The 57,786-nt window shown below is 47.5% G+C and overlaps 1 protein-coding gene across 1 annotated transcript; it reads left to right on the forward strand.

Moving 5' to 3' along the window:
- Positions 1–21,754: 21,754 nt before the first annotated feature.
- Positions 21,755–52,652, forward strand: Ca6 (carbonic anhydrase 6). The gene is made up of 9 exons (XM_057784132.1): positions 21,755–21,827; positions 26,081–26,260; positions 29,376–29,524; positions 30,936–31,028; positions 32,826–32,895; positions 33,977–34,134; positions 36,654–36,771; positions 43,648–43,674; positions 52,489–52,652. Exons 1-9 carry the CDS (start codon positions 21,755–21,757, stop codon positions 52,650–52,652), a joined length of 1,032 nt encoding a protein of 343 aa, XP_057640115.1.
- Positions 52,653–57,786: the final 5,134 nt, after the last annotated feature.

Genomic DNA, 57,786 nt, shown 5'->3' on the forward strand with positions numbered 1-57,786 from the left:
GACCCATGTTTGGTGGCTCACAACCACCTGTGATTCCAGCTCTTAGAGATCCAATACCATCTTTGGTCCTCTGAGGGAACCTATGCACATGTGCGTACACTTACACACAGACACATACGTACACCTATACAGACACATGCATACAGACACATACATCTACACACAGACACATACATACACACAGACACAAACATACATACACACAGACACATACGTACACCTATACAGACACATGCATACAGACACATACATCTACACACAGACACATACATACACACAGACACATACATACACCTATACAGACACATACATACAGACACATACATACAGACACATACGTCTACACACAGACACCTACATACAGACATATACATCTATACACAAACACATATATACACCTATACAGACACATACATACACACAGACACATACATACACCTATACAGACACATACATACAGACACATACATCTACACACAGACACATACGTCTACATACAGATACATACACACACATTATTAAAAATAAAACAAATCTTGTTGGATGTGATCATGCACGTCTTTAATCCTTGCGTTTGGGGGAAGCAGAGGCAGGTGGATCTCAATGAGTAGGAGGCCATTCTGGTCTACACACTGAGTTCTAGACCAGCCAAGGCTACATAGTGAGATTCTAAAACAAACTTATTTTTTATTTTATTTTGTGTGTATGGCCATTTTGCTTGCATCTACAAGTGTCACTTGCATGCTTGGTGCCTGTACAGGCCAGAAGAGGGCATCAGACCTCTGGAAATGGAGTTAGAGATGGTTGTGAGTCACCATATAGTTGCTAGGAATTGAACCCAGATTTTCTGGAAGAACAGCCAAGTGCTCTTAACGGCTGAGCCATCTCTCTAACCCCCTCAATATTAGTTTTTTTCTCCACAGCTATACATTGAGCTCAAGGCCTTCTCATACACTCTGGACAAGTGCTCTGCCAATGAGCAGCATCTCTGGCCCTCTCAGTAACATTTTTTTTTTGGTTTTTCGAGACAGAGTTTCTCTGTAGCTTTGGTGCCTGTCCTGAAACTAGCTCTTGTAGACCAGGCTGGCCTCAAACTCACAGAGATCCGCCTGCCTCTGCCTCCCGAGTGCTGGGATTAAAGGAAAAATTTATGATTTTAAGGCAAAACTTAGTCAGGCTTGGTGGTACATGCCTTAAGTCCTAGCACTCAGGAGATTTCTTGTGAGTTTGAGGCCAGCTTGGTCTACAAAGTGATTTTCAGGACAGTCAGGGTGGTTACACAGAGAAGTCCTGTCTTGAAAAATCAAAACCAAACCAAACAAACAAACAAAAAAAAAGTAAACAAAGCAACAAAAAACACCGTGCAAAACCAACAATAGAACCCTTCCCCCAGCAAAAGCCAACCAACCAACCCAAAGCCCTGTAGTACAAACTGAGCTGGCTCTGAGCTCAAGGTCCTCGGGCCTCGGCCTCAGGAGTGCACCATCTTGTCTGGCTTGCTTTTCATTTGAGAGGAGAATTTCCCTGCATTACCCACGCTGGTCTTGAACTCCTGGGCTCCATTGCTCCTCTGTCATTAGTCTCCTGAGTAGCTGGCACTCTAGGGGTGCACCACCACACTTAGCTCCCTTGCACAGACATGCATGCAGGAAAAACACCAATGCACATAAAAATAAATCAATCTTTAAAAATAAATTAATTGTACTGGGACTCCCTGGGTTCTTCCTCTTGTTCATACAGAGCAGGCGTGCCTTAGCCTGTTCTGTGCTGGTCCGTTGGTCTTGAACGCCTCTCATCTCATCATTGGCAAACTATTCCCAGTGCTCACGGCGCTAATTAAAAAGCCACCTGCTATTGGCAGGCGCTAAGAGTGAGCAGTTTCATCCAGTCTTTCAAAGATGGGCTGCAATCACCCCAGGGTTCTGCACTCCCAATGGGGGGCAGCTGATGGCCTCTGGGAAGTAGTCCGAATGGAAGCTACACTGGCAGTTTTGGGAGGCACTGCAGGCAGGGGTTCCCCTCCTCATGCTCTCAGTACCACAGTGGGTCTCAGGCAGTGTCCAGCAGGCGGCCTTCCTCCTCACTCTTCTTGTTTAGAAGGCTGGACGACCGGGGATGACCCGTCAGTAAAGGGTTACCATGCAAACTTGAGAACCTGAGACCAGAACCCAACACCCATGTGAAAAGTTGGGTGTGATCGTGCACCTTAACCCTAGGGCTGAGGGTGCAGAGACAGGAAAACACCTGTGTCGTCTGGCCAGCCTGTCTAGTCAAATCAGCCAGCTCTAGGTTCAGCAAGAAACGCTGTTCAAAAAGTAAGGAGGAGAGGAATGGAGGAGGACCCCCAACCTTGACCTCTGGCCACAGTTGTGGGTGTGTGAGAGTATTCATGAAGACACACAAACACACAACACACACACATGACAGAGAGAGAGAGACGACAGACAGACAGACAGAACACAGTTTTAGAAAACTGTTCCTGAAATCAGGCATGATGGTTTCACTACTTAGCACTCCCAGCAAAGGCAGGGGGATCTCTGTGAGTTCAAGGCTAGCCTGGTCTACAGAGTGAGTTCCAGGACAGCCAGAGTTACATAATGAGACCCTGTCTTGGGTAGGTGAAAACTTTGTCTGAAACTTTTAATATATTTATAATGGGAGCTTCTGGGAGTCGGTTCAAGTTTTCTCAAACATTCATGTATGCCAAGTGGCCCCTTCTCTGTGGATGTTGGTTCGGGGATATTTGCTGTACACTGCACCCAATATTTCCCCTCATTACCTTCCCTTTTAAAGGAAACATGACCAGTTAGTGACCTGGAAGGTTTGACTAGAGACGCCTTAGAGAAATGCCTGTCTGGATGGCTCTCTTCAGCTTAGTTAACTCATGTTTGCCATCCAGTTTCATCTCAGGCTAGAGGCGATTTCAAAGCATAATGTTATGACAGAGGTCATTCCAAAGATTTGGGACAAGCTGTTCTGTTTGCCGAGCCGTCACTCAGGCTAAGCAAATGTCAATGGGAATCTTCAGGCAAATTAACTTCCTCTCAATGGGTCTTTTATCTCCTCTGTCTTCACATCCATTTACATAACTGACCAGTCAAACACACACGCATGAAAGGAATTGCTCAAATAAGAAAAACAGAGAGATTGAGGTCATAGTGAGATTTGGTATCAAAAAGCAAAAATAAACCAGGTTGTAGTTTGGTTGCCTGCTGCTCAATGAGGCCCTGCATTTGGTCCCCACCACGGCATAGATCAGGTATTTTTGGCCTATATCCTGTAATTCCGGCACTCAGAAAATAGAGGCAGAAAAATGTGAATTTCAAGGTTATCCTTACATAACATGAGTGTGGGTGACCCACCAAACAGCCACATCACTGTAGAGTCTCACTTCAGCATGGATGAAAATGTCCTCAGAGCTTCAGCTACCCTTCCATCGCCTCCTGAGATCACGAGACCACGTGCAAGTGGACAGAATTACACACAGCTGTGGGGCGTGTGGAAGAGGAGGGATAGGTTAGAATGGCTGGACTCTCAGGTGAGAGGCTTTGAGATCTCCACCTCTCCTCTGACGGAACGTCAACAAGCCCAATTGTATTTTGTTTTTGTTTGTTTTGTTTTAGATTTACTTATGTGGGGAGCTGGAGAGATGGCTCAGAGGTTAAGGACGCTGACTGTTCTTATAGAGGTCCTGAGTTCAATTCCCAGCAACCACATGGTGGCTCACAACCATCTAAAATGAGATCTGGTACCCTCTTCTGGCATGCAGTCATACATGGAGGCAGCACACTGTACTGTATACATAATAAATAAAATCTTTAAAAAAAAAAAGATTTACTTATGTGTATGAGCATTTTGCCCGTATGTATGTGCACCATGTGTGTCTAATGTGTGTGGAGGTTAGAAGGGGGTGTTGGATCCCCAGGAACTGGAGTTACAGGTGGTTATAAGCCACCATGTGGGGGCTGGGAACTCTCTGCAAGACCAGCAAGCGCCGTTAAGCACTGAGCCATCTCTCTTTGCCCAACAAGCCCTGTCTTGACTGTCGTACATCTTGAAGCCACAGAAGATGGCAATGCCTATTATTTTTGGTTGGTCAGCATTCTGTGACAGTGAGTTTGAAGCCAGCCTGGGTATATTAGATCCCGTCTTTAAAAAACATAAAAGATGTTGGGAGGTGGTGGTGCACACCTTTAACCCAAGCACTCAGGAGGCAGAGTTAGAGGTCAGCCCGGTCTACAAAGTGAGTTCTAGGACAGTCAGAGCTACACAAACCTGTTGTGGAGTATTACTTTAGCTGTGTAAAGGTGTGTTACATTTGTTTACGCTACATTTGTTTAATTGTGTAGAGATGTGTTGCTGTTTCACCTTGCTTGCCTGAGGTACCTGAATTGTCTAATAAAAAGATGAATGGCCAATAGCTGGGCAGTAGAGGGATAGGCAGATCTGGCCGGCCGAGAGATTAAGTAGGAGGAATCTAAACTCAGAAGAAAAGAAAGAGGAGAGCCAAAGGGGAGGACCGTAGGACTCAGCCAGCCATGATAAGCTTAATAGGAGCAGACCACCCAGAGGAAGTTCTTTACTACCAACCATTATCACCTGTCAGTGTTGGACCCAGCCATGATAAGCTTAATGGAGGCCTGATTCTCAGGAGTTTACCCTGCAGCAATACCTGGTTGCAGGAAGGACCACAAACTGAGATTACCGAAGCACCACCCAAGAACAGACCATCCAAATAAATGCCTAACATTCCAACTGCTGTAGATAGGATCACCTTCCAGCACACACTCACTAGAACACCCCTAGACAAATGTCAGCTAATCAGGGGTCCTGAACCTTAGAAATCCCTCACCCCCACCTTTACTACTAAAAAAACCCAATTCTCACTGAGCTCAGGGCTCTCCGTGTATTCCAATACATTGGACACACGGAGAGACCAGGTTTGCAAACTTTTTTTATTTTTTTATTTTTTTTTATTTTCGAGACAGGGTTTCTCTGTAGTTTTTTGGTTCCTGTCCTGGAACTAGCTCTTCTAGACCAGGCTGGCCTCGAACTCATAGAGATTCGCCTGCCTCTGCCTCCTGAGTGCTGGGATTAAAGGCGTGCGCCTCTACCGCCCGGCTTAGGTTTACAAACTTGTATAAAATAAAGGCTCTTTGCTTTTACATACGGAAATCGGTCTCCTTGTTGTTTTTTGGGGAGCCTTTGCAGATCAGGGCATAACAAACAAGGGAGAAAGAAAGAGAGAGATGCCCAGGGACAGCCAGCAAGGCAGATGCCAGCCAGCAAGACACTGAATAGGACATATGGAGTGAAAGAAAGGTGAAAAGTCCTGAGGTAAAAGATAGATGAAGAGGGCTGGAGAGATGGCTGAGGTTAAGAGCACTGCCTGCTCTTCCAGAGGTCCTGAGTTCAATTCCCAGCAACCACATGGTGGCTCACAACCATCTGTAATGAGATCTGGTGTCCTCTTCTGGCCTGCAGACAGAATACCAAGAATACTGTATACATAATAAATAAATCTTTAAAAAAAAATAGATGAAGAGAAACCGATTAAATTAAGTTATGAGAGCTGGTGGGACAAGCATAAGCTAAGATTGAGCATTCATAACTAATAATAAGTCTGTGTCATGATTTGAGAGCTTGTTGGTGGCCCACAGAAAGCCTGCTACAAAACCTGCCTCAAAAAGTAACAAAATAGGGCTGGAGAGATGGTCCTGAGTTCAATTCCCAGCAACCACATGGTGGCTCACAACCATCTATAATGAGGTCAGGTGCCCTCTTCTGGCCTGAAGGCATATATTGTATACTAAATAAATAAATAAATATTAAAAAAAAGCAATAAAACAGCCGGGCGGTGGTGGCACACGCCTTTAATCCCAGCACTCGGGAGGCAGAGGCAGGCAGATCTCTGTGAGTTTGAGGCCAGCCTGGTCTACAAGAGCTAGTTCCAGGACAGGCTCCAAAGCTGTTTTGAAAAACCAAAACCAAAACAAACAAACAAAAAAAGCAACAAAACAAAATATGACAAAATCTATCAATGTAATATTAGCACACCTTTGGTTCCTGCAGAGGAGGCAGAGGCAGGAGGATTTCTGTGAGTTGAGACCAGCCTAATCTACATAGTAAGGCCCCCTAAAAAAGAAAATCTATCAACAGTTGGTGGAGAAAATTAAACACAGAATTATTACCCAGTGATTCCATTTGTAGGTATGTAACCAAAGGAAGAGGAAATGGCCATCAAAACTGCTACAAACAGGCTGGCAGGATGGCTGCCATGGGTAGGTAATGGCACCTGCTGTCAAACCTGAGGACCAGGCTTTGGTCCCGGTATTGACATCGTGGAAGGAGAGAACCAACTCCCTCAGTGTCTTCTGACCTCCACATGTGTGCATACATGTGGCACACACACACATAAAATGTAATAGAAAAAAGTTTCTCTGTAGCTTTGGTGCCTGTCCTGGAACTAGCTCTTGTAGACCAGGCTGGCCTCGAACTTACAGAGATCCAACTGCCGCTGCCTCCCGAGTGCTGGGATTAAAGGCGGGCACCACCACCACCCGACTAGAAAAAAGTTTTAAAGCTATAAATAATTACACAAAGTTTCATAAGAGCTTGTTGTTAATAACAAAAGATGGAAATTGCAGTTGAACAAGGCTAAGCAAAAACATGCTATATACTGTTCCTCCCTCCAACGTACAGATGGAGTCCTGTGTTGCTCAGGCTAGCCTCCAGCTCCTGGGTCAGGTGGCTCTCCGTGGCTGTCCCTGAACCCAGGGCTACTGGTGCACACCTCTGTGCCTGGCTCATGATGTTAGTTAAAGCTGAAGATACCATTGCTTTGCACTAAACTTTTCCAGTAGCCCCAACAGACCAGGCTAAAATTCAATGTGGAGTCACGCTCCAGTGCCACCTCCACCACGTAAAATGAACTCTTTGTCTTAGCAAAGAAATCAAGATGAAAGAGAGGTCACAGTCCAGTTTCCCAAACTTGACAGCTTCAATTGGGCAGAATTCCTTCTGCCTTAATCTTTTCAAAAAAATGACCTAAGCAACCAACCTGCTGTTAATCCTTCCACTGTGGTTCTCCCCATGTCTCCCTGACCCTGTTTAACAAGGGAAGCGTTTCGGAGCCGTCAATCCACCTTCTGTGCTTTGTTATTTTATTTATTTTGTGCATCTGTGTGTGTTGTATGCAGTCACATGTGCTTTGGGTCAGAGGACAACTTTAGGGAGTCGTTTCTTCCCTAGCACGGCATGGGCCATGGGATTGAACTAAGGTCATTTGGCTTGGCAGCAGGTACCCACTAAGCATCTCTCTGGCCCCTGTTCTGTTTTCTTCAGCCTTTAACCTGTCTCTGAAGACAGCCCTCTCTCAGATCACTTGATCCTATAGTATGGAATAAAAGCTATAATTTACTTCTGGAAATGACAATAAAGCCAATTATGGTCTTTCACCTAAATTGTAATTTTTTTTTAAATGGGTTTTGGATTTTTTTTTTATTTATTATGTGTACAGTATTCTCAGTATTCTATCTGCATGTATGCCTGCAGGCCAGAAGAGGGCACCAGATCTCATTACAGGATGGTTGTAAACCACCATGTGGTTGCCGGGAATTGAACTCAGGACCTTTGGAAGATCAGGCAGTGCTCTTAACCGCTGAACCATCTCTCCAGCCCCCTAAATTGTAATTTTACATATGGGTAATATGTGTCACAGCACATTACCTTGTCATCAGACACTGAAGTACGGACACATGATAGAGTGTGAATGAGCTTCCAAACAAGCCGAGTGAAAGACACCCTACGTAAAGGCTGCTGGTGTATGGTTTCATGCATAGAAAACATGCAGGGCAAGTAACCCTGGATGCCAGGCTGTGCCCTGCTCCAGGTTGAGGGGGTCCCTGCAGGTGTCATACTGACAGGGAAGCGAATCCTATGAAAAGCTAAGGATGAAAACCCGGTGTAGACTGATTTGTCAACCTGGGTCAGAGCATGGAAAGTCTAATGCTAGGCCGTTTATTCCCAGGGTAGTTAAACACTTCCTGTTGCCTGCAAGATGTAGCACTCTTGGCTCCAGTGCCATCTCTGCCTGCATGGCGCCAAGTTCCCCACCATGACAATAATTGAACCTCTGAAACTGTAAGTGAGCCCCCACAATTAAATGTTTTCTTTATAAGAGTTGCTGTGGTCATGGTATTTCTTCATAGCAATAGTAAACCCTAAATAAGACACACGATAGAGTTTGGAGAAAGTTTCCTGGTGGAAACTGTGCAATCCCTAGTGCACAAGCAAGCGTGATTAGATTGACACTCATCTCAGGGTAATGCCATTCCCTCCAATCAGTTGGGGTGTAGAGATAAGCTACCCGTACTAGTTTACCGGCCAAAGGCCTGGTCTCTGTCATAGAGATAGCACAGAGGTCATTTGGACAGTTAGCCACATCTGGTCCTGGTTGTGGAAGTGTGGGGGAGCCTCTGGCTATCAGGGCCATTTAGATTACCAGCCGCCTCCAGTCCTGGTTGTAGGAGCTTATAGGGCCTGTCCCAACAGTTGACACAGATCACCAGGCTGTTAATCTCTTCCCAGCTCTCTGGATGGAAAAACAGGTTTTTCATCTTTCCCACTGGAAAGACAACCCTGTGTGCTTAACATTCCTGGTTTCTCTGGAGATCTGCAGGTGCGAGGAGCTTCCGTGCTGTGCTCCCAACACCAGGTCACACTGCATGTCTTAAAACAGTTGCAGCTTCTTCTTTTTCCTCCTCCTACAAGACAGGTCTCATTATGTTGCCTTGACTAGCCTGGAACTCCCAGAGGTCCCCTGTGTCTGCTGAGTACTGGGGTTAAAGCTGTGTACCAGTATGTCCAGCCAATGACGTGGTTATATATATCCATTTTTATTTTATGTCTCTGTTGAGTGTCTGCATCTATGTATGTGCACTATTAGTAGTCAATGCTCATGGAAGTCAAAAGAGCGCATCTGGTCCCTGGATCTGGAGTATTTTTGGTTGTGAGCCACCACGTGGGTGCTGGGAACCAAACCTGCCTGGGTCCTCTGCAAGAACTGCCAGGGACCGTAAACTCAGCCATCTCTCCAGCATCCAATGTTATTTTCTTAATTTTGTTCCCCAAAGCAGAGTGGACACCAAGACTTGAGTGACTTCTAAAACAAGTGGCAAGGTAGAGGATAAGCCAGGGAGGAAGGAAACCTGAGGTAGGAGCAGGAGGCCCCTTGTCTGCAGCCTAGGGGAAATGTTTAGGTCACCTACAATCCCCTCTGAGCTCTATTCTTTGTTTATTTAAGACAAGCTCACTCGTAGTCCGCCTGGCCCCAAACTTGGCCTGTTTCCGAGGGTGACTAGATGACTCTGAACTTCTGATCCTCTTGCCTTCACCTCCTTGATGCTGGAATTACAAGCAAGCACCACCACACACTGTTTCCACAGGGCCAAGAATCTGATCCAAGGTTCTTACATGCCAGGCAAGAGCTCTACCAACTGATGTATACCCTCGGCCTCTGAGGGCGCCAGATCTCATTACAGACCGTTGTGAGCCACCATGTGGTTGCCGGGAATTAAACTCAGGACCTCTGGAAGAGCCTCTGAGCCATCTTTGCAACCCCTGAACTGTACTCTTTAAGAAGGTTAATGCCAGCCTAGTGTGGTGTCATGTGTCCTGATCTCAGTTCTCTGGAACCTGAGGCAGGAGGATTATGGGTTTGTGATACATAGTGAGTTCAAAGCCGGTCTGGGTTATATTGCAAGATGCTGTCTCAAAAACAAACAGGAGGCCTTGTCAGGTGAAGATACTAGCACATAAGCCTGACAACCCGAGTTCTACCCTCTGGAACTCACAGAAAGATGGAAGGAGAGACCTAACTCCACAAACTTGTCCTCTGACCTTCACACAGACACCATGGCAGGGGCAGAATCTCCACCCCCATAGCTGTCTCCAGTACCATCAAAACAACAACAACAAAAGGTTACTGTTACATTGCACAGTGCTAATTTCACTTCAATAAAACAGAGGCAGGTGCTAGATGCACAGAGTCCAGGGTCTCTGTTATGCTAAGCACATGATCTACCACGGAACCCCGCCCCCAACTCCAATTTTTTTTTATTGCTTTCTCTATAAACAGGTATCTAGAAAAGTTTTTACATTTCCAAACATCCTTTTCTAGACATCTTCCCGCTCATCAGCTAGCCAGCCTGAGGTCACCTTGGGACTAGAGAGCCACCAAGGTCAGGCCTCTCTTCTTGTGGTACCCTCATTGGTCCTTCAGACCACTAGAGACCAGCTGTCAGTAGTCACGTCCTGGGTCTTTCATGAAAACATAACCACAAACCATTTCTGCATGTGTGCTCGCTGGCCACTGGATGTCACGAGTGTACAATCTATACTTGGGACAGAGCCATCGCCTTAAGGGAAGTGGCTTCATGCCATCTGGCGGTGGCTCTCCTTGTCCCTGCAGAGGGCACTGAGGAGTGATGGGCCCATCAGACGCTCTTTTCTTTTTGGAAGTGTGATGTTGTGCTTTCTTGAATAGTTCAGGGGAGCGGTAATGATGTGAGAAAAACAAAAATCTAAGACAAAGTGTTCTTCAGATACTTCACAATGGTTTGACCAAGAGAGGGAAATGGTCTAGGACCCTTTGGTCTCAGACAGCTCACACCTTCCGGCACCTGGAGAATGAAAAAGATGCTCAGCAGGGTGCTTACCAACATTAGTGAATCCCTCCAGCACCACACAGACCAGGTATGGTGAGGCATGCCCAGAATCCCAGCACTTAGAGGCCAGTAAATCAGGAGTTCAAGGCTAGGCTGGGCTACGTGTAACCTTGTCTCAAAAATAACTAATTAAACACTCATTATCATTATCCTATTCCCCAACATCTAGTCCTCAGTTTGACAAGGGAGGAATGTCCATGTTATCATCCTGACTACGGTCTAACGGTCCATCCTGCTTTAGATTTGTGTGATGGCAGGATTCAGGGCCACAGATGGATTTGGCAGGATTTCCTCACTGATAAAAGCATTCCTGGCTCCATCTTTTTGAGGGCAGGTCAGGGAGGGCTGACTGCAAGCTTGGACTTGTGTGACAACGACACCTTAGCATTTATTGTTCTTCAAGCTGGTAGCAAACACCTGGACTCTTGCCTCTGCTCTCCAGTAGCTGGAAGGGCGGTCCTGGGTGCCACCATTGTCATCTAGCTTAAGCTAACTTTATAAGATTTATTTTCTTGGGGCTAGAAAGATGGCTTAGTGGGTTAAAGTGATTGCTCCTCTTTCAAAGGACCTGAGTTCGGTTCTCTGCAACCACGTCAGGTAGCTCACAACTGCCTGGAGCTCTGGCTCTCTTCTGGGCTCCACATACATACCCTACACCTACCATGGCATGCATCCACACAGACACATAAAAAATAAAATAAATCTCTAACTTATGCATATGTCTGTCTGTGTGGTAGATATGCAGGTATACCAATGGAACTGAAAGTGTGTACCACCACACCAAGCCCTACTGGGTTTTGCTTTATTTTTGAGATTGATATAATTATATTTCCCCCTTCTCTTTCCAACCTTCAAACCCTCCCATATGCCTCTCTCTGCTCTCAAATTCACAACCTCTTTGTTCATTGATTGTAATTGCACATATTATATATCTGTATGTATATAGATATACATTCCTGAATATAACCTGTTCGGTCTATGTATGCGTGTTTTCGGGATGCCTTCTGGCTGCTGTGCTCTTCTCTAAGGGAGACCACCTCTCCCGCTCCCAGCTCGCCTCAGTCACCTGTAGTCCTTTGTGCAGGATTGAAGCTGACTTTTTAAAGCACAATCATACTCAGGAAATGGAGGGCTGGAATCTGAGCATAGGGAGATGTTGTATGGTGAGGGCCCGCTTGTTCTTCCCAGCTGCCCAGCTACCTTAGCCCCAGAATAACCACACAAAAATTGTATTAATCAAACCACTGCTTGGCCCATTCGCTCTAGCCTCTTATTGGCTAACTCTCACATTCTATTAATCTGTATATCACCACGTGGCAGTGGCTTACAGGGAAAGATTCTAACCAGCGTCCATCTCAGGTGGAGGATCATGGCGTCTCTCTGACTCTGCTTTCTTCCTCCCAGAATTTGGTTCTGTCTTTTCCACCTACCTTAGTTCTGCCCTATCAGCTAGGCCAAGGCAGTTTCTTTATTTATTAATCAATGAAAACAACATATAGACAGAAGAACCTCCTATACCAGGGAGATGGGAAACAGGAGGTTGAGAAAAGAATGTCCTCGCCTTTGGGTAAGACCTTTCTTTGACTTTCACTTTAAAGAGTTTATGTGTATGTATTTGCATGCATATATGTGCACCACATGCATACAGGTTTGCCTGCGTGTATGTACACCACATGCATACAGGTTTGCCTGCATGTGTATATGTGCACCACATGCATACAGTGCCTGTGGGGTCAGAAGAGGGTGCTGGATCCCCTGGAACCTGAGTTGCAGATGCTTGTGAGTCACCATGTGTGCTACACACCAAGCTCAGGTCCTCCGCAGGAGCAGAGAGCGCTCTTAACTGATGAGGTCCAGCTCCAGGCCCAAGACTTTGCTTCTTCTAAGTCAGGGTCTCACTATGTAACCATGGGCAGCCTGGAACTTACTAAGTAGACCAGGCTAGCCTTGAACTCACATTGATCCACTTGCCTCTGCTTCCTAAGTGCTGGGAGTAAAGGTGTGCCCCAACACATCTGGCTCCCAAGACTTTTTAAACAATTGCCCTAGGCCAGGTCTGGGGACACAGAGCTGCAGGTCTAGCACTTGAGAGACTGAGGTAGAAGGGCCTCAAAATCAAGGCCAGTCTGGGCTACATAGCAAAACCTGCTCTCATTTTTTTAAAGACAGGATCTCATTATGTAGCCCCCCACCCAGCTTGAAACTCACAGAGGGTTGCTTGCCTGTGCGTTCTGAGTGCTGGGATTAAAGATGTGTGCGATCACACCAGAGCCTGGCCTCAAATCTTATATTATTATTACCGAGAGAAGGGTTTACCACCATTCTCCAGGCTGGCACTGACCTTGAATTCACTATGTAGTGGAGGATGACCTTGAACTTCTGAACCTCCCACGTGCTGTGAGGACAGGCATTACATCACCATGCTTGGTGCCGGGCTTATCAGTGCCAGGGATTGAAACCTGTGACAACACACACACTAGGCAACCACTCTGCCAACTGAACCACATCCCCAGCTCCGACTACTTCTGTTTTTTTTTTTTTTTTTTTTTTTTTTTTTTTTTGGTTTTTCGAGACAGGGTTTCTCTGTGGTTTTGGAGCCTGTCCTGGAACTAGCTCTTGTAGACCAGGCTGGTCTCGAAGTCACAGAGATCCGCCTGCCTCTGCCTCCTGAGTGCTGGGATTAAAGGTGTGCGCCACCACCGCCCGGCCCTACTTCTGTTTTTATCAGAATGCAAAACTAGGGGCTAGGAGTGTAGCAGCAGAGGCAGGAGGATCTCCGTGAGTTCAAGGCCAGTCTGTTTTACACAGCAAGTTTGAGGCCAGGCAGCTGGGGGTAAGCTGGGGAGATGGCTCAGTGGTTAAGAACACTGACTGCTCTTCCATTGGACTGGACCCTACAGGGGTGTTCACAACTGTTACTCTAGTCCTAAGGGGATTGCATGCAAGCATTGTGTGGATAAACATGCAAACAAAACTCTGATATGATCATGATGATGATGATGATAATAAAAATAAAGCAAAGCACCCAGAAGTCTCTCAAGCAGATTTCCACGAGTCTGGTTGGCTGAAAATGAGGCTAAGGCTGACGTCAGACGGGAAAGGCGCCAGGAGGGGACCGGGAAGTCAGGCAGCTCCAGCAGTTGTGACCCCTGTTGCGTCTGAGTAAATGAATCTGAAGAGACTGAGCAGCAAAAACATTACATTTATATAAAAGGACCAAAAATTCCTAACAAGCAACCAGGTTAGAGCTAGGAGTACTGGTCTCTCATTCACTGGTTCCTGGCTTGTTTTGAATTCTTATCTAAGCTCTCTTCTAAAGGACTTTTGTCCTTTGTTAGATTTAGACATCAAAAATACACTGGTTTCATCAAACAGGATGGCAAACCTCTCTAGACAAGGCCATGTTGGTAAACATGTGGGCTTCCAGGCTGCCTCTCAGCTGTGACTGCACAGAGGCAGTGCTGCAGAGGAGAGCAGCCACAGACAGTACGTAAAGGACAGACAGGCTGCCCAAGTGTGGCTCCCATGCTGCGGTTTACCCAACCCTGTCTAGCCTATGGTTTTTTTGTCTTTTTTTTTTTTTTAATCTTTGGGAAAACTTGACTCCAGTACATCCTGGGTTTGCCTTCCATTCATGAGAATATTTCTGTTTTGATCTAATTTTTTAATATTAAAAATGTTAGTCTTGTGTGTGTGTGTGTGTGTGTGAGAGAGAGAAAGAGAGAGAGAGAGAGAGAGAGAGAGACAGAGAGAGAGAGAGAGAGAGAGTGAACATATGTCACGGAGCACGTGGAGAGATCAGAGGGCAACATGTGAGAGTTGGTTCTTTTCCTGTTCCGTTTGGGTTCTGGGGATTAAACTCATGGCAAGTGTCTTTACTCACTGATCCATCTTGCCTAAAAAAGCAAGCCAGTAAGCCCTCTTCTTCTGCTGAGTTCTGCCTCCAGCTTGCTTCTGGGAGTTCCAACCTGGCTTTCCTTCAGAATGGACTGGGAGCTGGAAGCTAAATTAACCCTTTCTTCTCCAAGTTGCTTTTGGTCCTGTTGTCTATTCCAGCAGTAGAGTGGGCCAGACAAGTGCTGGGAGAAAGACCTGTTGGGCCCTGGAGCCCCCTGCTTGGTGCCTCCTCCATCTCCCAGGCCTCCCAGGCTGTTCTAGTCCACTCAGCTGGCTAGCCTAGAGGTCATGGACAGCTCAGGAAAGTCCCAGCGATTGTGCACTCGGCGTCTCATTCCTTATTGTGCTGTCTGTGGTTCATTCTGCCCCTCCATGGTCCCTCCGTGCCTGTGTGCCTCAAGACAAGGCAATCTGAAGTTTGAATCCCATTTCCAGAAAACCCTTCTTTTATGTGTGTGTGCGTGTGTATACGTGTATATTCATGTATGTAGGTAGGTACACGTGGAGGCTAGAGGTCAGTCTTGGGTGTCATTTCTCAAGAGCTGTCCATCTTTGGTTTTGTGTGTGTGTGTGTATTTTGGTTTTTCCAGACAGGGCTTCTTTGTGTAGCTCTGACTGTTCTGTAGACCAGGCTATCCTGGAGCTCACAGAGATCCATCTGCTTCTGCCTCCCAAGTGCTGGGATTAAAGGTGGGCACCACTAATGCCCAGCTGCCCGTCTTGGTGTTTGAGACAAAGTCTCTCATGTCACCTGAGTTTTGCCAAGTAGGCTAGGCTGGTTGTTCAGGGAGCCTCGGATCTGCCTGCCTCTGCCCTATGTGGAGATTACAGGCCCAGAGCACAAATTCCCAGCTTTTTACGTGGGTTCTGGCAATCCAGCTCAGGTCCTTGTGCTTGCACAGCAAGCCCTGCACAAATGAGCTACCCCTCACTCCCCACCCACCACCTTGTAACTTAATTGGACGGTGGTTCCTTCCATCATTGTGGCCGGCTAAGGACTTGTCTGATTGCCCTGGGAACTGTGGTCACTTTCTGCTGTTGCGTTAACTTTCCCCAGGGAGCTTTTTAAAGAAACCTCTGTTCACCCAGACGGGCAACAGCGACAGACCAAAGTGCAATTTCACCTAAGTTCTATCAGGTGAAACCAGTGGGTTTATTATGTTTACTTACAGGAACATGGGTGACCCCAAAATAGCTACATCATTGCGAAGTCCCACTCCATGGTGGAAGCCGCACCACGGAATTATCTATTCAGTTAAACTTCCCCTTTCTATACTGTCTAGCCTCTCCCAATATCACTTTGTTGGGAGTGGGGTTCAGGGAGTAAGAGCAAGAACTGAAACCCCAGGTTAGGGTCTTTCGACCCTCTCCTCCTACTTCTAATTGTGTCAGTGACTCCATCATCATTACCATAAACCTAGGTATGTTTTTTTTCCCTGTTCTAGTTGCCATGGCTACCAGGTCACAGCATCTTCTATTCCAAGATGGCATCAGGTTAAAGCCAGAGGGAAAACCACTACATAGCATCTTCTAAGACAAGACTTGAAAATATGAGTGAGTTGGGATTATTGGGGTTATCAGGAAGGTGAGGATTGTAACCCTTAGCAACCGTTATCAGATGGAGGCAGGGGATTAAGGGGAGGACCAAGAGTAGGGGTGACAGAGGCCAGAGATCTGAGTGACCTAAGGCTGAGAGCACAAACCCGCCAGAGGCTAAAGAGGGTATTTTCTACTTGACGCCTCTAAGAAGTCCAGCTAACACCGAGATTTGACTTCCTGGTCTGTTAGAGAATGCGTCTGTGTTCCTATTTCTCTTGTGGAGTACACATATGTATGCTCATGTGGTTCCAAGAAGCCAACAGAAGCGAGGTATGAGAGAAAGGTTAGTGGTTGTCGTAGACTTGAAATGGATCGTTTGATCAGCAAAGGGTAGGCCAGAGAGACACAAACTTATCCTGCAGAGCTAAACTGAGGGAGAGATCCACTAAATGAATCCAGCAGGACCCAGGCTTCATGGCAAGCAACTGCTCCAACTAGCGGGAGGCCAGGGAGCAGCCAGCGCAGTGGCTGGGACTGTGCTAGGTTTGTACCCATAAGGGTGTGGGTCGGGCAAAGCTCCTCATATTTGGGTCCTGTGTTACATATGCCTAAGTTAATAGTAGAGAAGACCTTTTGGGATGGGAGATCTTTTGGATGTGTGTTCCCGATACCCACAGGGAAGGATTGTGGACTAATGTGCGTGTACGTGGGTGTGGGTATGTTGTGTGTGTATGTGTGTCTGTGGTCTAGACTTACACACACATTTGGAAGCCAGAGGAGAGTGTCAGGCATCCAGCTCTCTCAGTCTTGCCTTATCCCCTTGAGACAGGGACCTTCACTGAACTTGGAGCTGAGCTGGCAGTCAGTAAACCCCAGTGAGCCCCTGTGTCTGCCTCTTGTTCTGGGGGTACGTATGACCCTGCACAGCTGTTTATAAAATGGGCACTGGGGATTCACACTCATGTTTCCATATTTGTTCAGTAGGTGCTCTGATCCCGAAGCCTCCTCCACAGCCCTCTTCTTTGTTTGGTTTTCTTGAGACAGGGTTCCACTGTTGTAGCCCAGACTGGCCTTGAACTCACTACAGTGACCAGGCTGGCCTCGAACTTGCAAATATCCTCCTACCTGACTCTTAAGTGCTAGGATTAAAGGCGTGTGCCACCATGCCTGGCTCTGTTTTGTTTATAAGGAGAGTCCCTTGTCTTCCAGCCTGGCCTCTAAATCACTATATAGCGAGGATGACCTTAAACTCTTGGTTCCCCTGCCCCCATCTCCTGATTGCTGGATTCCAGATGCGTGCCACCATGCTCAGGAAGAACTGATCAGATGGAGGCTATGCCTGCTTATAGAAACCCTATGACAAGCTGGGCAGTGGTGGCGCACGCCTTTAATCTCAGCACTAGGGAAGCAGAGGCAGGCAGATCTTTGTGAGTTCGAGGCCAGCCTGGTCTACAAGAGCTAAGAGCTAGTTCCAGGACAGGCTCCAAAAAAAAAAAAAAAGAAAAGAAAGAAAGAAACCCTATGACAGGTGCTGAGTTCTAGAACACATGAGACCAGTGGTCTCTGAAACTGAGCAAGTTCATCAGCACAGGTGGATCTCTGAGTTCAAGGCCAGCCTGGTCTACAGACCAGTTCAAGGACACAGACAGAGATACACGGTGTGACCCTGCTTCCAAACAAATGGAAGGGTGGAAGGTAGGAAAGTATGCCAGGCCTGGGGATGTAGCTCAGTTGGTAGAGTTCTTACCCAGCATGCCTTAGGTTTGATCCCCCGCACTCCATAAATTATCATGGAGGCACAGACACGCTTAGAATTAGCACTTGGGAATAGAGAGAAGAAGATCAGAAGTTCAAGCTTATCCTTGGCTACACAGTGAGTTTAAGGCCAGTCTTGGGTGCATGAAGCCCTACCTTAAACAGAAGAAAGTTACTCGTTTTTCCCCTAGGTATCCAGCTAGAACCTTGTGCCCTAGGTAAGTTCCCTGCTGAACCTCCAGCTCAGTAAAGCTTAGAGATGTTCTCAAAGAGGGTTAAGAAAGCAGGCTTCACCAGGCGTGGTAGCCTGCACCTTTAATTCCAGCGCTCAGGAGGCAGAGGTGGGTGGACTTCTGAGTTCGTGGCCAACCTGGTCTACTATAGCAAGTTTGAGGACAGCTCAGGCTACATCGTGAGTTCCAGAAGAGCCAGATGCAGGTAAAGACTCTGTCTCGGATGAAAACAGCAAAGCAAGCAAGAGGCTTCAGTAGGGAGAGAGCAAACATCTTGCTCTGGGACCAAATGACGCAGAGAACCTAAAAGCTGTGCAGAAGGGCTCAGCCTTTAGGATCCCTGAGTGCTCACAGTCCTGTATGAACCTGTGTGTTGGCTCCTGGGCTCTCTTCCAGCTCACCTGTGCTCACCTCCCTGATGCATGTGTGGACAGATGTGGGTTGAGCACGTGGCCCTTCCGCCTGTTTACCTGGGCTGCTGTCACTTCCGCATCACCTGGGGTGACTATGCCTCCCTCTCTTCTCCTTCTTCCCCTCTTGGGGCCTTTCCATGGAACAGATAGTCATAAATGCAGAAAACACAAAGACTCCTTTCTCACTCTTAACTTTCCATTGTGATGAAAATGATCCCCCTGTCATCTCATCTCAAACTGTCAATCAAACGATGAGCTGTGGAAAACAAGAATTCAGAATACAAATAAGCTTCAGCGAGCTGGGGGTATGGTGGTATGAGGATAGAAGGAATTTATATTCACACACACACACACTCACCCGTTCACACACACACATACACACACACATGTATGTACGTCCCACAAACACAAGATATTTCCTGTTCAAAGTCGATGGATGGAAAATTTTAGGATCAAAGAAGACAGTGAGTAATAAATTAGGCAACAAAATTGACATTTTCTTATTCTGTGCTAAGTAATGGGGAGTAATGACACCCGAAAGAGGGAGGGGACCCCATCTCTAGTGATGTGCCCTTGTTAGCAGGTGGCTCCTGGATTTCAGGAGCTGGTCAGTTCTACTCCCTTTATTAATTTAATTGCTATCTTTAACACAGGCCAGCATCGAGCAGCTGTGCATGGGAGTGGGCACAGAAGCACAAAGGCTGTCTGTCCCAAAATGCTAATCTCAGGGTTGCCAAACCTTAGGCGAGATGAGGTGAGGCTGGGAGCTACTGGGAGTGGTGAACACGATCTGTTTTGCCACTTCCTGGAGTCCTCCTGCCTCAGAAACATTCTGGTCTCTCCTCCACCTCTTTCCCTCCCTGGGCACTCTTGCCCTTCCAAGGCCCAGCCTGCTGATTTCCCTCCACTCCAGCATCTCCCCAGATCCACTGCCCCCGACCCTCAGCTACACACTGCTTTCCCATGCAAATTTTCAAGGCAAATTCGCACGCCTTTAATCCCAGCACTCTGCAGTCAGAGGCAGGTGGGTCTGAGTTCAGGGCCAGCCTGAGATGAGTAAGACCCTGGCTGGGTTTTGTGTTTTCCAGTCTGGAGTTGGTGAGAATCTGCATTCCCCCCTCCTTTTTTTAGAAACAGTGTCTCATGTCGTTCAGGTTGACCTCAAACTCAGTACACACAGGATGGTTTGAACTTATGAATATAGTCGTATGATACTACACCAGGGTTATGCGATGGTGAGGACTGAACCAGGAACTTGTGCATGCCGGGGAAGAACTACCAACTGAGCTGTATTCCCAGGTTTCGATAGCATGCTCATCTCTTTTTCTTCTGGTTTCTATTTATTTATTTATGTGTGTGTGTGCATGTGCCAGTGCCAAGGCCCACAGAGGCTGGAAGAGTAGCAGATCCCCTGGATCTGGAGTTACAAGTGGTTGTGAGCTGCCTGATGTGGCTATTGGGAACTGAACTTGGGTCCTCTGCAAGGGTAGCATTCCATCTGAACAGCTGAGCCATCTCTCTAGCCAGCACCCCCACCCTCCTTGCGACAGGGTTTCATTCTGTAGCCCAGGCTGGCTTCATCCCCCTGGCAGTCATCTTGCCTGAAACTCACAGCACTCTTCCTGCCTCAGTTTCCCAATTGTGGTGATCTCTGCTAAACTCTTCAGCGGATCTGGAGGCTCATGGGGTCAACAAGGACATGGGGTCAATAACAAGGTGGCCCTTTATGCTGGGCCAGGGGCTCAGCAAAGCAGGCAAGACTGACTTAGCTGAGATGGCAGTGTGCTTTGAACCTGGAGAAACTCGATGAGCTGAACAGCAAGTGCTTTGCACCCTCTGGTCCCTCAATCACTAGTGGGGTGACAATGGCAAGTCACCTCCTTGTCATAAAATGAGAAATTCAAAAATAATGCCAGTTGCTATGTATCAGGCCCCACTTTGAGCACTGCACACAAACTTATTGCTGAATTCCTGGATGTGTGTGTGAGGGGGCAATACTGTAGAGAGCTCCTATTGAAGATGGGGAAACTGAGGCACAGACGGGTAACCGCTTCCTTGAGATTCTTTGAGGTCTTGAGCTTTATGGGTCTAGTATTTTAGGGGGGGTCTTCACAGCAAGGGATGCAGGGAGGTCTTTGCAGTGTGCAACCCCACTGCTTCTCATACAGCTGCTGTGACCTCATGCTACCATTTTGACATCTTTCAGACTGGGGACGAGCGGGCAGGGAGATAAAGGAAACTGGCGAGGCGGTTTGCCATTTGCCAGAGCAGATCAGTTCTTCACAAGTGGCCAGCATGACAGATGCCCTCTGGGAGCCCCACCTGCCCTATGTCTTTGCCTCTCTGAAAGGCATGGGAAACGCTGGCTTCTCAGCGGGTGTACATGCTCGTTTCTCCGGCACTAGCCACGTGGACGTACAACTCATTGGTTCGGCTTGGGTGTGCCCAGTGTACGGCACTGGCAGGACAAATCCCAGGAGAAACGTGAGAACTGATCCAGACCTCTTCCACCCCCTCCTCCCCAATGGCCCCAAGGTCCCCGGCTGATGGCTGATTTAGGTTGAGGATAACGCTATCCCTGCCTCCAGCTGCTCTTTCCATTTCTTGCCCAAAGCTATCTAGGGTACCAGACTATCTTCCCAGTTGCCTAGCTGGCCGTGTGTGTGTGTGTGTGTGTGTGTGTGTGTGTGTGTGTGTGTGTAGGCAAGCCTAAATCATTAGGGATGTTCTGTCTACTCTGGAAGAGGCAGGTAATACCAACTGGAATCTGGCAAGGTTTTCAGACACTGATGATTCCCCCCAACAGCCAGGAGAAAGGGCAGAGGAAATGCCACCCTGCAGGAAGCCCCTGTTTCCGGGTGCGCTGTGCCTCGGGCTCTTCATATCCCTCCAGATCACTCATCACTCAAGGCCCACAATGGCTGCACTGTGTGGCCCCTGGACTGAGCTTCCAAAGATGTTGAACAACCAGACATGGGTTAATTGGCTATGGTAATGTCCTGGGAGGAGGTGAGACACGTGCACAAGGCACCAAGTCAGAAGGGCCATTGTGGGGAGGGTGTTATTGTTCAGTGGGTGCAGTAAGGGCGGATCAGCCAGCTGGACCCGGTAAATTGTTATTTACAGTTTCTGGGCTCTTAAAAGAAGTGCTGCCCAGAGTTTTGCTGCTTTCAGGCCTTCAGCATCTACCATGAGGGTTCTGGTGACTGTGGTGTCCCTATTCCTCCTGGGCATCCAGGCCGAGATTCACTGGACCTACTCAGGTAAGCAGCCACCTGGTACTTCTAGACAGGGTGACAAGCCAGCCCTCCGGTGCTGGGTGTAGGTCCTCTGGTGGGGTCCACCTGCTCTTTGGGTTCACATGTGTTTTGCTATCTCTGAATGAACAAATAGACTTTCAACCCTGATGAAGGAGAAGAAGAGACAGCACTCCCCTGCCTCAGCCCAGCTTCACCTGGCGGCTTTAAAATCTGTTCCACTCAGTATTGGCTGCTCCAAGAACCCACGTCTTCTTATAAAGCTGTTGTTATCCAAATGTGTGACAAATGAGACTTCTAGAAAGGACACCTATGGCCTCATAGAAAAGACTACTAGACCACAGATAGCATTCTCCTCAGACATGTGCATACTTCCAGTCCCCCCAGGATCCAATGGAGGATGCCTTGCCTTCTGCAGAACCTTACCTTGAGATGTCCAGTCAGACTGCACAAAGGGAACTTGAGAATCTTCCCACTTGTATCCCCAAAGAACCAGGTTGGGAGTTGGGGTATCTGGGGGAGACTGGAGACCGCTGGATGGTGTAGGAGGCCAGAGTTGCACAGGACAAAGTCTGCCCTGCATCGCTTGATCATTCAGAGGGAATTCTAAGTCCTAAATCAAGGTGACAGATTCAGGGACATAGTAGAGGCTCAGATAATCCAATTCATAGGGCAGCCCCACTAATAATCCTGTTCTAAAAGGAGCCCATGCCCGTGTCATCAAGCAGTCTTACTGGCGGTGGTGCAGAGGTGACAGAAGACAGAGGGTTCTGGTGGCAAATTCTTGTCTTCCTTATGGTAGCAGAGACTCTCAGACTGGCCCTGGCGTCCAGAGGCCTGGAGGATGCAGGGTGACTTTTGTAAGTGCCCAGGAGGACAATGTGTAAGCTGCCCCACGTTTTCCCTCCCCTAGCACTAGGACTGGAGCTTTGCGTGTGCTGGGCAGGCTTTGCTGTTGAGCTGTGCCCCTGGCTTCTTCCCGGCGTCCATGAGACCCAGACCCAAAGCACTTGGGTCACAGAAGGGTGTGCCTCAGGCCTCTTTCCTTGATCTTGGTATTTCACCTCTAAGAAAGAATCGTTTAAAAATTGGTTTGAATTATTGAATGGGACGAGAAGAGAATGAACTTTTCTGTGGATTGCAAATCATGAAGCCCCGATTGGAGCTCAGTTCCTACCTAGAACAAATCATGCACTCACGGAGAGCTACCCTTGCAGGTCCTCGACTGCAGATGGCTGTTTTTTTTTTTTTTGTTGGTTTTTTTTTTTTTTTTTTTTTTGAGACAGGGTTTCTCTGTAGCTTTGGAGCCTGTCCTGGAACTCCCTTTGTAGACCAGGCTGGCCTCGAACTCACAGAGATCCGCCTGCCTCTGCCTCCCAAGTGCTGGGATTAAAGACGTGCGCCACCACCGCCCGGCTAGCAAATGCTTTTAATCCCAGTACTCAGGATGCAGAGGCAGGTGGATCTGAGTTTCAGGCCAGCCTGGCTAACAGTGAGTTCAAAGACAGCCTGGGCTACATAGAGAGATCCTGTCTTATAAACCAAAACCAAACCCCTCAGTGATGTGGGGCCTCTGTCATCTGTAGTGACTGGTCGACATTCCTCTGAGCCCAGGATTATTAACCATCTCCAAAAAGATAAACTTTGCAGCCTCCCTCCCTCCCTCCGTTCTTCCCTCCCTCCCTCCTCTTCTCTTTCTCTGTCTCCTCTCTCCCTTCTTCCCTCCCTTCCTCCCTCCCTTCTCTTCTCTCTCTTTCTGTCTCTCTCCTCCCTCTATTCCTTCTTCCCTCCCTTCCTCCTCCCCAAACTTCTTCCTTCTTTTCTCTCTTCTCTTCTTTTTTAAAGAGAGTATCTATCTCATTACATTGCCCAGGCTGGCCTTGAACCTCTGGGCTCATTTATACCTGGTATAACAGGACTGTAATCCCAAAATCCCAAAGACTGAGACAGGAAGATTGCCACAAGTTCAAGACCAGTCAGGACTACATTGTAAGATGTCTCATAAAACAAGCTAACACCTGGATTCAAAAGAGTTTCCTGCCTCTAAAAAAAATAAAAAAACCTCTCACTTCAGCCCCCCTGAGAAGCTGGAACCTCAAAGTTTATTGGTTTGTGTTGCTTTCTAAGACAGTATTGTAGTGCGTGTTCGCTCTTTCCATGACCTTGGGTTATCGGGCCCGAGTGGCCTCTAAAAAGGAAGGAGGGCAGGAAATGCATTCTCTTGGATGGCAAAGACTGGATCAGGTGACGTGAAACAGCGTGTGATTGGACCCCAACTTTCCAAGGACCGGGCAACTGGATTTATCACATCCTGTCTTTGTGAATGTATTTTCCCCTTTTATGTCTTTTTTCCTTTTTTTTAAAAAAAAAATGTATTTATTATGTATACAGTGTTCTGTCTGCATATATGCCTGCAGGCCAGAAGAGGGCAGCAGATCTCATTACAGATGGCTGTGAGCCACCATGTGGTTGCTGGGAATTGAACTCAGGACCTCTGGAAGAACAGCCAGTGCTCTTAACCGCTAAGCCATCTTTCCAGTACCCCCTTTTATATCTTAACAAATCCTTGATACCCCTTAAACAGACACACATGGATTTCTCACTAAAAGTGGCTCCCAGTGTGGGGTATGAACCCATGACCCTGGGATTAAGAATCCCATGCGCTGGGGGTGGGAGAAGTAGGGAAGGCAGAAGGGGAAGAAGAGGGGAGAAGGAGAGAGGGGAGGAGAACTTGAGGGAATGGGATGAAGGAAGGACAGAGATGAGAGCAAGGAAAAAGATATTTTGATTGAGGGAGCCATTTTGGGACTAGCAAGAAACCTGGCAGTAGAGAAATTCCCAGGAATCCACAAGGATGACCCCAGCTAAGACCCTGAGAAATAGACATGAGGGTGCCCGAACTGGTCTTGCCCCGTGGTCAGACTGATGATGATCTTAAACACCACCATAGAACCTTTATCCAGCAACTGATGGAAACAGAGGCAGAGACCTGCAGCAGAGCACTGGGCTGAGCTCCCAAAGTCCAGTTGAAGAGTGGGAGGGGTGAGAATATGAGCAAAGAGGTCAAGACCGTGATGGGTTCACCCACTGAAACAGTCTACCTGAGCTAATGGGAGCTCACCAACACCAGCCGGACAGGGAAGGAAACAGCATAGATCCAAACTAGTCCCTCTGAATGTGGGGGGCAGTGGCACCAAGATTTATCCCTACTGCTTGTATTGGCTCTTTTCGAACCTATTCTCTTTGGATGGACACCTTGCTCAGCCTAGGTATAGGAGGGGAGGGCCTTGGACCTTCCCCAAAGCAATGTGCCTTATCATCTCTGAGGAGTGGATGGGGGGTGGGATGGGAGGATAGGTGGAAGGGATGGGAGGAGGGAAGGGAGTGGGAACTGGGATTAGTATGGAAAATAAAAAGATAGTTTGTTTTCTTTTTAAAATAATAATAATAAATAATTAAAAAAAGAATCCTGTGCTCTACCAACTGAGCTAGCTGGGCCCTCCCTCCTTCCTTTTAAGAGGTTTTAAGAGGTCACGTAGGTAGGTGAGAAGCACTGCCTACACACGCCAGGGAGCCCAAGGTCATGGGTGGAGCAAACACCTGCTACACGGGGCTGAATGTTGCACAGGTTGGCCTTAAACTTGGTTTGTAGCTAAGGATGGTCTGGTGCTTTTGTTCCTCCTGCCTCTTCCTCCCCAGTGCTGGGATTCCAGGCCTGTACCACCCTTTAACAGGATGCTTCTCAGATGCCCTGTATCCATGTGGTCACCTAGGTGGTCTTGTCTTGGCCTTCCTGTCGGCCCAAAGAAGAAGTTGGAACAAGAAAACAGCTGCTGTCTGTGGAAGGTTCCAGCACAAGGGAAGCCAGGGCCTCAAGCACCAGCCTTGGAAGGAAATCTATATTCTCTGAAAATGAGGTTGGGGGTTATTGGTAGGCCTAGGCTCCCTTCAGGGCATTCATCAGCCATGAATACTGGAAAGAAGAGGGCCAGCTATCTACTCTGCAGAGGAGACCCCTGGACGAATCATGAGCTCCAGTTCTTGTGCCAGTAGACACAAGGAAAGAGTCGGAAGTCGGCACCATCGCCACACCCCAAGCCAAGTCCTTGGCTTAGTTTAGAGCTCTTCCGGCTGGCCCTCTGGAAGCTCTGCTTCTGTTTCCAGAAGGCTGGCCTGCGGGTCCTCCACCTCGAAGACCCTGGCCTGCCAGGAAGTCAGCTGGGTAGCTCTGAACTGGGCTCCACTCTCTCCTGTTGCAGGGGGCAACCTGGAAGAGAGCGACTGGCCGAGGGCGTACCCTGACTGCGGTGGGCAGAGGCAGTCGCCCATCAATCTTCAGAGTAAGAAGGTGAAGTTCAACCGGTTCTTGAAGCCGCTGACCCTGAGTGGCTACGGGGAGGATGGGTTGGAGTTCTCCATGACTAACAACGGCCACACAGGTAAGGGGGCGCAGTGGGCCTTCGTGGAAAGCTGGTAGTTTGTGCGCATGCTGGGAGCAGCGTGTATGGAGACCCAGAGCACATCTAGCAGAAACCCCGGGGACTCTCCCAGAGAAGGGCATCAACTGTCCCTAAATTCACCCCTTTGTGGGCTCCTCAGAGACACCTGTTTTGAAACCTGAAAACCTGTGTTCAAGTCCCTGGGACCTACACTGTTAAAGGAAAGAGTCGACTCTCAAAAGCCGGTTGATTTCCACACAGGCTCCAAGGAGGGCATTCCCCCACGCCCACCCCCAAATAAATTTATAATAGTAATAGCAATAACAACAATGATAAAAACCCTGCCAGGTGTGGGGGCACACACTTTTAATTCCAACATTTGAAAGGCAGAGGCAGGTGGATCTCCAAACAATACACCGAAAGACCCTTACCTGAGCCTGTTCAGATGCACCGGCAGGGCCTTCAGACAGAGGGTGACTGCGGTTTACCCGGCAGGGAGTTCTGACAGAGGTGGCTCTGTTTACCTTCCCTACTGTTTTTATGCAGCTGTGCCCCGATTTCTATAGTTTCTGTATGGAATCTGATTAGCTACCTGAGAGATAACTCAGTTTCTCAAAGGTTCAAAAACAATTCCCCTCAGTTTCTCCTGAGGGAGGGAGGGAGGGAGGGAGGGAGGGAGGGAGATAGAGAGAGAGAGAGAGAGAGAGAGAGAGAGAGAGAATGTGCATATCAGACGGGAAAGCTGGATCTTGGGAGCCCTCTCAGGACAGATGTGACACCCACATAGTGTGTCCTTCTGATTCTCCACTAGATTTGTCTTTGAACCTCATAGCAACCTCAGGAGGGGGGCATTGTATGGGGTGTATTAATATGTGTGTGTGTGTGTGTGTGTGTGCGCACGCATGCGTGTGTGTGGGTACACAGGTCCATATGTGCACATGTAGATAAAATCCAGAGATTAACATCCAGTATCTTCTTCAATAGCTCTCTTAATTTTTAAATTTTTGTTACATCTATTTATTTATTTGTACGTGTGCAGCAGTGCCTTCTTCTATTATGATTATTACACCTATTTATTTATTTGTACGTGTGCAGCAGTGCCTCCTCCTATTATGATGGCCATAGAGCTCAGACTCGGGCATCAGGCTTGGCCCCAAGTGCCTTGACCACTGAGCTATCCTGTCAGCCCCTCCATCTTAGTTTTTGAGACAGCCACTCACTGACTTGGCTCGACGGGCTGCTAGGTTGGCCTGTCACCTTCCCTAGGGCTGGGATTACACGTGTGAAGCTCTGTATCTGGCTTTTTATGAAAGTGCTGGGGTTCCAAACTCGGGTCCTCTTGCTGTGTGGTAAGCACTTCAGCCACTGAGCTGGCTCCTTAGCCTGTCTTTGATTTTTGAGCTCAGCTAACCATGGTTGGTCCCAGACCCCGCACCTCGAGCTCTTGACTGTCCTGTCTCTACTTCCCAAGTGCTGGGATTGGACGCCTGCACCCCACCCCCACGCTTGACTAAGGGAGGCCATTTACAGGCAGGAAACCTGAGGTCTCAGGAGGCCACGGGTTCACTCAAGATCACAGTCACCAGTGGCCCAGTGACACAGACCCAGATGTTTGGTTCTCGGCCCTATTGCACCTGGATCCTGGGTGAATCAGTTTACTGTCTATGCACAGGTGCGTGTTGCCTCATTGAGACAACAAAACCAAATTCCAGTTATGGGTCGGGTGAGTGGTAAGAGGAGAACAGAGCCATGCCTGTGAATGGCCCCAGGTACTGCGGCTGGGACTACTAAGATCCCCAGACTATTAGCTTTTGAGGCATTGGAGGGCTCTGTGCATGCTTTGGGCTAAATTCATCATCTATTTTTAAAGAGTTATTTCATTGTTTTCAGCTATATGTGTATGTGCGTGTGTCTGTATGTGGGTCTGGGCACACGAGTGCAGGTGCCCTCGGATGCCAGGGGCCTCAGCTCCTTCCCTGAGCTACAGGCATTTGTGAGCCACCTGACAGGGGTGCTGGGAATTGAATGTGTGTCCTCCACAAGAGCAGCCTTGTTAATTGCTTAAGTCTTGTTAAGTCCGCGTTAATTGCTGAGTCAGCTCTCAGGCATCCAGTCTGTTTCTGTAACAGATGGGGAAGGAGTCTCCATGTTGTGCATGTTGATTTAAAATTATGTGCAAGTGGTCCTTCTGTCTTGGCCTCCTGAGTCTTGGGACTACAGACACACCCAGCTTATATATCTTCAATGATAAAGTGTCTGCTAAGGTGTTTTGCTGATTTTCAAAATCAGCATGCTCATTTTCTTATTGCTGATTTTTTTTTTTTTATTTGAGACAGGATTTTTCTGTCCTGGAACTCTCTCTGTAGACCAAGCTGGCCTTGAACTTACAGAGGTCCACCTGCCTCTGCCTCCTAAGTGCTGGGATTAAAGGTGGGCACTGCCATGTCTGGTCTTATTGTTGAAATTTAAGAGCCTTTTGTTTTTTATAAAGATTTTTATGTGTATGAGTGTTTGCCTGTATGTGTTATGTGTACCATGTGTGTGCAGCGCCTGTGGAGGCCAGGAGAGGGCACTGTTCTCCTGGAACTGGAATTACAGATGGTTATGAGCTGCCATGTGGGTGCTGGGAATTGAAGCAGGATCTCTGGAAGGCAGCCAGTGCTCTTAACCTCTGAGTCATTGCTTCTGTAGACTTTTATCAGATGTTTATAAATCCTTTCTTACAGTTTATTGTCTATACTTTCCTTCTCTGACCAGTGTCTTTTGCAGAACAATAAAACAATTTGTTGTTGTTAATGTTTTCTAGGGTTAACAGTAGAACCTATGGCCTTCACATGCAAGGCAGAACTGGGGCAGGGCCGCTATATTGTCAACATCTCTTTCTTCTTCTTTTTTTCTTTCTTTCTTTTCTTTCTTTCTTTCTTTCTTTCTTTTTTTTTTTTTAACCAGGACAGACTTTCTCTGTGTAGCCTTGTCTGTCCTGAGACAAGAGAGATTTGGGCATGGGCTTTTCATTAGCACAGCCACAAGCTCAGAAAGGTGTGGGGTGGGAGATGACCTGGGAGGCTGCTTACTGGGAAGTCTGAGCCTCCCTGCGCTATGTTCTCTCCTGCAGTGCAGATCACCCTGCCTTCCACCATGAGCCTGAAAGACTCTAATGGCACCGTGTATAAAGCAGAGCAGATGCACTTCCACTGGGGTGGGGACTTCGCAGAAATCAGCGGCTCTGAGCACACCGTCGATGGGATCAGGCGTGTGATAGAGGTATGTGACGACCCCAGCGGGGTTCCCTGTCCTTCAAGGTCCATAGTCACTTTTTATGTGTTTGTATGTTTGTGTTATACAGGTGTCATGTATGTACACATGCATGTGAGTGTGCATGCACATATATGTGCATGTGTGTGGAGGGGTTGACATTGTCTTCTTCTACGACACATCTATCTATCTATCTATCTATCTATCTATCTATCTATCTTCTATCATCTATCTATCTATCTATCTATCTATCTATCTACTATCATCATCTATCTATCTATTTATCTATCATCTATCTATCTATCTATCTATCTATCTATCTATCTATCTATCTATCTACTATCATCTATCTATCTATCTATCTATCATCTATCATCTAATCTATCTATCTATCTATCTATCTATCTATCTATCTACTATCATCTATCTATCTATCTATCTATCTATCATCTAATCTATCATCTATCTATCTATCTATCTACCTATCATCTATCTATCTATCTATCTATCTATCTATCTATCTATCTAGGCTCTTGCACTGAGTCTGGATTCCAGGTATTAACTAGACTGACTGGCATTGAACCCTGGGGAATCCTATTACTACTGGCCTCAGCGCTGAGATTACAGCTGTGCCCAGTTCCTCTTTGTTTGCTCACACAACAACGGCTTTACAACTGAGTCATCTCTCTTAAATAATAATAAAGAGGGCCTCAGATCTCATCACAGATGGTTGTGAGCTGCCATGTGGTTGCTGGGAATTGAACTCAGAACCTCTGGAAGAGCAGCCAGTGATCTTAGCCTCTGAGCCATCTCCCTTTCTTACTGAACTAGCCAATACGACTGCGCAGTGGTGGTGGTGATGGTTCAGTCACCCTGTGGTTTATTTGCAGTTCGTTGAGAACTTACTGGGCACTGCTCTGTGAGGGAACATAGACGGATTCTCTCTTCAGAAACTCGCAGCATGGCAGGACTGTCTCGCCTGCATGGTGCCCGGCCTTCCTCTGCTTCCGCTGGATTTGTGTGTTAGAATTTTAGAACCTCTTTGGCCTGCATCCCTCCTTGCCCTGACTTCAGGCTCACAGTGGCTTCCCGAGGGAGGGGAGTTCATTGCTCACTTACTCCTCAAGCCCCCTAGAGGCCCGAGGAGGGCAGAGTGGCTCCAGCCTCTACCAGCAGGAAGGTTGGGTCAAGGCAAACAGAACAGCGACCTTCCAGAACCCTGCTTCCCTCTTTCTATTCTCAGAGAAGTTTCTGGTCTTAGCAGTTGAGCTTGCAGCCTGCCCAGGCAAAGGGAGGTCGGCGCTGTTTGTGTGGAGTAGTCGATGCTGGACTGTTTTCCATCCTTTCCCTTCCCCCTGGGAACCCTTCATGGTCTGGAGTCCTCATACACTGCCCTTGACCTGCTTTCTCTCGCTCACAGATTCACTTTGTTCACTACAATTCCAAGTACGAGAACTTCGATGAGGCCAAGAGCCAGCCCGATGGTTTGGCTGTGCTGGCAGTTCTTGTGGAGGTAAGCGGAAACTATGTCATGGGTCCGCACCCGGGCTCCTAGGCCTGCGCGTCCAAAGGAGGGCATAGCAGCCCAAGGGTCTGAATGATACGTTTTCTCCATTATTTCTCTCAGTCCTGTCCTAAGATCTCCCAGGAAAGCTCCCTCAGTGGAGGGCTGACCTTTGCCAGTCCTTGCTTGCTCCTGTGTTTTGAACCTTGAGACCCTGGGTAATAAGAGGACTCAGAGAAACCCGGGAGCGCAGAAGGGTTGACTGGACACAGGCTGGACGATGAGCTGTGTGAAACTTCCAGTGCGGCCAAAGGCACCAGCGCTGTGCTTCTAAAACAGTCTGCGTGATGGACTTCGGGATAGGTCACTAGGAGCAGGCAGGAATCTGGGCTGCAGGGAAGGCTCAGTCTTTGAGAGCACCGGAAGACCCAGGCTCCAGTGGCAACACTCACGTGGCACTTTGCAACCACTTCCCGGAGATCGGATGTCTTCTTTTGGTCTCTGAGGGCACCAGGCACACACGTGGTACACAGACGCACATGCAGGCAAAATACCCATACATATAAAATGAAAATAAATAAATCTAAAAAAAATGTTTTAAAGTAGACAGGAATTGAATTCTCCAAAAGCTTAACATTAAACTGGATAAATTTACAAACAAAATGAAATACCCAATTGGTTCTACAGTTATCTCAAAAGATAAAAACAAAGCTGGTTGTGAAGGTGTAAGCCTGTAATCCCAAGAGAAAAAGTCAATCAGATCTAAATGATCTGTGGTGCATGACTAATCCCAGCCCTGGGGGAACAGAGGGATCGCCGCAAGTCTGCAGCCATCTGGTCTGGCTACACAACAAGACCTTACCTCAAAAAACAAAATCAAGCCAGGCAGTGCATGCCTCTAATCCCAGAACAGGGAAGGCAGAGGCAGATCTCTGTGTGTTCAAGACCACCTGGTCTACAATGTGAGTTCCAGGACAGCCAGAGCTAAACAATGAAACCCTGTCTTGAAAAACCAAAACAAACAAAAAAGCAAAAAGCAAACACCCAAAAAAACAAAAACTCACCAAAATCAAGCTGGGTGGTGGCCACACACACCTTTAATCCAACCACTCAGGAGGCAGAGGCAGGAGGATCTCCAAGTCGGAGGCCAGCCTGGTCTACAGAGTGAGTTCCAGGACAGTCAGGACTATACAGAGAAACCCTGTCAAAACAAAACTAACAAAATCAAACCCAAGCCAACCACATCAGCAGCAGAAAACAAACATATAATATGCCTTTTACACCAAAAGCAACTTTTACTTTCATCTTAAAACAAACAAAAAACTGAGCTGGAGAGATGGCTTAGTGGTTAAGAGTCTTTGCTGCTCATGTGGAGGATGGTAGTTCAGTTCCCAGCACCCACATGACAGCTCACAACCTCCTGTGACTCCAGTTCAGGTGGGTCTGGTGCCCTCTTCTGGGATCCAAGGGCACTGCATGCAGACGGTACACATACAGACACACAGGCAAACTGATACACATTAAAATAAGTCAGTGAAATCAACATTCACATCAAAGAGTGTCCTAGCAATAGGGTTACAGGAGCAGCTTTGCCTGGGACATCTTGTCTGACAGAAGCCCCAAGGTCAGAGCCCAGGTAGGTGGTAGCAAGAAGCAGTCATCTTGTCTCCCCGCCCAGCCTAGCTGAGTCACATGACCTCCCTGTTTTCTGCTCAGCCTTCCCAGCTAGGAAACCAAGCAGCTGGTGCGTGTGTGTCTGTGCGAGGTAGTTCTCCCTCATACTGAGTGTTCTGTGCTTTCTCCCAGATCAATGAATACGAGGAAAACACCTACTACAGTCCCCTCATTTCTGAGCTGCTCAACATCCAGTATACAGGTAAGGAACGCCCACGGCAGGGAGAGGATTGAGTGTGGGGTGGTAGGGAAGCCTCGGCCCTTTGGAGGGAGGTTTGGGTCTCTTTGTCTGAGGGACCTTGTTCCAGTCCTTTTCTGCTGTAGGTGTAGGGGGGAAACAGACCTCTGAGAAACCTGTGTATAAGTTCCTGTCCATTGCCATCTCTCCAGCCCTTAAATATGGAATTTTAAATTATTTATGTGTATGGGTGTTTGTGTGCTCAGGCACACCCGCAGAGGCCAGAAATGTCTCCACACTCAGTGGTCAAGAGCACTTGCTGCTCTTGCAGAAGACCTGGGTTTGATTCCTAGCTCCTTACAACTGTCTGTAACTCCTCTTTCAGGGGATCCAGGGTCCTCTTCTGACCTCTCTAGGCACCAGGCAAACACATGGTGCACAGACATACATGCAGGCAAAACACTCATACACATAAAATAAATTCTGTATACACACACATACATACACATTAAAATTCTGTATACATACACATACATACGCATAAAAAGTGTTCTATATAGAGGGTGAAGAGATGACTCAGCAGTTAAGAGCGCCTGTTCCACAGTCATCAGGACCCGAGTTCAGATCCCAGACCCATCTCACAAGCCGAGTGTCCCTCAGATCCTATAACTTTAGCCACGATCCCTTGGAGGTGGAGTGACCGGCTGTGTAAGTCACCTGAGATGGGTGCTAAGAGCTGAACTCTGGGCTTCTGGGAGGGCAGTACATGCTCCTAACTGCTGAGCTTCTTCAAGCCTCTGGAAGTCATTTAGAATCCAGGCTGGCTTTGAATTAATGGACATCCTCCTGCCTCAGTCTCCCAAGTGCTAGAACTACACACATGCACCCCCAGGCTTTGTTCTCTGATCTTCACCCATCCACAGAGCAGTAAGCGGGGGTGGGGGGGTGAGGAGTGGGGAGATGGGGTGGGGGGGTAGTGTTTCCATCATCAGCTCCTTGGGCTTCGGCAGAGGCCTTGACCGCTCCCATGCTGAGGCAGAGCCCGAGCTGTCCCTCCTGGGGCAGCAGCTGTCCGTCCCATTCCATACCGTGTCTTCTCTCTTAGGACAAATCACAACCCTGAAAAACATTAACATTTATAACTTGCTGCCTGGAGACACGTTCCACTATTACACCTACGAAGGCTCGCTCACCACTCCCCCCTGCACCGAGAACGTCAAGTGGTTTGTGCTCCATGATACCGTCAAGCTCTCTAAGACCCAGGTAACAGGGGCTCCATGTCCCCAAAGCCTCCCCGTGACTGTCTGGCTAACAAGGGTTCTTCCAGGAGCCCGCCTCATTCTTCGGTATTTGCCGCACACAGGCTATGATAGCGTCTTAGGGTTGTTATTGCTGTGGTGAAACACCGTGACCAGAGAAATTTGGGGAGGAAAGGGTTTATTTGGCTTACACTTCCACAGCCCTGATCATCACTGAAGGAAGTCAGGACAGGAGCTGATGTGGGGCCATGGAGGGCTGCTGCCTACTGGTTTGCTTCTCGTGGCTTCCTCAGCCTGCTTTCTTTTTCTTTTTTAAACTTTTTTCTATTTTATGTGCATGGGTGTTTTGCCATGGGTGTTGGGTCCCCTGAAACTGGAGTTATAGACAGTTGTGAGCTGCCACGTGGGTGCTGGGAATTGAACCCAGGTCCTCTGGAAGACCAGTCAATGCTCTTAACCACTGAGCCATCTCTCCAGTCCCCTCTGCTTGCTTTCTTATAGAACCCAGGATACTAGTCGGGGTGGCACCACCCTCAATGGGTAGGGCCCTCCCCCATCAGTCACTAATTAAGAAAAGGCCCCATAGCTGTACCTTATGGAGGCATTGCTTCAATTGAGGTTCCCTCCTTTCAGATGACTTTAGCTTATGTCATGTTGACATAAAACTAGCCGGGACAAACGCTACCACCCCCCTGCCCATGGAACTGTGGGTGACTTTCAGTCGCTGAGCTGGGCATGGGCATTGGAGGCCCCAGCTGATCCAAAGAACTTGGATTCGATGCAGTGAAAGGTCCTGAGTCCAAGTCGTGTGAAAGAGGCAGACGGTGAAGACAAACGTTCTCAAGCTGACTTGGCCACGCACCGTCTCTTACACGCCCTAGGCCAAGGGGTGCTTCAGTTCTTTGCCGTGTTAAACACAGTTTTATATTCAATCTTTAAACAGTTAGTTAATTCCAGTTTGTATGTGTGTGCACCCAAGTGTACATCTGTCGTCCTGGAGGTGTCTTTGTGAACCACGTTCTTGCAGGAGGCCATCGGAGCTCCAGGAAGTGGAGTTACAGAAACTTAGAAGCTGCTGTGGGGTGCTGGGAACCAAACTTAGGTTCTCTGCAAAAGCAACAAGAGCTCATAACCACTGAGCCATGTCTCCAGCCCTATACTCAGCCTTTTGAGGAGAACCGCTCTATCAGCGGTCTTCGGCCTTTCAGAATAATAAATAGTCCAGACACAAGTCAGTCAACATACCAACCTGCCTACCAGCTTACCTACCAACCTACCTACCTACCAACCAAGCAACTTACCTACCTACTGATCTACCAACCTACCTACAAACCTACCTACTAACCTCCCTACCAATTTCCTGTCTACCTACCAACCTATGCACTTACCTACGAACCTCCCTCTCTCCCTCCTAACCTACTTACCAACCAACCTATCTACCTACCTACTAACCTACTACCTATCTACCTACTAATCTACCAACTTACCTACCTACCAACCTACCAACACAAGGAGAAAGACAGTGTGAATGAGGACCATCTGAGGCAGAGTTACAAAGATTTCAGACAGGGAATTACCAGACAAATAATGTGAGGGTATCTGATATGTATAAAGAAATAAGAGATTTAAATATAGGGAAAAGAAAAAAAAAAGTACAAAATGATCAACCAGACTTGAGCATAAAAACCAAATAGAATTTTTAGGAATGAAACTAGATTAGCCACAATTAGCAACTGAATGAATGGGTTAACAACATGTTAGATTTAATTCAAGAGACAGCTAGTAAATTGGAAGACAGAGGTAGAAAAACAGTCTAACCATGGCCCAAAGAGGACTGGAGGTGGAAATGTGCAAAGCAGCAAGGAGAGATGGAGGGTGGAGGAGAGAGCTAGCAGATGTCTCAAGTTCCAGGAGAGAGTCAGCCAGGTGTGGGGTGCATGGCTGTAGTTCCAGCAACTGGGAGGCATAGGCAGGCAGATCTCTGAGTTTGAGGCTAGCCTGGTCTACAGAGTGAGCTCCAGGCCAGCCAGGAGCATGTAGTGAGACCCTGTCTAAAATATAAAATAAAAGCCCACACACCTTTAATTCCAGCACTTGCAAGGTAGAGGCAGGCAGATCTCTGAGTTCAAGGCCAGCCTGGTCTACAGAGTGAGTGCCAGGACAGCCAGACTGTTACACAGAGAAACCCTGTCTTGAAAAAGAAGGAGGGACATGAACAAAGAACCCAGACACTGTCATGCAGAAACAAGAAACAAGTGCTTCAAGGATGTAGACAGAAATAATTTTAGAAAAACAAGCACTGAGCTTGCCACTTGATATATCTCTGTTACTCATTACTTTTATTCTGTTAACCAAACACTCCTGTGAGAAGACAAAAAGATGGGCAAGATCCCGAGGAAAGGATCTCGCGGGGCGCTGCGCCCGAGGGGGTCCGACACTCTGCCAGCATCACACAGATGGGAGCATCTATGCAATCACTCACCAAATGCTTTCCCCCCATAAGTCACCTCATGTTGTCTGCAGGTTGTGAATATGGAGAACACTATTAAGAACGACCACAACGAGACCCTTCATAACATCTACCGCAAGACCCAGGCCCTCAACGAGAGAGTGGTGCAAGCCAATTTCCCAGACTTCTTTAGTAAGAGTAAGTGACGCCAAGTCTTACTTCTGCTGTATGACTTGTGGACCACAGTGTTCTTCCCCTCTCTGGCTGGTCCCTTCTAGCTACAGAGAAGGAAGGAACGCCATTTCAAGGCAGGAACACTCACGTGGGCCAACATAGGCAGGGCAGGAGAAGATGGCGAACACTCGTTTCTCCCATCTCAGGGAGCACTGCAGAGGAGACAGCACGTGGTGTGCAGCCTCCCTGATCGTGGCTATAGGTGGGTGGTAGAAGCAAGTGACAAGGACAATCCACAGATTCTTGGCTGTGTGCAGCCTCAAGTTAGCTTTACTGAGCCCAAGTGAGATGATTTCGCAAGAGCCACTACCTCCCTTCATCTGAATAACAAATCCACTCCCAGTCCACTTTAAAAATCACATCTCAGGTTGGAGAGATGGCTCAGAGGTTATGGCTCAGAGGTTAAGAAAGCACTGGCTGCCCTTCCAAAGGTCCTAAGTTCAATTCCCAGCGACCACATGGTGGCTCACAACCATCTGTAATGAGATCTGGTGCCCTCTTCTGGCCTGCAGGCTTACATGCAGACAGAATACTGTATGCATAATAAACAAACAAATAAATCTTTAAAAAAATCACACCTCTATTCACCCACATACAAATTAAGGTTCATTTTCACCCCCTTCCCTGCAATCAAAGCCAAGCAACTCCAACTGTGCAGTGTCTGAGATCCACACATGATCTTCTGGGTTCCTGCAAAGGGTTTGGGTCATTTCTCTGTCTCTAAAGCACACACAACTTGTCTTCTAGATCCCGACTGGTACTCCTCCATTGATGATGGACTTTATGATGAACATCCCGTGGTACTGGCATCTCCAATGCTGGGGTCTTCTGCTGCGACTGGGCTGCGCTTTCACTAAAAGCCTTTCATAGGCTCTCGGGGTGCCAAGCCTCAACGTCTTTGCACGACCCCCTTCAATCCTGGGCCTTCAACTGCCACTGAGGCCGTGCCCTCATCAATGATCTCTCTTGGCCTCTCACAGTGCCAAGCTTAGGTGCTTTCTGTGACCCCTTCACGCCTGCAAACCCAGTACCACCTGGGTGACCTTTCACATTATCGAGTTCGGCTGCCAGCAATGAGGTTCAACCTTGGCAGCCTCTGCAGCACAGTTCCTCTGTGCTCTCAGGAAACACGTCCCAGAAGATTTCACCTCAGTGATGCTGGTCTCTTCTTCATCACCGCTGATTTCTTAGCTCCAGCCGACCAGCATCAAGTATCCCAGCAAAACAAAAGTTTGCTTTAGTAGTTCTGGGATCTTGTGAATCACAGCTGATTCTTCAGCCCCAGCTAGCCAGAACTGCAGGATCTTAGTCAATATAATTCAAAATAACCAATGGCCCCCAGAGAGTCTCTAAACTTCCCTCAGAAACTCCGCAAGCCAGGCGTCCATTTTCTGTGCTGCTCTCAACGTTCTCATCTTCCCACACAACATCCTGTCGAGGCCTCAACACTCAGTGGCTCTTCTAGCCCAAAGTCCCTTCACAATCCTCCCCAAAACATGGTCAGGTGTGTTGCAGCCATCCCCACTATGCCGGTGTCTTAGGGTTTCTGTTGCTGCGACAAAACACCAGGACCAAAGGGCAAGCTCTGGGAGGAAAGGGTTCATTCGGCTTCTACTTCAGCATTGCTGTTGCTCTTCACTGGAGGAAGTCAGGACAGGAGCCCACGCAGGGCAGGACCCTGAAGGCAGGAGCTGATGCAGAGGCCATGGAGGGGAGCTGCTTCTTGGCTTGCTTCCCATGGTCTGCTCAGTCCATCTTCTTTTATTATTTATTTATTTAAAGATGTGTCTACTTTTGTGTGTACCCGAGCATGTGTATGCAGAGTACCTAAATGCCTGGTGCCCAGGGCGGTCAGAAGAGGGCATCAGGCCCCTGGGAGTGGAGTTACAGATGGTTGTGAACCACCATGTGGGTACTGGGGCTTGAACCCGGGTCCTGTTCACAACGAGTGATCTGCACCACGGAGCCACCTCTGCAGCCCCTCATCCCACCTTCTTATAGAACCCAGGGCCAGCAGCCCAGGGAAGGCACCACCCACCATGGGCTGGGCCCTCCGGCATCAATCACTAAATGAGAAAACGCCTTACAGCTGGATCTCCTCGAGGCTTTTCCTCAGCCGAGGCTCCTTCCTCTGCTGACTCCAGCTTGTGTCAAGTTGACACACAAAACCATCCAGTCCACCGTCTCACAGCATTGGCCATGGCGATTCCTATTCCTAGCTTCATGTCTGTCGTGTGGGTCACTCGAATATAGGTTAAACAAAGAGTGGGCTCACTCACAGATCCATCTTTTGTCCCATAATTTTCCTTGCTAAATTTTTTTTTACCGTTCTTATTTTTTTAGAAAAAAACTATTCTTGCAACATGTACCAAGAGACCACTTGGTGCTCTGTATTCCTCTTCTCAAATGCTTTCCAAGGGAGACTCTTCAACTTACCCTTAGGAGAGTGCACGTGTCCTAGATAATCACCCGGACCAGGATGCCCCCTGGTGTCCACAAGGTCCTCCATCAGAACCCACCCTGCGGGGTGATTGCTTCACCTTCCAGGGGCAGCAGGGGACTGTGTCCCTCACACCCATCCACAGGATCTTTTTTTTTTTTTTGGTTTTTCGAGACAGGGTTTCTCTGTGGTTTTGGAGCCTGTCCCGGAGCTAGCTCTTGTAGACCAGGCTGGTCTCGAACTCACAGAGATCCGCTTGCCTCTGCCTCCCAAGTGCTGGGATTAAAGGCGTGCGCCACCACCGCCCGGCCCATCCACAGGATCTTAAGAAAGTGCAGAGTACAGCTATCGTCTTGTTCTTCCTTCAGATCCAGACTTCTACACAGCCATGGGCAGCTCCGCTCAGCCATGTTGCAAGGCCCACAGTTCTGTAGAATTCCATCCCGCTGGATCATATTAACTGATAATAGCATTTCACATGATCATTTCTTTCTTTCTTTTTTTTTTTAAATAAGTCTTTTCTTATTTACTTATTTATTATGTATACAGTATTCTCAGTACTCTGCCTGCAAGCCAGAAGAGAGCACAGATCTCATTACAGATGAGTTGTGAGCCACCATGTGGTTGACTGGGAATTGAACTCAGGACCTTTGGAAGAGCAGGCGGTGCTCTTAACCACTGAGCCATCTCTCCAGCCCCCCTCATATGATCATTTCTTAACTGACCATATCAATTAATTGTTGTAAGAGGCTGCTTGTTTGTTACGGGCTGCACAGCCCCGAAATAACCACACAGAGACTATATTATTGGCAATACTGTTTGGCCAATAGCTTAAGCATATTTCTGGCTAACTCATCCTAAACTAATTCATCTCCATTAATCTGTGTATCGCCACATGACTGTGGCTTAGGAGCAAAGTCTGGGCATGTCTGTCTCTGGCAGCGACTCCATGACTTCTCCTGACTCTGCCATCTTCCTCCTAGCATTCAGTTTAGTCAACCTCCCCACTCCCGCCAGCTCTGTTCTGCCCTGCTCTGCTATAGGCTCAAAGCAGTTTCTTTATTAACCAATGGTATTCACAGCATACAGAGGGAAATCCCACATCAATTAATCATACAGGAGAAACCAAGGAATCAAAAGTACACAGGTCAGAGGACTTGGGATATGATTTCATGCTTGTGCATGCATGAGTCTCTGCTTTGCTTCCCCAGCAACACACACACGCACACACACACACCACATATACACACACACACACAGAGAAGTGTGACGAGCCATGCTGCATTCTGTTTCCATGAGGTCCTTCTAAGTTTGATCATTTAAACCTATTTTTTTTTTAAAAAAGATGTATGTGTGTGTGTGTGTGTGCGGTATATACATATATGAATGTGAGTGTGGAAGCTCGAGGTCAACTCTGAATGTCTTCTTCAGTGGCTCGTCATTTTATTTGTTTATTTTTCAAACAGGATCTCACTATGTTGCTCTGTCTGGACTGGAACTCACTCTGTAGACCAGGCTGGCCTCAGACTCACAGAGATCCGCCCGCCTCTGCCTCCTGAGTGCTGAAATTAAAGGCGTGCGCCATCATGCCTGGCTCTCCAGGGGGAACCCACTGATTTGACTAGGCTGTCCCCACCCCTCTAGTGCCAGAGTTACAGAGCATGCACAGTGCCCAGAGGATCTGGACTCACGTCCCCATGCTCGATGGCAGGTCCTTGATTTTGGGGAGCTCAGAAATCCTTGAGTGAATATGTAAAGAATCAATGAAGTTAGTCGGGCAGTGGTGGTGGTGCTTGCATTTAATTCCAGCAGTGGGGAGGCAGAGGCAGGCATGTGTCTGTGAGTTCGAGGCCAGCCTGGTCTACAGAGTGTGTTCCAGGACAGGCTCCAAAAGCTACAGAGAAACCCTGTCTTGAAAAACAAACAAACAAACAAACAAACAAACAAATCAATGAAGTCCTGAGTGAATGTGTGTGTTGTCTGACATGGGCACAGTCGTGTCAAAGGTTCAAATCCTCAGATGATGGCAATGGCAAAGCCTTCCCCAAGCGAGGGGCCAGAGGGATGCGAAAGCTTCCCTCGGGTCTGAATGCGAGTGTTGGCAGTATGTGTAAGAACTGAGTGTCTATGAGGGTGTGAAAAGCTAGCAACCGCAGCTTCCTCCTCCAGGGTTCGCAGCCTGACACTGCTCCCGACAGAGACCTCCTACTCCTGCCGCTAGCTAAGGCCTCCTTCTATGCTGCGTGTGATAAACACACTAAGAGCCTGAGTAGTGTGTAGCAGATGTACCCCCCCAGAGTAAGCACGACTCACCTGATCCCAGCTTTCCTGTAAGCGTGTCTTTCTTTCTTGGATCCCTTACTGCCCCAGCCAAGTTTCCAGGACCAAGCTATGCAGGACACGGCATTCTGCCAGCTCAGTTGTCTCTATGGGCCTTAATGCTTCTTTTCCTCCTCCTTCTTCACTTTCTTCTTCTGTTGGGAGACAGTGTTTCTTTACATACCTCTGGCTGTCCTGGAACTCACTCTGTAGACCAGGCTGGCCTCAAACTCTGAGATCCTCTTGCTTCTGCCTCCTGAGGGTTGGGACTAAAGGCCTGTGCCACTATGCCTGACTTCTTCTTTTTATTGAATGTATTCTAGGATACAGGTCTCGTTGGTCACCACCGGATAAAGACTGATGAGAACTTGGCAAACCATGCTGGACCAAAGAAAATTAAGAAGAGAAAGCACAATTAATAAGCTGGAATTGGCACACTGGCCCTGTGTACTCACCCTGCCCTGCCTCTGAGGAATCCTGTCTTGTGGGTCTCCTTGCCGCCTGCAGTGAGTCTCTGACTAACTCAGGGAGTTACCACCCATAGAAGGAAGTGAGCTACATCAAATGGAAGAGAAGGGAAGTGGGTGAGACGCCACGGGTGGAAACAAACCTGAGTGGACATGCAAAGGAATCAAGCCTTCCACAACCTCCTGTCAATCATTCATTAAATTTGGGGGCTGGGGATGCGGCTCAGTGACAGAGCCTTGACCCTTGGCAAACCTTGACTTGCCATGATCCTGGGTTTGATCCCCAGCACTAAAAAATGAAAATAATTTTCTTTGATCTAAGTCGTAAATCAGCCAAACTTTCCTTTAGAATTTAGATGTAATAAAGTGATTTTTGAAATTTTCATTTTTAAATTCTGTGTTACTACTCTTTTGTGCCACTTTATTTTTTTAAAAATTAGGTTTAGCCGGGCAGTGGTAGTGCATGTCTTTAATCCCAGCACTCTGGAGGCAGAGGCAGGCGGATCTCTGTGAGTTCGAGGCCAGTCAGGTCTACAAGAGCTAGTTCCAAGACAGTTAGGGCTACACAGAGAAACCCTGTCTTGAACCCCCCCCCCAAAAAAAGCCAGATTTATTTATTTTTTTTATTTTTTATTGAAAAAAAAATTTCTGCCTCCTCCCAGCCTCCCATTTCCCTCCCCCTCTTCCCACTCCTCTCACCCTCCCCCCACTCCTTTCCCCCTCCCTCTCCAGTCTGAAGAATGGCCCTATCCTATAGCCATACTGATGAATATCTTGCATATCACCATAGAACCTTCATCTGGCGATGGATGGAGATAGAGACAGAGACCCACATTGGAGCACTGGACTGAGCTCCCAAGGTCCCAATGAGGAGCAGAAGGAGGGAGAACATGAGCAAGGAAGTCAGGACCGCGAGGGGTGCACCCACCCACTGAGACAGAGGGACTGATCTATTGGGAGCTCACCAAGGCCAGCTGGACTGGAACTGAAAAGCATGGGATAAAACCGAACTCTCTGAACACGGCAGACAATGAGGGCTGATGAGAAGCCAAGGACAATGGCACGGGGTTTTGATCCTACTTCATGTTCTGGCTTTGTGGGAGCCTAGCCAGTTTGGATGCTCACCTTCCTAGACCTAGATGGAGGGGGGAGGACCTTGGACTTCCCACAGTGCAGGGAACCCTGACTGCTCTTCAGATTTATTTTTTATGAGTGTTTTGCCTCTATGTCTGTGTATAACATGTTGGTAGTACACAAAAAGGCCAGAAGAGGGCAGTGAATCCACCTGGAACAGCAATTACAGATGTGAGCGGCCATATGGATGTTAGGACTCAAACTATGTCCTCTGCAATGAGAGATCTTGGCCACGGAGCCACCGCTCTGGTGTCATTTGAATAACCCTTCTTGCAGGGCGGTGGTGGCGCACGCCTTTAATCCCAGCACTCTGGGTGCAGAGGCAGGTGGATCTCTGTGAGTTCGAGACCAGCCTGGTCTACTAGAGCTAGTTCCAGGACAGGCTCCAAAGCTACAGAGAAACCCTGTCTCGAAAAACAAAAACAAACAAACAAACAAAGAATAACCCTTTTTTGCCTATTCTGAGGGACAGAGGAGGGCACGGAGGTTACAGAGGGAAGTGTATTTCAGTTTTCTTCCTTTCCTTTAGTTTTTCTTCAAAGATTTATTTATTTATTTTATGTACATTGGTATTTTGCATGCAGGTATGTCTGTGTGAGGATGCCAGATTCACTGGAACTGGAGTTACAGACAACTGTGAACTGCCATGTGGGTGCTGGGAATTGAACCCAGGTCTTTTGGAAGAGTGGCCAGGGCTCTTAACTGCTGAGCCTTCACTCCAGCCCTAGGGAAGTGTACTTCAAAGACTGACATGAAGAAAAAAGGATTCTTTGCCCCCCTTTCCACGTCTGTAATTCTTCTTTTAATCTTTGGAGTCTCGCCACCCAGCTTCCACATACATACAGAGAGACTTTTTTTTTTTTAAACTTATGAATGCCTGGCCTTAGCTTGGCTTATTTGTATCTAACTTTTATTAACTAATTATCTTGTCTACCTTTTGCCTTTGGGCTTTTACTTTTCTCTATTCTATATCTCTTTCTTCCCTTCTTACTCCGTGGCTGGTGTGTCCAGGTGTCTGGCACCTGGCATCCTTCTCTCTTCCCTCTCTCTTCTCTTTTTCTCCTCCTATTCATTCTCTCTGCCTGGCATCTCCACCTATCCTACTCTCCTGCCTTGCTATTAGTCATTCAGCTCTTTGCTGGACCAATCAGGTATTTTAGACAGGTAAAGGAACACAGCTTCACAGAGTTAAACAAATGCAACATAAAAGAATGCAACACATTTTTGCATCATTAAACAAATATTCCACATCAGAAAAGAATGTAGCACATCTTAGACTAATATTCCATAACACATATATGATGTGGGATATGTATGCTGTGAATATGTTTCATTACCATTGGTTAATAAGCTTTGAGCTATGGTAGGGCAGAATATAGCTAGGCTAGAAATCCAAACTGATGCAGCGATAAAGAAGGCAGAGTTGAGAGAGTTGCCAGCAACCACAAGAGAAGCAAGATGTGACTTAACAAGCCACGAGTCTCATGGTAAAAAAATAGAATAATAGAAATGGGTTCATTTAAATTGTAAGAGCTAGTTAATAATAAGCCTGTGCTAACAGGCCAAACAGTTTGCAATTAATATTAAGCCTCAGAGTGGTTATTTAGGAACTGGTGGGCAGAAGGGAAACTTCCAGTTACATATATATTCTCTTTTTCTTTAGGGGTTTGAATTTTTTGTTTTTGTTTTTTTGTTTCTGCATCTTGTTATATGGCTGTGTTTGGACTATGAATCCTTCCATCTCAGCTCCCTCTTGCTCCCTCAGTGCTGGCATGCACCATCACATCTGGCAGAAGGCAAATTGTTAGGAAAGGTTTAAAAGTTTTTTTTAACCATTTATTTGTGTATGTACAGGTGCACAAACATGAACATCCCACACCATGAATGTAGAGGGCTGAGGACACCATGTGGGAGTCAGTTCCCTCTTTCCACCATGTGAGTTCAGGGACCAGACTCATAGGTTAGAACATAGGTGGGTGGAGTAAACAGAACAGAATGCTGGGAGGAAGAGGAAGTGAGCTTAGATGCAGGGCAGCTTCTCTCAGAGCCAGACGCGATGCAGCCAGCCGCCAGGTCAGACATGGTGAATCTTTCCCAGTAAGCGCACCTAGTGGTGCTACGCAGATTATTAGAAATGGGCTAAATTAATACGTGAGAATTAGCCTAGAAGAGGCTAGATATAATGGGCCAGGCAGTGTTTGAAAGAATACAGTTTGTGTGTTGTTATTTTGGGGCATGAGCTAGCCAGGTGGCCGGGAGCTGGGTGGCAGGAACGCCAGCCCGCAGCCCCCCACAACAAGCAACTTTCTTAAACAATGAATCACAGTACATAGCATACTACATATATCTTATGTCGTGGGATGTGAGATAGTTCATGGTGATAACTTTTGGAAACACAGAGTGCCGTTCCCATCACAACATGACACAAGCTCACATGATTTCAGGGAATGCAGGTCCTGGAAGAATGTGTCATTCAGCACAAAGAAGGGCTCTCCACAGGTCCAGGGTGCATCCCTGCCATCCCAGCATTCAGGAGGCTGAAGCAGAGGGCTCTAGATTAAGAGAACAGCCTGGATCAAAACAAGACAGAACCCCAAGGGGTTTGAACATAGCTCCATCAGAGAACATTTAACATGCTCAGGGGCTTGGGAGCAACCCCAGAACTGAAAAAATTATTTTAATTAAAAAAATGAAGAAAAAATCTAGGCAGTACACGGCTAGATCCCAGTATTCAAGAGAATCAGAAGTTCAAGGTCATCCTTGGCTACTCGTTGGTTCCAAGCTAGTTTAGGCCAATGAGACCAACCCAGTTGTACTGGCGAGTTTCAAGTCAACTCAATACAAGCCAGAGTCAATGGAGAAAATGCTTCCATAGGATCGGGCTGCAGGCAAGCCTGTGGGACATTTTCTTAATTAGTAGTTGATGGGGGAGGGTCCAGCCCACTGTGGGTGATGCAGGTTGAGCAAGCGATGAGGTGTAGGCCAGTAAGCAGCGTTCCTCCATGGCCTCTGCATCGGCTCTTTTCCTGCTTGGGCTCCTGCTTTGCTGGTTTTGATGATGAACAGCGGTGTGGCACTGTGCGTGAAATAAACCCTCTCTTCCCGGAGCTGCTGCTAGTCACGGTGTCTCAGGACACCTATCTTAACACTAAGAGGGCTTAGGAGACGGCTCAGGATAGCCAGGAGTGCTTGTTACAAAAGCGCATGGAGTTCTCAGAGCCCAGGCAGAAACAAAAAGTCAGATCCGGGTTCTAAGACAAGTGAGAGGCACAAGCAGAAAGACCGCGCAGAAAAGGCTCCAACCGCGGCAGCTGACACCGTTAGGGGGAGAAAAGGCTGGAGCTGGGCGGCTTAAAGGAGTTTGTGTACCACTTTAATGGACTTGGGCTTTATCTGTGGTGGCACATGCCTTTAACCCCAGCACTCGGGAGGCAGAGGCAGGTAGATCTCTGTGAGTTTGAGGCCAGTCTGGTCAAAGAGCGAGTTTCAGGACAGGTTCAAAGCTACACAGAGAAACCCTGTCTTAAAAAGCCAAAAAGAAGAAAGAGAAAGAAAAAAAAAAAGAAAAGAAAAAGAAAACACCAGGCCTAGAGGAACAGTCTTAATCACAGTGCTGGGACAGGAGGCTCCCTGGCCAGCGTCTCCAGCCCAAGAGAGATCCTGTCTCACGAAGTGGAGTGGAGACCGCTGGAGGAGGGTAGCAGCATGGACCTCTGGCCTCCACATGCGTGTACATGTGCGTCCACATGGGCATACAGTAAGCTCCGCAAAGACGCAGTTTCTGCTTTCTCCTTTCCCACAGCTGACTCTTTAGTGTTTCAGAACAATGCCTGGGGTGTAAAATTCTCTGTGCAAATATGCTAATCAGATGAGTAGTTTATAAAATAATCCTAAAAGATTGTTAAGAAAGGAAACAGGCGGGGGGGGGGGATCATCAAAAAGAACAAATTGACAGTTGATAGGGGAAGGCAGTGGTTTTCGGATCCATGAAGACAGACGGCTCGGATGTTAAGAGCACTGACCGCTCATCTCGAGGACCACCAGTGTTCACTTCTGAGCACCCCCATGGGCAGCTCAGTCATCTTAACTCCGGTTTCAGGGACATAGCGCCCTCTTCTGGCCTCTGCCGTCATTGCATGCATATGGCACACACAAATACATGTAGGCAAAACATTCATAAGAAAAAAACTCCGGGGGCTGGAGAGGTGGCTCAGTGGTTAAGAGCATTGCCTGCGCTTCCAAAGGTCCTGAGTTCAATTCCCAGCAACCACATGGTGGCTCACAACCATCTGTAAAGAGGTCTGGCGCCCTCTTCTGCCTTTAGGCATACACACAAACAGAATATTGTATACATAATAAATAAATAAATATTAAAAAAGAAAAGAAAAGAAAAAAACTCCACCTCACTCATGACTCGGGGAAAAGTAAAGGATAGAGTTTTTCGCACTTCCAGACCATGCAGGGAGGCCTGATGTTACCACGTGTTTCTGAGGCTGTGGCGTCAGCGCTGTCCATGCAGGCAGGGCGTGGGCGGCGTACCTAGCAGCTCTGCGCGCAGTGTGGAATCCCTTGGCAAGCTGGTCATCTACATGTTGTTAGGTGCAGAAATTATCCTGCTCCTAGGTGTTTTTGCAGAGAAGTGTGCACCAATGAAGAACAAGATGTTCACAGTACTATTTCTGTGTGTGCGTGTGCATGCGCCCGCGCTTCTGTGCCTGGGTATTTGGAGAACAGAGGTTGGTGTCTTCGAAGATCATTAGCCACCTTATTTTTTGAGACAGTGTTGTTTCCTTATGGAACCTGAACTTCTCATGGAACCAGTTAGCTGGACTGACTGGCCAATGCGCTCTAGGGATTTACCTGTCTCCCCTCCTCCCCTCCTGTGTTGGGATTACAGATGTGCACCCCCAGCTTTTATGTGTGTGCTGGAGATCCAAATTTAGGTACTCATTTCTGTGTGCCAATCACTTTATCAATCTCCCCAGCCCTGCAATATAGCCTCCGTGTGTGTGTGTGTGTGTGCAGGTGCATGTGTGTGTGTGTACATGCATGTGGAGGCCTGTGGTCAATCCAGGTCTTAGGGTGTCCTTCCTCAGGAGTGGTCCATCTCATATTTTATTATTTTATATTTTATCTTAAGTGTGTGTGACTGGGTGTGCACTCCATGAGTGTAGGAGCCCTTCAGAATTAGAAGAGGGTGTTAGATCTCCTGCAACTTGAATTACAAGTGTTTGTGTTCTGACATGTGTGAGCTGGGAACCTTGACCCCAGGTCCTCTGCGAGGGTCCTACGAGATCTCTATCACCAGCCGTCTCTCCAGCCTCCTGCCGTGGCTTCTGAGACAAGGTTTCTCACTGATCTGAGACTTGATCATTAGTCTATGCTGGCCAGCCAGGGAGTCCCAGTGAGCCACCTATCTCTCCCTCTCCAGCACTGGGGTTACAAGTGTGTCACCATGCCTGACTTTTTTTGTGGGTGCTGTGGCTTGAAGTCAGGTCTTCAAGCTTGAGCAAGCCCTTTTACCAACGGAGTCAGCTCTCTGGCCCTCAGGGCAGCATTTCTCATAATTGAATATTAACGGGGAAAACCTAATGTTCGTCAAGAGACAATGTAGAATAATGATGCTTTATAGATCATAACATAAAATAACGAAGGGATGGAATTTAGACACACCAACAGGGTCAAAACTCACAAGCAATGTTGAACCACAAATGGCAAGAAAAACAGCATAATCTTATTTATAAAATGTTCAACAATATAACATGATCTATGCATAATTTCAAGGTGGCAAGATACATAACAAGACAATAATAATAAAAATTACCTGAGGCAGAACAGTGGTAATATCCATTAAAAGGAGGGGGCAGGGGGCTGGAGGAAAGCATCACTTTTGTGTTTGTAATGACCTATTGCTGAGAGTGCGTAGTGGAGACGTGGGTATTCATTAGTCTTTATTGCTGCTTATTCCCTTGAAATACAAACCTAATCATGTCATTTTCCTACTGAAAACCCTCCAGTGGTTTTCCATTACATGGAATTGATTCCAAAGCCTTAATTGTGGGCTACGTCATTTAGCTCTTGGTTGCTTTGTTGACTGTCATCTTTTTACTGAGTTCTTTTTGCTCACTGAACTCTGGATCATGGTGTTCCAATTGCAGGAACTTGGAAAATGTGTGTGTTTGTGTATGCATGTGTGTCTCTGTGTGTGTGCATGTGTGTGTGTGTCTCTTTGTGTTTGTATGTGTGTCTCTGTGTATATGTGTCTGTCTCTGTGTGTATGTGTCTGTGTCTCTGTGTGTTTGTATGTGTGTCTCTGTGTATATGTGTGTCTCTGTGTATGTGTATCTCTGTGTGTGTATGTCTCTGTGTGTGTATATCTCCGTGTATATGTGTCTGTGCGTGTCTCAGTGTGTGGAGGCGCATGTGCCATAGCAGGTGTCAGAGGACAGAGGTGGAGGACACCTGGAGCTCAGAGGACAACCTCAGGTGTTGGCCCTTGCTGGCTGGCTGTAAGCCTCGGGGACTCTCCTGCCCCCATCTCACCATCAGAGCACTGGGGTTAGAGACACCCACCACACCTGGCTTCTCACGAGTCCTAGAGATTTGAACTCACATCCTCATTCTTGTATGGATGTTGTGAAATAATCCTTATGTACACTGTGAAGATTTGCCATTCAGATCAGTTTAATAAAAAAGCCGAACAGCCAATTGCTAGGCAGGATTTTTGGGGTAGAGATGATGCTGGGAAGAAGGGCAGAGAGACAGAGATGCCAGGAGACTCAGAGGCGGCAGCACAGGAGTCCCATAAAGGTGGGCGCCATGAGGCAAAGAGTAAATTAATAGAAATGGTTAATTTAAGTCCTAAGAGCGAGTCAGAAACAAGACTAAGCTTTCGGTCAAGTTTTCATACTTGATTAGTCTTCATGTCGTGATTGGGAGCTGGCAGGAGGGACAGGAAAACCCACCTACATGAGGTAAGTAGTTTACCCACTGAGCCACTGCCCCAGCCCTGGAATATTCTTTCTTGCAGTTTTCTCCAGCCATATCAGATAAACATCTAGTGCACCCCAGAGACTCACAATGGACCATGGCTCCTTCCAGCAGCACTGTGGTGGACAGCTCCATCATCAGAGGCAGAAGTGGGGGGGGGTGTGAGTGAGCATGTGAGTGTGTGAGAAAGTGTGTGAATGTGTGTGTGAGAGAGTGTGTGTGTGAATGTGTGAGTGTGTGAGCATGTGAGTGTGTGCGGGCACGAATGTGTGAGCATGTGAGTGTGTGTGTGAGAGAATGTGAATGTGTGTAAATGTGTGTGTGAGAGAGAGTATGTGTGTGAATGTGTGTGCAAGTGTGTGCGTGAGCATGTGAGTGTGTGAGAAAGTGTGTGAATGTGTGTGTGTGTGAGAGAGAATGTGTGTGTGCATGTGTGTGCGTGTACGAGTGTGTGAGCATGTGAGAGTGTGTGTGTGTGTGTGTGTGTGTGTGTGAAGTGGGTCAGGAAGAATGTAAAGTGAGGTCTGGCTTCCATCAGTCCACGGCCTCCCGTGAGCCACTGGGGAAGCTGGGCCTGGGCAGCTCCATTGAGGCCTATAAGGGACAGCAGAATGAAGGGAAGAGTTCATGCCTCCCTTCCTTCCAAGGAAGGAAATATTTGAGAGGAAAGAGTTCAATTTAAGTTTTTAAAGCTTTTTTAATTTTTAAAATTATTTTATTTTAGATAGAGTTTCACAGTGTAACTATAGCTGACCTGGAACGCACTATATAAATCTGACTGACCTTGAACTCACAGAGATCTGCCTGCCTCTGTCTCTTGAGTGTTTAGATTAAAGGTCTGTGTCACAATGCCAACAATATCTAGCTGTCTATCTATCTATGTATCTATGCATGCATATATGTATGTATGTATGTATGTATGTGTGTATGTGTGTATGTGTGTGTCTACCTACCTATTGTGGGGTGACACACACGCCATGACACACGTGGAGGTCAAAGGATAACCTCTGGAATCAGCCACCTCCTTCTACCTATGGCCCAGGAGTAGAACTCAGGTCACAACCACACCCGGTGGGGAGAGCCTTCACCTGCTCAACCATCTTTCCTTCCTTAAGACATTTTCAGTAGATTTTAGCCAGTAAGGCTTCTCTGTGTGGCTTTGGAGCCTGTCCTGGAACTCCCTCTGCAGACCAGATTGGCCTTGAACTCACCGAGATCCACCTGCCTCCGCCTTCCAACTGCTGGGATTAAAGGCATGCACCACCACCCAACAAGGCTTGCTTGGTTTTGAAGTAGCAAGAGCTGACCATTATCTGTTTTATTTTAGGGGGTTATGAGGACATGTCTGAAATTGTGTGCGTGTGTGTGTGTGTGCGCGTGCGCGCGTGTGTGTATGCATATAAAGAGATCTAGAATGTTCCATAGCAAGAGTCTTCTATGGTTTGGTTAGATTATAATGTCCCCCCTTCCCCCCCAAAAGCACCGATTCTATTATAAAAAGAAGCAAGTATTAAAGTCAAATAAACTCACCCAAAACTTTTCAGTATTTAGAATTTCTGGGCATTTTTGGCTAAACCTGACAACCTGAATTTAAACTACCTCACGGTAGAAGGAAGGAGAGGAACTGACCCCACAAAAGCTGTCCTCTGACTCCCATACATGGGCTTGGTGTGAGCCCCCCCGCTTATCTGGCACGTGTCGACCCCTCCACACACACATTAAATACATGTTAAAGTTTAAAGGGCTGGCTCAGCACAATCATCAATAATACTTTTGTGACGTCTACCCAAACTGCCTGTGGACATAATGGTGTGTTAATTTATAAACTCCACTTCCCCTTTACAAACATCATAGCAGAAATTGTTTCAAAACCACCCAAACACCAACCAGGATGGGGTGGGAGTGGGGCTGCTGGTGATAATTTGAGGATGACACATTTTAAACCGAATTTCTGAGGTCGGCTTTGTTTTCTGAAAAACGTTTTCGCCGGGGTGCCTGGGGGTGCCAAGTTCTTTACTGCCAGGAAAACAGTTTCAGTCGAGGGAATGAAGTCACCAGGCGACTTTGTCCTCCAGTAGGGACAGCCTGGGGGACAGGAGCCAGGAGGGCCCACGGCAGGCCCTGAGGTTTCAGTTACAGAGCGGGCTCAAGATGGGCATTAGAGCCCTTGAGAAACTGGCCATCCTTCAGAAATAGCGAGGGCTCTTCCAGGGCACACAAAGTGCGTGTTCCCGTCACCAGCGCCAGAATCTTCTGAAAGGTCTTCGGTGCAGCGGCCATTTGTGGAAACCGGAAGCTCCAGCCTATGCTGCCCCTCCGGTCCAGCCGACCCGGCCGCCTTTGCGGAGAAGGTGCTGCCCTCCAGCGGCCACCGTGGGGAGGGCCCGGTGTGTGCGCAGGACTTGGGAGGCCTGGCAGCCCCACCCACAGTGCGAGCCTGCGCGTCCCAGAGGGTGCGCATGTGGAGGACAGGCGCACAGATCTACTAGAGTGTGGTCCGCGTTCGTGCTGGATCACAACGCTTAACTCGATTTAGAAATTCTCCCAGGCATACCCAGAAATGTGTCTACTGGGTCAAGTTATCAAATAATGTTAACTGAGGCGGGGTAGACAGGAATTGAGAGACCACAGGAAGGAAAAACCCTCACCAGGGTCTGGTTGACGCCTCTCAGGAACAGAGAAGCCAGAATTCCAGCACAGTCAGCAACATCTGAGCCTGCAAGATGGCTCAGCACAGCCTGAGGACCTGGGTTTGATCCTGTGGATCGAGAGAATTGGCTTCTGTAAACTGTTCCCTAACCTCCACACTTGAACTGTGGTACACTCACACACAGGGCAAAACAAATAAAATTCAAAACAACCCAGCGTTTGCTCCAAGCATAGTCTTAATATTCTCATATAGAGCTATTCTATATTAAAGTAACAAGGACTGTGTTTAAGGTGTTTAGGGTCTAGGGCATTGTTTACTTCCCCAGGCCAGAACTCAGAATCTCAGGCAAAATTTTTAATAATAAAAAATCCTATCTTCTAGTTCCTCAGTGGCTAGACTCTTAGCTGTCAGCTGTAGTCCTCCCAGGGGCCCCTCAGGTGCCACCACAGTGACCTCAGCCTTCTTAACCACACAGTATCCTCACACTGTGCCAAACCCTGCCCACGACCACTGTACACCGCAGACAGCCAGAGAGCGCCTCTGGGGAGCCCACACCCATGCCCTCCAACGCGTGCTGTGTCTCCCTTTCTTTCTCTTCACCCTCACACCCAAGCTTATATTAAAATATCATCATTAGCACCCAACCCCACTTCATAAAGTAGATAGACCTAAAGTTCTTTTCTGTACTCAAACCACGAATACCATTTCGGCCCTAGCTGGGATCCCCAAAACCCTGGGGAATTTCTTAGGTACTGCCTGCCACAGGAGGAAGTGAGCTTCCTGCCTCCGCCTCTCCAAACACTGTCCCAGTTAGCTTTCTGTTGCTGGGTTAAACGTTAGGACTAAAACCAGCTGTGGGAAGAGAGGGTTTATTTGGCTTACAAGGTACAGTTCGTCAAGAGAAACCAAGGCAGGAGCGGGAAGCAGGAAGTACAGGGGAACACACATACTTCCTCCCTTCTTGCTTCCACTCAGCTCAGATTCTTTATACAACCCAGGGCCATGTGCCCAGGGTGGCATCACCACCAGCAGGTCAGGTCTTCCTCCATCGGTAAGCAAACATGTGCCCCACAGACAAGTCCATAGGCCAATGAGAGAGGGGATCATAAACGAGGCTCCCTCTTTGCCGACGTGTTGAGTTGGCGACCAAGAATGTGTCACAAACAATCACACTGATATTAGCGGCCACACCCATGCAAACAATCCCACAAATGCTGTTGATGCTTTGGCTCTGGGGACAGAACCCAGGACCTTATCATGGTCTCCACGTGTGTTGGGCCTCATGAGGCCCAGTGTAACTTCCTGAGCCTTACTTGAGCTTGGTGAGGCCCAGGTATAACTTCCTGAGCCCAACTTGAGTTTGGTGAGGTCCAGGTGTAACTTCCTGAGCCCAACTTGAGTTTGGCGAGGCCCAGTGTAACTTCTTGAGCCTAACTTGAGTTTGGAGAGGAGTAACTCAGCACAGCCTGACCTAGGCCTGACTCTGTCCACTGTAGCAGGATATTATTGGCCCTTATTCCTCACTCCACCTCACCTAACACAAGACTCCACCCACTGCCCTGATGCAATAAAGTGAGATCCTGCTTTGACAGACTCCAGTGTGTGTTTCTCCCTGGTTGACACTCACCATCCCGCTCAGCCCCAGGGAGAGCCAGTGGAACCGGCTCTGCCTCAGCCCTGTCTGCTGGAGAACCTGGCACACGTGTTCACCACTGACTACACCTCAGCCTTGATCCGGGTTTTCCGTTTCTATAAACAGACATTAAATATATGTAGTTTTGGAGATTTATCTTTATTTCATGTATGTAGGTTCTTTGCTCTGTTCACCGCATGTGTGCAGTGTCTGCTGAGGTCAGAAGAGGGCATCGGATTCCCTGGAACTGGAGTGTAAGGACTGCCATGTGGAAGCTGGGATTCAAACCTAGGTCCCATGGAAGAGCAGCCTGTGCTCTTGATTGCTGAGGCGTCTCTAGCCCCAGCTTCTGTTTTGTTTTATTTTTCTGGAGATAGGGTTTCTCTGTGTAGCCCTAGCTGTCCCAGAACTTGCTCTATAGACCAGGCTGACCTTGAACTCAGAGATCCTCCTGCCTCTGCCTCCCGAGTGTTGGGATTAAAGGCCCGCACCATCATGCCTGGCTCAGATGAACTTTTACTTGATCTCAAGTGATCCTCCTGCTAGCCTCCCGAGAGCTGGGGTTTGGGGTGCAAAAGACTCAGATAAAATATTTCTTAACCCAGCAAGTCAAAGCTGGGCTGTGCTGCTAAGAGATGGAGACCTAAAATAATCTACCCTCAGGTGCGGCATCAGCATGGCTGAGAGCCGCGTTAGAGACACATCCCACCCCCATCAAAACAAATCAACCAAAATAAATCTGCCATATGGGACAGAGTATACAGCATAGAGAACCCACTGATGGCCATAGCTGAAAATCTCATGAGGTCTGGCCTCAGGATAGCTGATTCCAGCACCCTAGCCTGTCCTCAGAGACAAGGTCACCTTCCCCCAATGTCCTCTCCTGTCTGCCGGAGAGCTCAGCTCAGAATGGAAGAAAAAACTGGCACAGAGACTTCTACCTGCTGGGAACCCCTGAAGCGGGTCTCAGGGAGTGAGATGGCCTAGCTCATAGTGGAAGCCCTGCATTGCTAAAGGCTGCTTTTTGTTATTTTGGCTTGGTCTGATTTTTAAGAAATATGTGTATTAGGAATGGGATCTAGAGCGTCATGCCGGCTATTATTGAATTCTGTTATTGAACTCTATAGACCCTCAGCCGCTATCAGGACCCTCCATCTCAATGACAGACTGAGCCAGGATTCAGACCCAGAGAAGGGACAAGGGGGCTCTCAAGCAGTCATAAGCAACAGCTGGCCGTCCTCTGGCTTCTGGATTTAAGTCTCCCTCTCCTTTCCTTTCCCTCTCTCAGCCTCAGGAAAAGAAAAACTCAGCTCAATGGCACCTCCTGGTGTCTGGCAGGTGCAATCACATGACTTCCTTGGGGAGCCACTGTGAACTTCTGATGACATTAGAAATAACCAAAGATTTGAGACGTTTAATACAGATACTATTAATATTCAAAACATGTTTTTATTTTAAAATATCCATCATATGATCCTTAGTCATGAAAAATCAGCAAATTCTGAAGTTTCGGTGATGCACGCCTGTGATCCTAGCGCTTGGGAGACAGGGGCTTCTAGATCAGAGCAGAGGTCATCCTTGGGCTACATAGTGAGTTCTAGGCTAGCCTGGACTACACAGTGCCCATGAGCAGAACTCCAGCCAAACACCAGAGAGTGAGGCTGACTGTGGAGATACCATTGATCAGCAGGTCCCTTTCTGCACCAGGGCACAGCTGAGGACCAGACCCTAGAGACTGGTGATGGCTGAGGCGGTGGAATCTCTCTAGATACCAAAACATAAACAAAACAGCAAGGAGGAAACCTTGTGTTTTGAGACAGTCTTGCTATGCTGCTCAGGTTAGCCTTGAACTCCTGATCTTCCTGCCTCTACTTCCTGAGTTCAGGGATAATAGGTATGTCACTATTAGGTGACAGGGCAGTGCATAATGTCCCAGAGGTGCAGTGAGATTCCTGGGAAGGGAAGGATGCAAAAGTGAGGGACTAAGGTGTGACGAGGCAAGACAGTGCAAAGGTTCCTCCATCTTCTTTTTTTTCTTTTTCTTTCTCTTTTTTTTTTTTTTTTTTTTCGAGATAGGGTCTCTCTGTGTAACAGCCCTAGCTGTCCTGGAACTAGCTCTGTAGACCAGGCTGGCCTTGAACTCACAGAAATCTGCCTGTCTCTGCTGGGCCATCTTGTATTCTTGCTGAGGTCAATTCAGGTTTAACTAGGATATCAGCCTTCCTCATGCCATAGCCCTTTAATACAGTCCCTTGTGTTGCATTGATTCCAACAGTAAAACCATTTCCATCACTGCTTCATCACTGTAATTTTGATATTGTTATGAATCAAATGTAAATATCTGGATATCTGATATTCGATCCCTATAAAAGGGTCATTTGACTCCCAAAGGAGTTGAGACCCCCAGGTTGAGAATGTCTGAGCTAGAATCTAATCTCCTTGATGGAGAATCCTGATATGAGACAGAAGAAAAACCAAAATTAGGGATTATTCTATTGCCACTATCTCATAATTCTTTGGTTATATTTAGGTTTTTAAATTTTTTTCATAAGGTATGAATATTATCTCAAAATTTGTGATTAATATATATTTTAAACACACACACACACACACATATATATATATATATATAAACTTTGTGTCAAGATAGTAATGATCATATAGAGTACTAATTCTAGAAAAAGGCTTTATCTAGCTGCCTGTACATGATTTCAGGCTTGAGTCTCTATCAGGTAACTAGGAATTAAGTTTGTGTACCATGGATGTCCCTGGCAAATACTGATCCTTTAACCTTGTTGAGATCTGCGCATATGACTTTTAAAATGTTTAAGTTTTCTGTAGTGAAATGAACCAAGACCAAGTCTAACAGTGACCTTTGAAGACTCCAAAGAAGAATGGGGCCCCACAATGACAATTCCACCAGGACTGCGACAACACCACTAAGCAGACAAATATCACCTAAAGATTGGCTTTGGACTACAAACTGCTCAGGACAATTTCAAGGTGGCTAGGCTGAGCCCATCCAGCCTCACAGACTGCTCTCGCCAGGACAGGAGACAAACCTGCACTTCTCCAGTACACAGAGACACAAATGATACAGCCACCTCTCCCAGGACTTGACAATTAACTCAAAATTTTCTATTAAGGATCCCCTAAAGATGCTATCACCCCCAGACATAGGAAGTAAATTTAAGAACACAAGGCCCACATTCCCAAGAGGTGGGGTGGTGGTTTTTGGTCATTCAGTGGGTTATGGATATTTGTTATAGTTCAGGGGAGTTGGTTACAAGTTGTTATTGGTAATGATCAGGTAAAAACAAAGGAGATTAGATTCAGAATT

The sequence above is a fragment of the Chionomys nivalis genome, chromosome 11 (genome assembly GCF_950005125.1).
Source record: "Chionomys nivalis chromosome 11, mChiNiv1.1, whole genome shotgun sequence".
Taxonomy (NCBI): Eukaryota; Metazoa; Chordata; class Mammalia; order Rodentia; family Cricetidae; genus Chionomys; species Chionomys nivalis.

What these genes read in the sequence shown, in the direction of transcription:
- Ca6 (XM_057784132.1), top strand. Translation starts at nt 21,755, where the DNA reads ATGAGGGTTCTGGTGACTGTGGTGTCCCTATTCCTCCTGGGCATCCAG. An exon ending in GGATCAGGCGTGTGATAGAG is followed by an intron (nt 29,525 to 30,935) that starts GTATGTGACGAC and finishes TCTCGCTCACAG; the next exon opens with ATTCACTTTGTTCACTACAA. An exon ending in GCTCAACATCCAGTATACAG is followed by an intron (nt 32,896 to 33,976) that starts GTAAGGAACGCC and finishes CTTCTCTCTTAG; the next exon opens with GACAAATCACAACCCTGAAA.